Source organism: Coenobita brevimanus, chromosome 40, assembly GCF_032717465.1.
Source record: "Coenobita brevimanus isolate Jiangsu-jjx chromosome 40, ASM3271746v2, whole genome shotgun sequence".
In the NCBI taxonomy this organism is placed as follows: Eukaryota; Metazoa; Arthropoda; class Malacostraca; order Decapoda; family Coenobitidae; genus Coenobita; species Coenobita brevimanus.
This window is the reverse complement of record NC_136993.1, coordinates 63,372,120-63,444,208: the sequence shown is the minus strand read 5'-3', so window position 1 is coordinate 63,444,208 and position 72,089 is coordinate 63,372,120. Positions and strand designations below refer to the sequence as shown.

General features: G+C 41.0%; 1 protein-coding gene across 1 annotated transcript; it reads right to left on the bottom strand.

The window, feature by feature from the left end:
• Positions 1-34,565: 34,565 nt before the first annotated feature.
• Positions 34,566-71,220, bottom strand: LOC145397166 (glutamate receptor ionotropic, kainate 2-like). The gene is made up of 15 exons (XM_080270363.1): positions 71,165-71,220; positions 56,855-56,958; positions 56,599-56,721; positions 52,495-52,715; positions 49,185-49,313; positions 45,817-45,961; positions 45,017-45,127; positions 40,341-40,641; positions 39,144-39,361; positions 38,426-38,606; positions 36,687-36,786; positions 36,234-36,363; positions 35,948-36,027; positions 34,888-34,958; positions 34,566-34,753 (listed from the first exon to the last, which is right to left on the bottom strand). Exons 1-15 carry the CDS (start codon positions 71,205-71,207, stop codon positions 34,566-34,568), a joined length of 2,145 nt encoding a protein of 714 aa, XP_080126489.1. The 5' UTR covers positions 71,208-71,220.
• Positions 71,221-72,089: the final 869 nt, after the last annotated feature.

Sequence of the window (72,089 nt, the reverse complement as noted above, 5' to 3'; positions counted from 1 at the left end):
CAAAATTCCTTTAAATTAAGGCACATATTATTTCACACATAGCAAAAAAATTATGCACTTAAAAATACTTCAATCACAAAAGTCTTACTTAGAACAGTTCTACTTAGGCTTGTGTAATCAATTTAAAATTTTTCATACCATTATTATTACAGAAATAATAAATGAATGGCATAAACACATGCTGTACATTTATACTGTGTAATGATATTTGGCATTCTCATAAACAATAGGTTCCTTCAAAACTATATATTTCTGCATATTGTATTAATAAGAAGGTATCAAACCAAAATAATAATTGCACTTCATTCCTAGAAGCACAACGCTATGTAAATAAAAATAATTCCTAATTTTCTACCACTGGACTGATGGGATTAAATAAGATCCTCATCTGAAGATAAATAATTATCAACTTCCTCATTATTAAGTGGCAGTCTGATGTAAACAGACGGTCCCAAATTGTCTTATACATTCGGTTAATTATGTAGTCTTGTATTTCGGGCATTACGTCACTGACTGGTAAGATTTAGGTTCTTCAATATATTGGCATATACAAGCTTACAACTAGAGTTTTACAAAAATATTGTAACTGAAGATATTCATTTATTGCTGATCGTATGTTTGCAACAATATGAGGCCACTGCCGTACGCGTGGAGAGTCTAATCAAAGAGAGTATATGGAAATTGTACCATAAGACAAACCATTTTCTGCCATAATGTACCAATATTCTTCAAAATGTACAAAAAGACTCAGTGGTGTACCTTGTACTAGAAGTTATGAAAATGTACCATAATGGTACAAATGTACTCTAATTGGCAACACTGATGATGATATCAAAGGAAAAGTGTTACAGAAAACAGTTTTATAGCTAACTTTGGTATTAGTGGTCGCGTTTCTTTGGGATAACTGTGGTATTATGTGCCTTTACTGTGAGCCTCTCGGTTTCTTTGCCTCCTATTGTGGGATCGCATATTCAGAAATATTTTAAAGATTCCAGCATGTAACATTTAACACTCAAGTTAAAAAGTGACTACTGTTTGGAAGACCACTCTTTTTTTGTTATTAATTTACTATTGATAGGCCATCATTTTAGAAGACTTCATTTACAGTTTACCATAATATGCAAATTTGGATACTGTATTGCTTAACCCTAAGCCCTATGGAACCCCACTGCTGAAGGTCACCCACGAAGAAGATAAAACAACCTCTTTTCAGTTTCCTTTCTTCTTATCCAGTTTGTTAACCAGTTATGTAATTTACTGGTAGTTTCCAAGTTCATTCTTCAACCCGTTAATTTTTAAAAACATTACCAAATAACTTGGGGAAACTTAAATAGCCTATAAGTCGTTATGAACACGAGCTATTCAAGCAGATCAATGAGACATTATTACCCTTTCTGGGGCTGCTGGTTACCCATAATTAGTTTCAGGGATTCTAGGTGTGACATCCTTGTATCTCTCAATAATGGAGTAAACATTTCTCAACTAACTTGAAACTTCCTGATTTGTGCTTTTAAGTTTTAACTTTACTACCCTTTCTGAAAACCAATGAAACATTTACCAGTTTTCAGTCCTGTGGCACCAACACTTGGTGAAGTGTTTGCTCAACTTCTGAACGAGATGTTTCACTACATGTCCACAACATATAGTTGCAACTACAACATTGGTGTAAATTTGTTTGACCTTCAAGATTTACATATATCTATATATATATATATATATATATATATATATATATATATATATATATATATATATATATATATATATATATATATATAGATGTATATATATATTTCCCCGTCTGCCATGATTTAATTTCCACCTGTATTCATCCTGTGCTTCTATCTCAGTGATATAATAACTAGCCATGACAGTCAATAATATTAAAAATAACTCACACACACTATGAATAATATATTCACCGGTTCGTGAGTATCTTTAATTAGAGGTCATATTTCACTCCCATGGTGTTCACAGTCGTAGTTTATGTTTATTTGGGACTTAACGTTCTATATTTAAGCCTTGATAAGAAAACTTCAAAGACTATATGTGTTATACGTCAGCACTGGCAAGAATATCATTGTCCTCTGCAGCCAGTATGTAACGATGGAAAAAACTATACACACATTATGAGAGTTATTCTTAGAGTCATTATTCAGTGTCTGGATGGACAAGCCCCCCCCCCCTTAAAAAAAAAAAAAAAAAAACATAATGTAACTTGGTGGTGGTATGAGGGTGTACAAGTTGCAGTTAAGGAGAAAAGACGGCTTTTCTGAGAATTGCAAAAATGATAGTAACATAGAGGAATACTTGGCTGCCAAGCGTCAGGCTAGAAAATAGGTGAAAGATGCAAACTCTGAGTCCCAGAGACTTTTACTGGATAACCTAATTAGTGTGAGAAAGAGTATGATATTTAAGGTGGCAAATCAGATGAAGAAGGAAAACAGGGATATCATACGCAAGCAGTGTGTGAAAAATGGTGAATGATAGGTAATGGTGAATAGTGGGGAAAAATAATTATAACCAGTTGTTCAATGAGGAGTTTGACTGGAATAGGGAAGGTTTGGAGTCAGTATATCCAGTGCTTGACCCTCGGCCATTAATTGGTTGAATCTGCTACTGTGAGCTGGACAATAGGAAGGATGTGGGTGGGAAGGCGGCTGGTGTGTCTGAAATGACTACTGAAATGCTTAAGGCCTCAGGAGGTATAGGAGTGAGGTTAGTTACAGACTTAATATAGACTATACGATTATATTTTAGTGTTGTTGTCACAGATGATTGGCTGAAGTGTGAGTCTGTAAATGTGTACAAGGGGAAAGATGATGCCCCGGAAAGAAGAAATTATAGGGTCATAAAACTTTTGGACCAGATAACGAAGGTAATGGAGAGAGTTCTAGAAAGTATGATTAGAGAAAGATTGAACATTGATTGGATGCAATTTGGATTTTTGCCATATTCATTGTTCGACTGCTTAAGCAAAAATAAATAGGAAAGAAAAAGGATCTGTCCTTTGATTTTGTTGACGTCCAGAAGGCCTTTGACAGACTCCATAGGAAAGTGGTGAAATGGGTAATGAGAAAACTTGGGATCGATGAGTAGCCGGTTAGAGTGGTAATAGGTTGTATGCTGGTGCTCGCACCCAGGTAGGATTGAATGGACATTTGAATGATGAGTTTCCGTGAATGTTGGTGTGCATCCATTTTGAGCCCATTGTTATTTATCAAGGTGCTTGATGCCGTTTCACGTGACTTCAGAAATGGACTCCCATGGGAGATGTTGTATGTCAATGATTTGGTGTTGATAGCAGAGAATGAAGGGGGACAGAGGAAAGACTTAGGAAGTGGAGAGGCGCTATGGGGCACATGGGCTTGAAAGTAAATGCAGATAAAACTAGAAAGCATTAAGAGAGCGCATACCTCAGCCAATACCATTGCTATTAAAAAGAATCTGGATCCGTGAAGATGGGATCCGGATCCGGTTCCACCCCAAAACTTAACAAATTCTTTATTTGTCCATGGCCCGCTCTTCAACAAAACCTCATTGAAATTAATGGAGGAATTTTGGAGATATCGCATGGACAAACAGACAAACAGACAGGCAGAAAACATAGGAGAATATATATCCTCCTCCCACTTCGTTGACACAGGTAACAAAGGTGTTGGTATTTAGGTTTAGTGGCAGTACTGTCAAATAAGTTGGGGGGTGGCTATGTGCGGATTGCCACAAGGGCGCGGGAAGTAATTCCATCTTGTGCACTGTTTGTGATAAGTGGGTGCTTAACCCGTCACGTCCCGAGGCTTTCCGCACCTCCGACATCTCCCAGTCCCGAGCCTTTTGGGGAGAAAAATTTTTTGGCTAAAACTTCCGCTTTGGTTGAGAAACGAAGGAAAATCACCAAGAAAGGGCTTACCGTGGTCTATAAGTGGTCGGAACAGGTGAGGTCCCCCGCGCCAGGTATCGTATTCTATCATTGACGTGTCAGGCGCTCACTGTTCTATGGTAGGGAATACTGGGAGAAACGACACACAACGCCTCTACATTTATTGAATTTGAACTAATAAACAATAACAGTAGCAATGTAATGGATTTCAGACACATATATATGAAAAATAAGCATTGTACCATCGCGCGAGCATAGCGAGTTAGGTCCGAGTCGTAACATGCTATATGCTAAGTTTCTTGTATCAGTCAACATATCATTTTTTCTACTTGTATACTTCTGTTTCAATGACATTTTACCAATTTCTACTGTTTGTAAATGTTTTCAGATGTTTTCATTCATTATGATGACATGCAGCATAAGTTTAGCGCACATCGGCTTACTAAGCGCACTCGCTATGACTCGTATTTCAACATACCCAATTGTTTTATCACTTTCCTATTATTTTTCCCTTTACATAGAACCTTTCCTCCACCACTGTAAATGTTTTCAATTATTTACATTCATTACGAGGGCATTTAGCGATATGCTAGCGCATATTCACGTAGCAAGCACAATCTCAAACACTCGTGTTTCATCTTCTACTTTATTTATTCACTCCAATTATACTTTCCCACTTACATTACACACATTTACACCCCTATACTGCACTGTACATACTTACTGGCATTATTTTTTCAAGTGAGCGTCAGAATATTGCATGAAAATACCCTCACAATGAATGTTTCGACCAACATAATACTCAAACACTTATATACTAATTCTTCACATATATTACACACGTTCCCACTTGTTGACTTCTATTTTCATTATTACGGGCCTTATTCATTCAACTGAGCGTCAGGATATCCCATCTCTATACACACGCTATGAATATTTCGACTTAGAATATATTTCAGCACTTACAATAATTTGAACTTATATCCGTTAGCATTTCCAATAATAATAATTACATATTTACGGGCTGTATTTATTGCACTGAGCGACAGAATATCGCATCGTAAAACCCTCGCTATGTATGTTTCCACTTACAGCATATTTATAGACTTACGTACAATTTTTGCACTTATGTTATACCCGTATGCACTTTATACTAATATTTGGAGATCAACATGACTGATACTTTCACTGAGCGTCTGTTTGTCGCATTTGCTTCATAGTTTCAGCGTTCTATCGCATTCACACCATATCAGAATTGCATCAACGTGTGATATTCACTGAAACATGGGTGAATACAGAGACCCACGTCACACTCCACGCACTCATAGCGGGTGTCCTTCCTCTGTGTGGTGAGTCTCACCCGGAAATTGCTACACACGTGACACCTGCGTTGGGGCCTTGGTCTGTTTGGCTGTGGAGGGATAGGAGTGGGGAAATGGCAGCCGGATATTCTCAGGGGAGTATGGGAAATAGGGGCAGTGCGGGTGCGATGTTGGGGCCTTTCAACAGCATAACGTGCAAACATCTCTCTTCTGAGCTCCCTCACAAACCCTTCAAAGGCTTCCTGAACTCCTGTTGTCATGGTGTGAAGGTGGTGGCAATTCAGAGCAGTGATGTCTAGCAAGTGAAAGAACAGTTTCTTATACCATTTCATCGTGGTCCTGGCACACTCTACCGTCGATATCATGGAGTCTGACTGGTCCACCAGGCGCATGTTTATGTTATAGTCCATGACACACTCAGGTTTCCAAATGTGACGCCTGTTCTCGCTCCGGTAATCAACGGAATCAGTACAGTGCATCAAGGGGCGGTGAACCGTTGACAAGAGGCTTACTTCTCTATTATGGTTCCACACAGTTGCAAGGATGTTGTTGGCTTTGAAGAAGACAACCTCATTCCTGGCAAGTTTCCGCCCTACCTTGGCCATGTGACGCCGGTTCACCTTCACGGTTCCACAGACTCCCGTTTCATGCGTGTGAAGAAAACGAGCGAGAAGAGGGCTAGTGTACCAGTTGTCCAGGTAGAGGACGTGACCACGATGAAGGTAGTCTTCTATCATTGTCTTTACCACTGCTCCCGACAGTCCAATACTCCGATCTTCTATTATGTCTGTCTGTGCACCGGTGTACAAGACTATGTCTTGCACGTATCCAGTCCTACAGTCGCACATAACAAAGATCTTGAACCCAAAACGGTGCCTTTTGCTGGGTATATACTGCCTAAATGAAATATTACCTTTCCACAACACGAGACTCTCGTCTATGACGAGGTCTCTATAGGGATAAAATGACAAACGAAAGGTTTGCCTCAGGTGATCAAAGACCAACCTAATTCGCCTCATCTTATCTGTGTCATTCGCATTTCCAGGATCATGAGCATCATAGAAATGGAGGCGACTTAGAATTTGTTGAAACCGATTATGGCTCATCATTTGCCCAAATATTGGGGTAAACATAACAGGGTCCCTTATCCAGTAAGCCGGAATTCTGTTCTTTCGTATAATAGCCATCAAAAGGACCAGGGCAAAAAATAGGAACATTTCTGAAAGGAAGACAGGGTTATCATATATGATAGAATGCCTACTCCTTGTTTCCAATCTTTCACTCTCAAGGTGCTGGGTGCTTGCAAAAAGGTTGATTTGGTTAACAATCTGCTCCATGAATGCCTCACTAAAAAACCGATGGAAAAAATCCAACCTGGTGGAATTACTGTGAATTCCGGGAGCAATGTAGCCAGAGCGCCCCTGCTCAGTGAAGGGGTGAATAAGGGGAGAAAAATCACTCCCATCCTCCCAATTCCATCCCACAAATCCCTCGTCCCCTTCATCCCCATCACCGCCTTCATCTGGATGAGGAGGAGATCCTGGTGGGGGAGGTTGGGGAGAAGGAGTGCGGAGGCCTTCCCCACTGTCACTCCTATTTCCACTGCCTTTACCCTTTTCCTTTCCCTTACCCTTACGGCCTTGAGGAACATTAGGGGGCTGTGGGGATGAAGTAGGGGAATATTGGGTAGCATAAGACATGCTGGGGAGTGGTTCCTCCCCACCTTCCCCCTCCATGACAACACCACGTGATTTTTCACACACCCTAGCTCGACCACGTGTTACGGGATATTGGGGGGCATAAGACGTGCTTGGGAGTGGTTCCTCCCCACCTTCCCCCTCCATCACAACCCCACGTGATACAGAACGCACCCGCACTCGCCCATGTGATACACTCTGCCGCCTCACACTACCTAGGGAGAGCAATAACTCACTCATGTCACTCTCACTTTCCATACTCCTCCCTGCACATTCCCTTTCACTCCCGACTCTCTCCACAGCACTTCCTAACTCCCCAAACAAAATGCTAGGCCCATACCTGCTCCTCCAACGTGGTGTGCGTTCTGGGCCACGATGAGTTATTACCTCACGTCCATACCACGTGGCAGCACGTCCCACGACTCCGTCCTTGTCCTCGTCCTCGTCATCGAAATCTGCTTCCATATCACGTTGGAGCTGGGCATAGGATGTTGCACGTGGTTTCTTGGCCGGCTGCCCTTCTCTAGCAGCATGGTAAGTCACGTACTGCCACTTCCTGGGAGACAGGACTTCTTCATCACTGCTGGTGGTTACTTCCTCCTCTGGCTGCACATAATCTTTATCCACAACCTCGTCATCCAGTGGGGAATCACTGTTGCCTGTAAAGGCATCCAGGGCTGCTTGAATTTCGTCCTCTGAGAGACCTCTCTTAGCCACGTCTGAGCAGGACCATTGCTACCAGGTGAGTGGACGAGCGGCGGGTTAGCGGCGGGTCGCGCGGGGTCGCCGAGTGTCCCCGCCTGGTGGCAGGTAGGGGAAGGTCATGCGAGGACACGTACCGCAAATCAAGCGCGAAATTTGAAAATTGTCGAAATTATGCACTTTGCAATTGCACGACGTACCGGTACGTCGCCGGGACTGGCAAATGCAAATCGATGCAACGTACCCATACGTCGATGGGACGGGGCGGGTTAAGAGGTGTAGAGGAATTAGTGGCTGAGAATGAGATAATGCTGATTTTATGTGTGCAGTCTGTCAGGGAGAGCATGTGGAGATTGTCAGGCGTGAAGGGATTGATTATGCTGGTGAGTCTCTCATGTATATGGATGACTTTTATTATTTGGGAGACATACGTGCTGGAGGTAGGGCTGGAGCTTGCTCTGTGGCTTAAGCGAGAAGTGGTTGAAAGAAGTTCAGGGAGCTGTTGCTTCTCCTCACAGTGAGATGGTTCTTCCTCAGTGCTAAGTTATCTTTGTGGCATGTGTTAAGAGTGTAATGGCTTATGGTAGTGAGACTTGGGCAGTTAAGGAAGAGGATGATCCCAGACTGAAACATGAGGAAATGAGAGTGATTAGGTGGATGTGCAGTACGACCTTGAATGCGAGACCTCGAGGGGGGAGGGGTTAGGTTTACAATGTAAGAGTTAAGATGAAGGATGGGACTGGAGTGTATTGATATTGTGATGAGGGGAGGTAGATTGAGGTGGTTTGGGCATGTGGAGATGATGGGGGAAAGGACAATTGAGTGGAGAAAGTGAGAAGTTTTGAGGTTAGAGATACAGTTGTGAGAGTTGGACTGAAAATAAACATTGGATGAAGTCACTGAGTGTTACCTCAGGGATAAAGGACTAAGAAGGGAGGCTGCCAGAGATTGCTGCAGCATGAAATGTCGCCATTAGGTGACCTTGGCCAACACGCAAGGATGTTGGAGCCTTTATCAGCAAAACGAAACGAAACGAACTTATTGAATTTTGGTTGAACATGAAAAACTTCAGAAATAGTGCTTAACAGTTCGAAACCAACTAGGGTCTTCTACCTGATAAGAGATAAAACCAGGCAGAAACTTTTGTATCTTCATCATATGACTATGTACATATGTGGGTAACGTCTTTAAGTTTAAGTGTTCATGGCACTTTCAAAACGCGACCTTAATGCAACATTGTCACGCAATATTCAGTGTTGTGCCTGAGAATGTAGCCGGAAATGAAGTACAGTAGTTTTTGATTGTCATGTTATATGCATAACCATGCATGACAATTTAGCCGAAAGTGAAGTGGATTTTTTGAAGTTTAGTGATATTGGAATGAATTAGGAAAGAACTCGTCTCGTGTACTGAAGTGTGTACTTATGCCAACCTGGATACAGCTGATCACCATCCACAGTCTTTAACGCCACCATAACAAAAACAAACCAAAGAACAACTGCTGTTGCCACGATCCTCTGCATTTGCATTCTAGTTTCTGGAAAAAATAAAAACGAACGTGAGGCACTAAAAGGATTAATGGTTTCGATACGAGGACTCTTATTATTATTATTATTATTATTATTATTATCATTATTATTATCATCATCATTATCATTATCATCCGGACCTCTTTTCCCACCCTAGGGCAGGGTGAGGAGTAGCAATGTCCAGACAGCCCAGATTTGCCCAATCCAATGGGCCACGCTTCCATTCTCTCATCATTCAAGCCCCCGGAATCCTGGCTCTATTGGATACGCCAAAACCATTCACCACGTTCTGTAGCTTCACATAAACATATCCGATTGAGTCAATCTGGACTCTGCCACGTTAAAAAGCGGTGTCAAATCCCTGATCATGCACAACATTCATCCAGCAAGCTCGATCTCTTGTCAGTTCCCTAGCCTCACCCACTTCCAAACCTCTCTTCCTCACACATTCATCCACTATATCTCTCCACCTTCTCCTTGGCCTACCTCGCCTCCACTCTCCTTCAAATTCGCTTCAGCACTCTGTTGTTATCCATTCTCTCCACATGACCACAATCTTCGATTCTGGTGTCCATAGCCTTCCTCACTCCACATCTTTCACGAATCACATTATTTCATATCCTATCCACCCTCTGTACTCCAAATACATTCGTCAGCAGTCCCATCTCCACTGCTTTTATTCTTTTCATTTTCATGCCACACCATAGTCTCACATCCATATGTTAAAGTTGGCACTAAAACTCCTTCATGCAAGCCTCGTGCACCTGCAACACTCAAACCTCTATTTCTTATTATGGCCTTCATTGCACCAGCTACTTTTATTCTTTGTGTCGCTCTACTTTCAACCTCTTTTGCACCTTTTCCTCTCTTTTTTTAGCACTGTACCCAGGTATTTGAACTTTCTCACCAATTCCAGTCTCTCTTCATTTACTGTAACATCGCACTGGGAGTTTCCTTCTCTCTCACTAAACTTTACTCTTTTCTACATTTACTCTCAAGGCATGACATTCACAGACCTTAGTAAAACTCTGCACCGGCCTACCAAGTTCTTGTCTGGTACTTGCAAGCAGCACTGCATCATCAGCATACAACGAATTTGAGATATTCCATCCATCACCATTCATTACCAACGCCATCCCTCTCTCCATTACTCGAGTTTTTACTTCTCTTTTCGCCCCATCCATATTGAACAACCATGGGGACATTACACAACCTTGTCGCACGCCCACACCGATCGTGAACCATTCACATAGATACCTGTTAACCCTTACTCATGCTTCACTACCATCATAAAAACTTTATGGCACCTAGCAGCTTACCATCTGCACAGTACATGAGCAAAATTTTCCACAATTCTTATCTGTCCACTTTGTTGTATGCTTTTTCCAGATCCATGAATGTCATGAACACCTTATGGTTCTTCTCACAAGCCTTCTCTGTTATCTGTCTCATTGCAAATATTTGATCCACACATCCTCTGCCACTCCTAAAGCCAACCTTTTCATCACTTACTAGGACTTATGATATCTCTCTTACCTTCTCTATAATAATTCTTCCATATATCTTCCCTACCACACTCAGTATACTTATGCCACGACAATTCTTGTACTCACTTTGCTCACCTATATTTTTGTACAAGGGTACAATCACAGCCTTTTTCCACTCTGCAGGCACAGTTTCACTCATCCATGCCTTCCTACATATCTCCAACAAACACTTCATTCCACTCTCTCCACTACACTTAAGCAGCTCTGCATACACCTCATTAACCCCAGCTGCTTTCCCATTTTTCAGCCACTTCACAGCACTCTTCACCTGTGCAAGTGTCACATCTTCTGGTACTGCATTCCTTCTCTGCACTCCCCCCAAACTAATCATGTTTACAGCCGCTCAACTGTCTCTATTTCCATTCATCAGGCATTCAAAATATTCTTTCCATCTGGTCCTTACTTCCTCCCCATGGGTTAATAATCTACCACCTACATCCATCACACAATCACATTTCTTTCAGCTTTCACTTCTACATTTCCGCACCTCTTTCCAGAATAACATCCAATTTTCAGAGTAGTTCACATTCATTTCTCTTCCTAGATCATCATTTACCTCCTTCTTTTTCCTCTTCCCTTACCTCTTTATGTGCTTCTTGCTCTCAGTATATTCAGTTCTTATTTCGACTGAATCCATGTCCTGTAACAACTTTAGCCACTTCTTCCCCTTTTCCTCCACTGCTTTCTTAACCTCCTCATCCCATCATGCCGTACCTTTCTTCTTTGTTGTTACTCTTGCCACACCACACATCACTTTAGCATTCCTAACTAAGCAATCCCTATATGCATTCCACAGGTTGTCCAGATTCATTTCATTTCCATTCACTGATTCTAACTCCTCCTCTACTTTGGTCCTGTACCGTAATCATTTGCCATTTCTTTGATCCTCAGCTTCTCAACTTTCAGTCTTTCTCCGTGACTGCTCCTCTCTTTCCTGATCCACCTCCCTCCTCTCAGCTTGATCTTGCATACCACAATCATATGATCTGACAGACCTCCATATCGTCCTCTCACGGCCCTCGTATCAGCAACCATTCTCATTCCTATTCCCATTACTATTATTATTATTATTATTATTATTATTATATTATTATTATTATTATTATTATTATTATTATTATTTTTATTGTTGTTGTTGTTGTTGCTGTTGTTTTTTTTGGTTGTAGTTGTTGTTGTTAGATACATCAAGCTACCTCTGCATAGATTTGCAGAAACCGTTCAGAATGATACGGATTAGACTTTTCCTTCATTAACATTTCAACGATTAGTATCTGACATTAGCTAGTGCAAACTTCAAAGATGACCTCTGCCTGAATGAATTGCTGGAGATACTTATGAAAGGAAATATTCACTTAATAAACCATGCATTTACACAGCAAATAATAGTCATATAAACGCTGAAAAAAATATGAATGTCTACTTTGTACTCCATATATGTATTCCTTATTTAAGTAGGAAGAAAAAAAACTGAGAGCCTGCAAAACCTTTCCATTCACAGAAAATTGAGCAAAAGAAAGCCAGAATCAATATCCGTTAAGATGGAGGGTCCTTGAAATACTGAGCTGAAAAGTCATGAGTTCATAGGGAGTGGCAATGGGTGAATGAAGACAACTGTAGATTTGACAATTTCTTTATATGAGAGACACAGTCAGAATCATTCCTTTTGTTTGCCTGGTCATCCTATGTGCACCTTTCCCATATCCAAAAGACAGACAGACAGACATCCACCCACACACACACACACACACACACACACACACACACACACACACACACACACACACACACACTCTATTCTAAACCTTGTCTCAAACATTCACACATTACTTGCTTTCATTAACCTTCAATCAAAGGTTTATTTATTTATTTATTTATTTATTTTTTCAAAGCTGACTCCGTCTAAAAACACATAATTTTTGTTTACACTTTCATCGAACCAATTTCAATATACATTTGCGGAGACCTATTGAAGCGAAGGAATTCGGTTGTCTCCACTACCTCTGTCAACAGGTGCTGAAGAAATGAACCTTAACGTGGTGACACTTATATTACTGGGTGATGGAGCTCCTCGGTTATACAAACGTCCCACAGCAACTTCCCTATCCTCCAAACGGAAGATGGTAAGCTGCAGAAAGAAGGTAATTTCCGCTTGCAGTCTATCTAGTCTATGGAATGGATGTATTTTGCCTCACCCTGAACATTTACAAGCAAGGATTACTTGGGTACAGCGTCATGAAGAAACGAGAATGCCTGTAATCTTTCATACATAGTTACAGTGAGTTAGTATTTTTTGTTTGGTATTATTTTTTTTTAAATATTTCCTATACCTTTATATGTATATCTGTATATGTTTATGTATTTGTGTGGATATATATATATATATATATATATATATATATATATATATATATATATATATATATATGTGTATGTGTGTGTGTGTGTGTGTGTGTGTGTGTGCGCGTGTGTGTGTGTGTGTGTGCGCGTGTGTGTGTGTGTGTGTGTGTGTGTATGGATGTATGGGTGTATGTGTATTTATGTGTATGTGTATGTATGTGTATATGTATGCATATGTGTATATGTGTACGTATGTGTATGTATGTATATGTATGCATATGTGTATATATGTATGTATGTATATATATGTGTATACATGTGTGTTTATATATATATTTTTAATGTACCTAAATTTTATATTCAAATGTTTCATATTTTATATTGTCCTTTTAGTCTTTTCGTCTTATAATGTCTTTTTTTTTTTTTTTTTGTTATTTTTAGATTTTTTAGTCTCCCGCTAGTCTTTTATATTTTAAAAGAGCTTTTCAATTATTATATCTATTTCTATAAACAAAATTTGTATTAGAGCTTCCTTTTAATTGGCTGTGTTCAAACACCTACTGCCACTGCTGATGCTAATTAGCTACGGAGACCCAGGCCAGAGCTAAAGTATTGTTGCAACTACTGAAGCTTATGCGATAAATGATTGTGTGTACAGAATAGCATATCACCATGTATTATATGTATATTATGTACTAATATAACCTATGTAGTGTACTGTACTGCGAAATAAAGGAATTGAATTGAATTGAACTACTACTACTACTACTACTGCTGCTGCTGCTGCTACTACTACTACTACTACTACTAGTAATAATAATAATAATTGTAGTTTTTTTTCTGTTCTTTTCATATGATTATATCCAGCTTAGGAGAGACCCCTCAAACTTGATTTAGATTTAGTTCCATATTCCAGTCGGTTAAGGAGGCTCCGTAGCACCTCTTCCTTCGTGATTTATTTTTGAGTCAGGCTGGTTAATATCCTTTTGTACCATACTTATGCACAGTTTTGCGGTATAAAAATGATTTAAGCAACAAGAAATATGATAATAAAGTATATTAAACACAATAAATCGTCTGGGAAAAGGTGATATGGAGCTTCCATATCCTGCCAGAATGCACACCTCATCACATAGTTAGTAACGTAAAAGAAGCAAAATAAATCACACAGGGAGAGGTGTTACAGAGCTTCCTTAACTCCTTAACCTCAGGGCATCGTTTTCGTGATGCTCTGGAGCAAGGGATCATTCTGCGGGGCATCACTTTTGTGATTCTGTGTTACTTTGAATTCGCTCGGGCTTTCAAGTGGTGGCTTGTATCATCTGTCAGTACTACCAGTGTCCAGCTATACCCAGTTCTGCTAATGTCACCTGTACTCCCATCCACTGTTAACAATTTAGCCATTTTTCTCCTGTCCTTGACTCCCCCCCTCCTTACCTCCCTCCATTACCCTCTCCTCCTACCTGACCAGCTGCGCTGTGCTACACAAATGCTGGACGGATTTTTCCACTCATTTTATCCATTGAAATGTGCCCTTTGCCTTATTCTTATACAAAATAATATATAAAAGAAAGAGAAAAGGTAATTGATACTGCCGTACATCTGGAATGGGCCAATTATCACCTGGTAACACCTCATGTGCACTCGTTGACTAATTTTCCCTGTTTATTTCCCCTTGAAATATGCCGTATGACCTGTTCTCATAATAAAAATATATATAAGCAAGGAAGGGAGAAGCCTAAGTGATATTTACATTCACCTGGAACTACCTAATTTATTACATATTGTCTTGATTTCCTGCCAATCATTTCACAGCGTATATATTAGCAGCTTTCACCACGCTGACATTGGCAGCCCTTCACTGCCCCTAGGCAACAGCATTCAGTTTACTGTCGTCTTTCAAAGTGAAACCACGTCAGATTTGCGCCTGTCCAATTCCGCTGCTTTTTAGCCCCATGCAAAGGGCCCTGTGACCTCTACCCCTACTAAACCTCGTGTGGAAAGGGGTAAAGGGCTAAGTGACTGCTGTGGAACGTGAACTGGCTAATTTATCAATGATAATGATGGACAGTGACTACGATCTTTCTGGTGACTCTAAAACAGAGCAAGTGGAAATGTACATAATGTGTAAATAATGTGTAAACAGCAAGTGAAAGCAATGAATGTAAATATAACTGAACAGTGGAAAATAGTGTTATAAGATACTGCAAGTGACAGTCCATAACATAGTGTAAATAAAATAGAAATACTGTAAATACTGTAAATAAAATGGAGAATGTAAGTAGAAATGTAAATAAGTAGTAATATAAGAATACGAGTATATATACTAAGAGTAATAAAAGTGAAAGTTTCACTCTAGCATGTATGAATACTAGGAGTTATGAAAGTGAAAGTGATAGATTCGTTCACCCTAGTATACAGGATGAGAAAGTGAATGCTACGTATTTTACTGAAAGATAAATTGAATGCCTACAGTGACAATAAACTACTCTTACTGAAAGAAACTTATGGATAAAGACTGCAGATATAAGTGTTATATAGCAATATGAATATACAGTAAAGTGTGAGTGTTTTTGTGAATAATGACAGAATACCAGCGGGAAACGAGCGCAAGTGGGAAGCTCCTACGCGCTCGTAATTTTCATTGCTTTCACAGTTTTTTTTTTTTTTGGAGTATGGATTCCAAACTATTTGAAAATCATAGAACAGTGTTTTTAGTGATAATATCACTCTGTAGTAATCGTATTACGGGGTGTCGGGAGTATAAAGTGGAGTCTTCGTTACCCAACTTCAGAAGTCTCCACAAGACCTACGGTACTCAACGAAGGCTCAACAAACATCCCAGGAGAAAGCTGTAGGTATGTGCCATATGCATATTTATTTATAATATCCTAGGACTAATAATTGATTTTTGGCAAATATTTTTACAAAGTCTGTCGGAGCGTGAATATCCTAGTGTTACATGCAAGGAGTGCCAAAACAACCCCGCAGTTTAGGGGTTAACCTACAGGGATACGGGCCCTCCTCCAACCCTATGTCATCTTGACATCTGAATATATTTCGCTTCCACTGCCGTAATAGCCACCACAGTCTCTTATTCTAGTTGAAATTAACAATGCACTACTGACAAACTTTACATCAGATCCAAGACAATTTACATCCCACACATAATTCTCCAAGTGTCATGCTGCTTCTTTTAACATAACACACTAATATAATGTACATATGGCAACATATGAACCTGGGACAGCATCAGTCTGTAATAGAGGTCTGGCATTTGGTACACTTGACAACAATGACATGTTTGTTGGTGGTACTGACATGTCAAATATTAGTAAAATTACTAAATAACTATGATGCATGAACGGGAAGTGTTGCTAGGCCTCCACTTCACACAGACACTGTCCAAGGTTCTTTTATGGCTAGCTGAACCTCTTTCCCGTTACAATAATTTCTATTAAATGATGGGCAGAGAAGATAAACAATCCTTTATTGAGGTCCATAGGGTTCATGGCTGAGAGGTCAGGGGCCACTACAGGAGACGTATTACATAAATGTGGGATTAAAAAGGGACTCGCTAAATCTAAGCACTATATGGGCTAAATTTAAGCACCTGATGGACTTAGAGTAAAGCATCTTTCATGTGAGAATCCTTAGAGAGATACTGAATGACTTTACTGGGTTGTGTTAGAGTACACCACGTTGCACATATAAATCCAGCATTAGATTTTTTTTTTTTTTTTTTACAAGGAAGAAGGAACCATAAGCTGGGAGCCCACAAAAAAGTTCCTTCCAAGAAAAAACAAGAGCAGTACAAAAGAGAGCCAAATTCAAGCTCTGTTCATTTCGAGATGCCTGGACACACTGCGTTTGAAAGAATGGAGATCATAGGAAGTAGGAAATGCAGACAGAGGGGGACAGTTCCAGAGTTGACCTGTTGCATAAATGAAGGACTGGGAATAACAGTTAGCTCTTGCATTAGAGAGTTAGACGGGAAAGGGATGAGAGTTTATTGTTAGATGGGTCCTACGCACCCTTCATAGAGGTGGAAGGATGCAAGCAGACAGTTCAGAGGAGCAATGACCATGGAATTAGCGATAGAAAAGAGATAAAGAGGCATCAGTTCAGTGAAAATACAGAGGTTATAGGGAGCCAGTAATAGGTGCAGAGTTAATGAGACGAGAAGCCTTTGACTCCCCCCTATTGAGAAGAGCTGTATGTGGGGAGCCTCCCCACACATGAGAGTTGTACTCCACGCAGGGGCGAATAAGTGCCGTGTATAAAGTCAACAACTGTGCACGGGTAAAGAAGGTACGAAGTCGGGTTAACACACCTAATCTCTTGGAAGCACAGTATACCAGAGATGTAATATGATCTTTCCAAGATAAATCCTGAGTGAATCAAACTCCAAGCATGTTCAAGGATGATGCTGGATTGAGCTGGATATTATTAAACTTTAGTGGGTACTCCTGTGGAAGATTTTGTTGGGTTCATAGGTGTAAAAACTGAGTCTTTGATGCATTATAAATAACAAGATTATTTTTACGCCAGTCAGAGATACGAGCCAGGTCAGACATTAGGAGTGCCATAGCCTCATCCCTTGTTTGTTGAAGTAACTGCTGGGATGAACGTAGCGGGAACCGAATGGAAAGATGAAGGGTGGAATCATCAGCATATGAGTGATAGGGTTCGATGTACAGCTTAGAAGATCATTGATGAATAAAGGGAAGAGAGTTGGTGATAGGACAGAGCCCTGAGGACCACCACTATTCATGGATCTAGGAGAAGAACGATGGCCGTTTACAACAGGGGTATAGAATAACCAGAAAGGAAGCTGTAGATGAAGACACAGATAGAAAGATAGAAACTGAAAGAGGACAGTTTGGAAATTAAAGATTTATGCCAGACTCGATCGAAAGCCTTTGACATGTCAAGTACAATGGCAAAGCTTTCCCCAAAGTCCCGAAAGGAAGATGACCAATAGTCTGAAAGGTAGCTGAGAAGATCGCCAGTGGAGCATTCCTGACGGAACCCATACTGACGATCAGAAAGAAGGTTATGATAAGAAAGATGCTTTAAAATTTTTCTGTTAAGAATAGACTCAAAAATTTTTGAGACACAGGATGTTAAAGCAATTGGACGCTAGTTAGAGGGCTGGGAATAGTCACTCTTCTTTGGGATTGGCTGAATGAAAGGAAACTTCCAGCAAGAAGGAAAGGTACAAGTTGAAAGACAAAGGCGAAAGAGTTTACCTAGGAAGGGTGGAAGTACAGAAGCACAGTTCTTGAGGACAACAGGAGGGACTCCATCAGGCCCATATGCCTTGTTAGTATTGAGGCCAATGATGGTAGAAAATACATCAGCTGAAGAAATTTTAATGTCAGCCATGAGGAAGTCAGAAGGGGGAAGAGCTGGAGGAACAGCACAGGAATCGTCTATGGTGGAATTGGAGGAGAACTTGCATTTTAAAATTCAGCATTAGGGTGCACCACCTTGTGTGTAAAAATTCTGCATTAGAATACATCACCTTGTGTGTAAAAATCCTGTGTTAGAGTGCATCACATTCTCTACCTTGTGTGTGAAATGCATAGGTCGGGCTGAATGATCGGGTTGTACAAGGAATATTTTTACAATAAAAGTAGTGGAAAAAAATTATAACTTTGCATTAGCCCAATTATCGATCTAAGTGTGCAAAGAGTCAGTCATTCTAAAACGTCAGCCAGAAATTATTGCCTTTTATTTGGTCACTTAGCTGATCAGTTATTACCACCCACTTTGCGAGGTGAGGGGGAATGATAATGAAACTTTCAGGGTATGAAGATATGGCCAAAATCTTTGACGAGTTCGAAAAATGGGCACTCGGGTTCAAGGCCAAGGTAACCAAATGGCTGCCAAAGGTCAACTAGTTGACCTTTGGTGACCTTGACCTTGACCTCGAGTGCCCATTTCCGAACTTATACAAGTTTTTGGCCATACTTTGATACCCCTGAAAGTAATCATGTTGATAGCTGAAGTAGTTCATGACATATCTTGTTTACCCACACACAAAGCCAGCCAACTACTCACAACTGAAATGAAAACATTACCACTCCCCTCGCTTAGCACCAGCGTTGCAAAGCGACCAGAGAGGGGATGTTTTCACTTGTGAGGTTGTCTGGCTGGCTTTGTTTGCATGTGTTTTACATCCCAAAATTGTGTTAACCCGCCCCGTCCCGACCACTTTTTCACCACTGGTACCCCCCAATCCCGACCATTTTTGGACCCAAATTTTTTTTTGCTAAAACTTTCGCTTTTGGTCAGAAACAATGGTCAGTCGCCAAGAAAGTGTTCACCGGGGTCCATAAGTTGCCTAAACAGGTATACCTTCGTCACACCTGGTACCGTGTTCTCTGTAGTTGGTCTGAGGCTCTCACGTTTTCTATGGTATTATAAGTCTGGGAAACCAATGAAAGTAAGTAGATATGTATTTATTACAAACATAAAAACATGTGATACAAGAGTAAATTGGATTTTATACAAAAATAGAGGTGAAATAAACGTTGTACCATCGTGCGAACCGAGTGAAATCGGCCAAACTGTTCACAATAAATCGCTAACATTGTTGAATCATGATACATATCATTTTTTCTACTTACATAATACATCTCCAATAACATTATACCATTTTACATTTTATTGAACTGTTTTTACGTATTCACAGGCCTTTCGATATCATTTAGCGTAATGTTAGCGCTTATTTACGTAGTGAGTGAACTCGCTGTGACTGTTGTTTCAACTCGTATTGTGTTTTTTCAACTTACATAATACATTCCTAATAACATTATACACTTTTCCACTTTAGAGAACTGTTTTGAGATTGTTTCAGGCCTTACGTAAATATTTAGCGTAATAATAGCGCATAATAACACAGAGGGTGAAGTCGCTATGACTATTATTTCAACTTACAACCTATTTTTGTACTTATATAATACTCCACTAACATTGCACATGTTTCCATTGATATAATTGCTATCACATAATTGGAGACCTTACTATTCTACTGAGCGTCATATTATCGCATATTTACACAGTGAGTGTTATCACGATATCATTTGTTTCATCTTACACTAGTATTCAACTTATAAATTACTTTCCTACTAACATTACACCCGTTTCCACTTTATATTCTTGCTATCACATATTTACTGACCAGAGTGTTATACTGAGCGTCATATTTTCGCAGATTTACACAGTGGGTGTAGTTTTGATATCACTTCTTTCAACTTACACTATTTCTCAACTTATACATTACTTTCCTGCAAACATTACACCCGTTTCAACTTTATATAAGACTTAGCACATATTGACTGGCATTACCATTATACTGAGTGTCATATCGCCATCCCACACAGTTTCAGTAGTGTCGGAAGTTATAGTACTCTCTGAAACATGGCTGAAGGCACAACGCAACATTGCACTCTGCACACTCATACCTTGTGTCTTTTCTCTGAGTGGCTGGTCTGACTGTCGAGTGCTTGCATACATGGCAGCGGCGATGGGGTTTACGACGGTTTGGTTGGGAAGGGATTGTGCTAGGATAGTGGCGTCCTGCGAGGTGTAGGGGAGTCTGGGCAGCCATGGGGGTGTGGGTGCGGTGTGTGGGTCTGTCCTGGGCATGCCTGGCGATTATTTCACGTGCCAGCTCCCTCACAAACCCCTCAAAGGCCTCTGATACTCCCGTTGTCATGGCGTGCAGGTAGTGTGCATTCAGGACCGTGATGTCGAGCAAGTGGAAAAAGAGCTTTTTGTACCACTTCATCGTGGTCGTGGCACAGTCAACACTGGAAATCATCGAGTCTGACTGATCCACTTGCCTCATGTTCAGATTATAGTCCAGTACAGACTCGGGTTTCCAGACATTGCGCCTCCTCTCGCTACGGTGATCAACGGAGTCTGTGCAGTGCATCAGGGGGCTGTGTACAGTTGATAGGAGGCAAACTTCCCTGTTGTGGTTCCACAGGGTGGCAAGGATGTTATTTGCCTGGAAGAAAACCACCTCGTTCTTGTCAAGTTTCCTCCCTATTTTGACCATATGGCGACGGTTTCTTTTGACTGTACCACAGACTCAGGTGTCGTGTTGGTGGAGGAACCTAGCGAGAAGAGGGCTAGTGTACCAGTTGTCCAGGTACAACACATGACCACGATGAAGGTACTCCTCTATCATTGTCTTCACCACAGCCCCTGAGAGTCCTTTACTACGATCTTCTGTTATATCTGTCTGTGCGCCCGTGTACAAGACTATGTCTTGCACATAACCAGTCTTACAGTCACACATAACAAAGATCGTGAACCCGAAACGGTGTCTCTTGCTGGGTATGTACTGGTGAAAGGAAATATTGCCTCTCCACAACACAAGACTCTCGTATATGACGAGGTCTCTGTAAGGATAAAATGAGGAGCAGAACATTTCCCGTAAATGATCAAATACAAGCCTAATTTTCCTCATTTTATCAGTGTTATTAGCATTAGCTGGATCTTCTGCATCAAAAAAGTGAAGGCGGCCGAGAATCTGCTGAAATCTATTACGACTCATCACCTTTCCAAAGAAAGGTGTGATGGTCATTGGGTCAGTGGTCCAGTATGCAGGTATTTGATTTTTTCTTACAACACCCATCAAGAGAACCAAGGCAAAAAATAAGAACATCTCAGAAATTGTCACAGGATAGTCATATTGCTGGGAATGCCTGCTCGTTGTTCCCAAACGTTCACTTTCACGGTGCTGTGTTCGTGAAAATAGGTTTGTCTGTTCCACGATGCGACCCACAAATGCCTCCCCAAAGAACAGGTGGAAAAAATCCACCCTAGTGGAACCTGCATGCACACCTGGAGCCGTGCAACCAGACCGCCACTCCTCAGTGAAAGGGTGAATGATGGGAGTAAAATTACTCCCATCTTCCAAGTTCCACGAGACACCACCGTCTCCAGCCTCGTCCCCATCGTCGCCTTTGTCAGGGTGGGGAGGTGAGGGTGGTGGGGGAGGTTGGGGAGGTGGAGAGTGGCGCCTTTCATCACTCGCACTTCTCTTCCCTCTCCGTTTTCCTTTACCCTTTCCCTTCCCTTTCCTTCCTTTCCCCACATCCTGGGGCTGTGGGGAGGAAGTTTGGGAATATTGTGGGGCAAAAGACGTGCTGGGGAGTGGCTCCACCTCCTCTCCCCTAGGCCTACGTGCACCACGTGCTCGTGCTGCCTCGCTCACACCACTTTCCCTTTCACCCCGCACTCCCGCCACACCACTTTCCCTTTCACCCCGCGCTCCCGCCACACCACTTTCCCTTTCACCCCGCACTCCCACCACACCACTTTCGCCTTCCCCAGACAAAACACTAGGACCATAGCTTATTTGCCTTCTCGTCCCACCTTCTGATCCTCGGGGTGAGATTTTTTCCTTCCCCAACCACGAGGCAACATCATGTCCTAAGCCGCCGTCATCGTCATCGTCCTCATCCTCATCAGAATCTCTCTTTAGGGGATGGAGAAAGGTCCGTGCAGGTGGTTTGGGTGCAGGCTGGCCTTCCCTTGCCTTACAATATGTGACATACCGCTTTTTCCGGGGTGAAGGGACCTCCTCATCACTGCTTGTTATTTCCTCCTCAGGCTGCATGTAATCTCGATCCACCACATCATCATCAAGTGGAGAATCACTATCTCCAGTGAAGGCATCCAGGGCGGAATGTATTTCATCGTCTGAGAGACCTTTACTCGCCATGTCTGACCTGGGTCACTGCTAACAGGCGAGTGACCGAGACATGGGCGAGCGCGGGTCACGCGGGGTCTGGGACGCTGCCTGCCTGGCGGCAGGTAGGGGAGGCTTGGGTAGGTGGGCGAATCGAAAATCTCGCACGAATTTTGAAAATTGTGGAAATTATGAACCTTGCAATTGCAGCATGTTAAAGTACGTCGACGGGATTGGCAGTGATAAAACGTGAGGACGTGGAAGAACGTCGACGGGATTGGGAGTGATAAAACGTGAGGACGTGGAAGAACGTCGACGGGATGCCGCGGGTTAAATCAGAAATGGAGGTGCAGACTTATGTGCTGTGGAATAACTTTCCAGCTACGAGGGTGCTGAGATCCCATCGTGAGATGGCTTCAATTTTGAAAATCAGATCGTATCACTGAATATAAAACTATTTGTAAGTTTTAGATTCCTCCTTTGTATTTCTTTTTTTCTTGCAAAGTAAGCCATATTTGCTAGGTCAGATAAAAAATATTGCTCGGAAACGTGTTTATTTTCACTTCAATACTAAACTTCCAAGATTAGTAATTAATGCAGGGTGATTATGTTGTGTAATATACAGTCATTTGTCATTAACTGTACCCGAATATTAGTTTAGTTACTGGTGTAACATTACAAACTAATGAATGTGTGTGTGTGTGTGTGTGTGTGTGTGTGTGTGTGTGTGTATGTGTTTGTTTGCGTGTGTGTGTGTGTGTGTGTGTGTATGTGTTTGTTTGCGTGTGTGTGTGTGTGTGTGTGTGTGTGTGTGTGTGTGTGTGTGTGTGTGTGTGTGTGTGTGTGTGTGTGTGTTTGTTTGTGTGTGTGTGTGTTGAAACTTGAAACCTAACTTAACCTCTTATCAGTTTCATGATGTTTGTAACTGTATGCACAAATATTAGAAGCATTTGCCATTAAACAAGAACATAAACCAAAAACATATCCTTCGATATTCATATTACAGATATAATACGGAGATGCTGGAGACTGATAATGATACTGGGTAGGAAAGGTGTTGTTTGACTTCGTTGCCAATGATGATCGCAAGTCCCCGTCTGACTGCCAGTGCTTCACCCACCTCTGCACAGTGGTTACGCTTGTTCCCATCCTCTTCGCTATCATTCGGAACGACAGCCCGCTCAGCCACAGCAGAATAAACATCTCTCGTTCAGCAATCACGGTTTTTCTATGGGTGTTGCGGCGTAGCATCCCCGTCTGTGTAAACCAAAACACGTGCACTCGAAATCATTATCGAATAGATGACTTGGACGTAAAACTTATTTGCAGATGCATTATATCCGGGTATCCCGTGGAACGTGTTGGCTGTTATCAAGGATAAGGCGATTTTCATCGGTTCATTCTGAGTGAAATATAATGGCACTGTAACAGGTCATTTGAGATTTGCTTCAGGATTAAACCTCCTAAAAGGGAGAGTGGTTGCCAAAAGTCTCTTATTCCCTAGTTGGCTAAGTGAGAAAGGGGACTTAGTGACCGTAGTAAGAATCATACATACATGTGAAAATTGATGTACATGAATGCCTGTGAGTGTGTGTGTGTGTGTAATTAGAATGAGACAACAGAGTGCGAACGTATACAAAGATATGAAAGTTCAAACTATCATTACACATCTAACATATCATTAATATGCCGGGAACCTAACTCGGGACTCTGATGTGTGAGGCAGGCAGCACACCACTACGCCGCTTCCAGGTAAAAGTTGTCTCACATTGTCACATCTTGTAACCAATGTTCCTCCGACTCTGAACTGTGAGTCCGAGAGGATGAGACAACCCTCTGGCACTCGGGCAAGTAGATACTTAATCTATCCCAAACACTTACGACAAGCCAGAATGGAGGGAGAAACCTGTACTGCACACAGAAAAAATCATCTAACACATTACAGGCTTCTCCCTTCATTCTGGCTTGTCGTAAGCGCTTGGGACAGATTAAGCATCTACTTGCCTAAGTGCCAGGGGGTTGTCTCATCCTCTCAGGCTTACAGTTGGGAGTTGGAGAAACATTGCTTACAAGGTTGTGACTATGTGGGATAACTTTCCTCTGGTCGTGGTGTAGTGGTATGCTGCCTGGCTCACACCTGAGAGTCCCGGGTTCGATTCCTGGCATAATGGCAATATGTTAGATGATTTTTCCCGTGTACAGTACAGGTCTCTCCCTTTATCACTACACCCTTTTAATGACAGCCGCGGCTAACGTGAGAGAAGCACCCACCCACCTCTGTTGTAGCTCCTACTTTTGAGTAATAAACGTTACATCAACATGAATCCGACATTAGCCATTAGGGAACTACGATTATTTATTACTTTATGGGCAAAGCTGTCTCCCTCATAATTCCTCCGTTCATCCATTACATCAAGAACTTTATTTCGTGAAATATTAAATTTCCTACATAAATGACAAGGAAATCGCCACATAAACATCTCAGTTCAACTAGATTCCATTTTAAATTCCGAATGTTTTGATGCTGTTTGTGAGGCACTAAATATTTTTCGATAATGATTAGTAATACATTTATTGACTATACTCTTTTCATTCAGTTTTGGCTTAAAATTCCCCTCTCTTCATGTTAAATGTTGAGTAGTAAGAGATGAATACAAGAATACGGAGCGAGCCACAAAGAAGCAATTTGGAAAGAATGTAGAGCCATAATATTGTCCTTTTGTGCTTCTGGGTTACGTGAATTACACTGCAAAGGTACGACAATCTGGGTTACAGTAAAAAGAGTATATTGACAATCCTCTAAGTTATTGTCAATGAGCTTTGAATTAAAAAGACTTGTTTGTTCTGAGGAATAAATTTCTCTGTTCTAATACTGGTATTAATACGCAGCTGGTATAATATGAAAAATTAATAACAAAAATAAATAACATTAAACTGCGATTTTTAGATGTGTTTATGGGAAATAATGTATCTTGACCAGAAACATAATTCATAACTTTAATATTCCACAGATACTCCAAGTCATATCTGTATTACATAAAAGTTTTTTCATACTAAAGCAGCACTAACACCACGCTAACACCATCAGCCACACCACCGCCACACTAGCACCGTCACCCTCACCACCACCACGCTAACACCATCAGCCACACCACCACCACACTAACACCGTCAGCCACAGCACCACCACATTAACACCGTCACCCGCACCACCACCACACTAACACCGTCAGCCACACCAGCACGGCACCACACTCTCAAGACTTACCAGCGGAGAGGCGATGGTCAGGCAACGGTGGGCGAGGCAGTCGGCCGCGCAGGGTCAGGCGGCAAGTGAGGGAGACAGGTTAAATCAACCTTATTTATCGCTCCACCCTTATACTCCGACACTTTTGCACCTGCGTTAACCGTGAAGCCTTGTTGGATTAATATTTTCCTGTTCCATTGTTAGCCATGTGCGAAATATACCGCACAGTCTAAAAAACGGAAGATCATTTGTTTTATATAACAGGTGTGTGTCTATACGTCAGTAGGCTGCATCGTATCATACTGTACTTGCTGTTCATTCTGGACATGGGTGGAATAATAATATGGGTTGATATTAACGAGAATATCTGGTACACAAGCTGATCGTAAGAAAGTACAGTAGTAGTGACTGAGATTTATCTATACGAGTACATGATGCAGTTCAGATGAGTGACGGACCATTAATATTTAGACATACTTACCGAAGGTAATAATGCAAAAATATAAAACAAGAAATAATAAACGAGAGTTGTGCAGGTGTGAGAAAAGTAAACAAGTCAGGGCACAATGCATTGTAATATACAAGTAATTTCCCCCAGTTAGATAAACTTAACCTGTCATGACTAGGTCTTGCAAGTTAAATATACTGTATTTTTTATTCACACATATTTGTATTATGTTAAATTGACATACAGAAAATAAGGTTAAATGAGACATAGCAAGACATGAATAGAAAGCACTGTTATTATATCATACTTTGTCAACATTCCCAAAGAAACACACGATGGTCTTCACAAATACAGAATATGAGATCTTGCCCACCCCTCGTCGCAGACGTTAGCAAATTCTGCAGAATCGTGTCTCACACTTCACTAAACGCATGTATTTGTGTGGTTTGACCTTTGCCCTATAAAACACCTTAGAAGGCCTGAAACAAACGTGTATGGGGATATTTGCCTAAGGAATTGTTATACCAAGTTTGATGTGAATTACTGAAAAATGGAGGAAATATATGAAATAAAAAAGCAATGGAAGGAAAGAAGAAAGAAGGTTAACAAAAAATACAATAAAAGTGTAAAGAAAACAATAAGGGCTGCATTTTTTGTAATCTGATTTTATAAGTTGTATATTGTTGATGTAATAATCGACCAATATTTCCGTATGAACATAGTATCACATAACAACGGCTTCGCTTAGAAACGTTTTACTTTTACCGTCAAGCAGCTGCACAGTTACTTATGTATTTTTCAATTAACCTCGTCGAAGTTCAAATACATATTCAGCGTAATGAAAGTACAGAGACAGATTACAATTATTTATAACATATTTCGCTTCATAATTTCGAGAAATGATTCAAAATGAATATTATTATCAAAATTCGTATTACTCTCGTAAGTGGTGTTCATTACAGGCAAGTACTAATAAATACGTGGATAATAACTAATAGTTTTCAAAGACGAACTGATGAAGACAATGCTAGGTTGGGCAGTGGATGCTGAATTGTCTATCATGAGAGAGGGTAGGGTGTGATTTCTTCCTGTACTGTTCTTGCTGATGATACCGCATTGTTAAGTGAATCTGAATGTGAGCTGCAAGGCTTAGTGAATGAGTCTGGGACTGTATGTAAGAAACAGAATCTAAAAATGAATGTAAATAAAAGTTATGGCCTTTGAGAGAAGTGAAATAACAGCATGCAGAATGAGGCTGGATGGTCAGGAAATGGAGAATGTGATGCATACGAGTACCTATGTAGCGTGATGAGTAAGGATGGAAGTTTTGAGGATGAAGTGCTTGAAATGGTATAGCAGGATTGAAAGTTTGCTGATTCACTGAAAACAGTAAGAGGGAATAATGAAGTGAACATAGACGTAAAAAAGTCCATGTCTGACAGTACTGTGAATTCTACTGTAATATATTATAGAAGTGAAACATGGACATGACACAAGTCAAGACAAAGAGGAGTGGTAATATATTATTTGAGCTAGGCATGTGAAATTTCATGGAGGGACAATGAGGAAGTAAACGGGTGTTGTTGTGTTAATGCAGGTGTGATTGAAAGTGTTAAGAGAAATACCTTCATTTCTTTAGTCATGTGAAGAGGTTGGAGAATATGAGACTGACAAGAAGTAAGTATTGTATATGTGAGTGTGGTGGAGTCTTGGGATGATATGGAGGGATGAAGAAATACTTGGGAGAGGGAGGTGGGTGAGTTGGAGGGATGGCAGCCAAATGGCAAAGGATAGAGCGACGTGGAGGCGATTTGTTTGTAATTACCCGTTATGGGATTAAGGCATGGCAAAACGTAGATAGACAGATTGACACTTATTTTTTGTTCCTAGATGATGGGACAACAGAATACTACTGAGGGAAATGCCAACTGACCTATCAGTAATTTACCGTAAAATCTATTTATCGTGTTGAAGATATGGTATTTTCATAGTTATCTGAATTTAAGGAAGCTCAAGCAGTTCACCAGGTACAACATTTAGGTACAATCTTAGATATCTTCATGTTTTGGACCTCATGCGCTCCTGTGACGATTCAAGTCACAAAAGTGTATGTTTACATTCTAAACTACTCACCTTTAGTAATATAAAACTAATGAACCTTATACACATTACATTCGTTTGCATTGGAGACATAGTATTCTCAGTATTTTATTATTTCTTAAAGCACACTTGGTATCGTTTTGACACGCAGCTGAATGAGCTCATGTCTAATTCTCGAGCTGGTCAGACTTTTGAATAACCGTGTATCTCCCTTGTCGCTGTTCACCCAGCAGATGACTAGCACCAATGATGTGACAAGGACTGTTGTGAGTCGTTGTCCAAGAGGACTGAAGCGAAGAAAAAATTGTCCACATTAATGGTTACTGAGTGATAGGTGGTGGCACACAGCATCCACTCTCTTGATGTAGTGATACGTTAAGGTAACTCTACACTGAGTGACAGGCCAAATGGTTCCCGTAACACAGGACACCTAGTAATACTTTGGATGGTAACCCAGATGACGCCTGGTGGTGTAGTGGGTCAAGACACTCCAGCCGGACTGTACCTGCTGGTTTTCATCCAATTGGTGGTTGAGGTTTATTACTCACGCAGTACCATTTGGGCAAGCGAGGCTGTTCACCCTCGCTATTCGATTATATGTCCGGACTGAGAACTGAGAAGCCTAGCTCCTGGTGCCTGTACTCCTGTGGGGACGTAAAAGTTCTGGGTGATCGTAACAGAGTGGTGGAGAGTGCGTTGTGAAGAGGTTAGGTTGTCGACATGATTTATACTTGGTCTACGATGAGGAACAGTAGGGGAAAGGAATTCCCCCAATATTTTTCATCTCTCCTGCCTCTCAGTTTCCTCTAGTTAACAAAATATGCAGATGATTTATTCTACGGCAATAGGTTTAAGATGATTTTTTTTTTTTTTTTGTCGTTTGTTCTTGATACCGCTGAGCCATTTTTTGCAGTTTAGTGGGTCCTTAGTTCATTGTGTGCGTGTTCTGAGGTACATGACACCCATCACCACTCATTGATATGTTAGTGTAAGGGCAAATTAATGATGCGCGCGCGCGCACACACACACACACACACACACACACACACACACACACACACACACACACACACACACACACACACACACACACACACACACCGCTTGCTGGCTCAGTGGTAACATTCTCGGCCTGCCATCTGGTTGACGGGAGTTCGCGCCTAGGTCAGGTTGCGAAAAGTTTCACTGACGAAGTGGGAGGTTACTGTCCCCCTAGAGCAAGGGGACGGGTGTGTGCGTGTGTGAAGGTCACAGCCTTGACCTTAGAATGGACTACATGAGCTCTCAGCTCCTTTCCAGGAGGATAAAAAGCTGACGATCACGACCGTCAAATGATCCTGACCGACGCGGTGAATAAAATTACACACACACAATCTCTGTCTCTGTCTCTCTCTCTCTCTCTCTCTCTCTCTCTCTCTCTCTCTCTCTCTCTCCCTAACCCACTTGTCACTGAAAAGTCCCGTGCTATCATTATTTTAGTCACCTTCTCCACGCCTATTAGGGTGTGGTCCCCCCTCCTCACTTTAACATCCAGGTTCTTCATGTACTCAGAGGTGTCGAAAGTTTGAAATCTACCTTCCTTCTTCAGATTATTTATGTCGCGGAAAACACCACTCTCAGCCGTCTGAAAGTTGCACGATGACCGTCTTAAAGCCTGTATTATAAAGGGCCCACCTATTTTAGGTTAGAACTGGACATATTTTTATGTAAAGTCCTCGCTCGTATATTTATGTCCCAGAAAGCACCAATCTTAACCGTCTGGAAGTAACAGAATAAATGACTTATATAGCCCTTCTACAATTACCCCAGAAGCAGACATACTGTACTGTGACATAAATTCCCAGACAGTGTTAGTTTACATTAAAACTGGAAGAATAACCCGTATAATCTGTTTGCGTTGTTGGCATTTGGCTTCTCTTTGTCCCCTGCAGTAAGTCTGGTATTGAAAAATGGCTTGCCCAGAATAGGTCCTATTGTTACGGAGAATTTTTAATTTCCTATGTTTATCTTGGCCCGCATGACCAGACAATTTACCTCAGATTATGTCCGAGACTGGCCTTAGTCACAGTAGGTCTGTTGACTGAGAGAGCCAAGAAATACTGTACATCAATGCCCAATGATACATCACAACTAGTATCATCAATATCATCTATACATGCTGTTCCTGCATCTTCTTCATCATGCATGGCTTCATGAACTGACTTTTAATGAAGCTTTCTTCTCGTTTGTCTGTTTGTGGTGAGTACATTTTTTGCTGTCTTTTGCTTGTCTACTTTGCCAATGTACCTTTTACTACAACTATTTTGGTCCACCCAAAAGGGCTACTCTTCAGGAGGTATCTTGAAAGCCCAGGCACAACGACACTCAGACCTCTCTCGAGCATCAACATATTTGTAGCATTTACAGCAGCAGATGTCAAATAGTACAGCAAAACTGGCCAACTTCTCCAAGTAGGTGCTTGAAATCCTCTTGTTTGCAGAGTATTTTCTTATCTCCTGAGCTTTTGTTATCAAGCGTTTCACACTGATGACAATGCTCTTGTAGGCAATTATAGGAATCGATGCCTTCTCACATATTTCTACTACTTGGTCATCAGTTGTTTCAGCGTGGGCTTGCATGCTTGATAATGGATCTGTCATTATGTGTTCCAAGTATTCTCAAATGATATATTTGCATTTAGGTAGGTGAAGCACTAGAAGACTACGAGGTAAACCAAATACGGAGTCTTTGACCTCTGCCCTCGTGCTGCAGGTAGCCATCATTCCAACACAGGGTATAAATGAATGCAAGAAGTTAAAACTAACAACTGACAGGCACAGGTCGTTTGTGTAACCAGTAACATAGCCGTCAAAATCAGTATCGTCACTGTCAGTCCTGCCAGAGTTCGTATTATCGCTAAATTATTACTGCAAACATTTAGTGCAAGCATATGATAAGGTTCCTGGAGGAGTGTTGGCCAATTTTCAATAACCCGGTTACGTTATGTGAATATGGTGTTTCGGGCATCAAAATATCCATGTTTTCTTTAATTTAAAATTGTCGGCCGATCTTATCTATCTATCTATCTATCTATTGCCAGACGACTTAATCCCTTATACGAGGTGGCCACAAACAAATCGCCTCTGCGTTACCCTGTCCCTCGCCATTTCACTGCCGTGCTTCCAATTCACACACCCCTCTCTCATACACCTCTCCACTCCATCCCTCCATCTCATCCTTGGCCTTCCCCTCCGTCGCTCCCCCTCCACCTCACTCGCATACGCTCTCCTCGTCAGTCTCTCACTCTCCATTCTCTCCACATGGCCAAACCACCTCAGTGTGTTTCTCATAACGCTTCCTATCACATCCACAGTCACACCACAAGGCTCCTTCACATCCTCATTTGTCAGTCTGTCTCTCCATGTGACTTCACAGGCTCCTTTCAAAAAACTCATTTCCACTGCTCTCACTCTTGACTTCTTTCCCTCCAACAACGTCCAAGCTTCACTTCCATACGCTAGAGTTGGTATCACAATACTGTCATGTAATAACTTCTTCACTTTCATGCTCACTTCCCTTTTTCTTATCATTGCCTTCAAGGAACCAGCAACCTTTCTTCCTTGTTATACCCTCTCAAGCACTTCACCCTCCGATCTTCAATCCTTACTCATCACACTACCCAAGTACTTAAACGTACTCACATTTTCCATTTCCTTACCATCAAACCTCACTGTACATTCCCTAACTTCACCTCTCTCGAAGACCATAACTTTACTCTTCCCTACGTTCACCTTTAGATTGCGTTTCTTACACACTCTCCCAAACTCATCCACCAAGTCTTGCAGCTCCCCTTCGTCTTCACTCACCAACACAGTATCATCTGTAAACAACAGTACAGGGAGTTTCCAAACACTGCCCTCTCTCATTAGGGTCATTCCAACATCCGGTGCGCTACCTTGTATCTCTCTTATAACCTCATCCATGTACAGATTGAACAATATGGAGACATGACACATCCCTGTTTCAACCCAACCTTCAGACAGAAAAACTCACTCGGTTCACTCTCCACACGCACTGCGGCCTTAGCACCCTCATACATACTCTTCACAGCATTCAGCAACTTCCCATCTAATCCTTATATTCTTACTACTTTCCACAATCCTTGTCTATCCACCCTGTCATATGCTTTCTCCAAATCCATGAAGGCCGCATACAACTTCTTTCCCTTCTCTAGAAACTTTTCCACTAAAGATCTAATAATGAATATCTGATCTACACAACGTCTTCCCTTCCTAAAGCCTCCCTGTTCTTCTCCAACTAATTCCTCTGTTATTTCCTTAACTCTGTCAATAAGTATCCTACCAAATACTTTTCCTATTACACATAGAAGACAAATGCCCCTATGATTACCACACACTTCTTTTCCTCTTTGCCTTTGTACAAGGGAATAATTATAACTGATTTCCAATCCTCCAGGACTCTACCTTCCTCCCAGGCCAATCTTCACATCTTCCACATCCATTCTTTTACTATCTCTCCCCCATGCTTCAGCATTTCACCACACACTCCATCAAATTCCTGGGGCTTTCCCCATTTTGATCTTCTTCATTGCTTCCACAACTTCCATCCTACTGATTTCTTCCTGTCTTCGCACCTTCCTCCTTCTCCCAGCCATTCCTCAGCCACTTATACTCGCATTACTTTAATTCTCTATATTCAACTCTTCATCAAAATGTTCTCTCAATCTGCTCACTTTTTCTCCCTTCTCCACTAGTAATCTACCATTAAATTTTCACTCCCCAACTAACTTCTTTGCCACCCTGTCTGACTCTCTTTACCCCTTCCCAGAACATTTTCTTACATTCCCCCAACTTGACACTCAAATTCCTTCCAAATTCCTCATCCACTCTCTTCTTACTCTCTCTTACTAAGCTTTTCACCTCTCTCTTCATTTCTACATATAACCCTCTCTTCCGTCTCTCAACTTCTTCCACGCCCCTATTTCTCATCCATTCATTATATGCTTTCTTCTTTTATGCCACAGCCTGTCTCACCTCTTCATTCCACCATGCTGTTCCATGCACCCCATTCTGTCTTCTCTTCACCCCACACACCATTCATCTTTAAATTCCGTTTCTTACACACTCTTCCAAACTCATCCACCAAGCCTTGCAGCTCCCCTTCATCTTCACTTAACAACACAGTATCATCTCCAAACAACAGGGCAGGGAGTTTCCAAACACTGCTAAAAGATGCATGGCTAAAATATGGTGAATCTGAAGGCGGTGTATAACAGCATCTGAACAGCACACCGCGACACACGTAAGCTTAACCAGATTTGATCCACAATACTTGTATCCATGTCAGTGACGTACTGATTCAGATGCTGCTTAATGAGAACACACGTGCCATCATGGTGGGAATTATTACTATCACAACTAACATAAGAAACATAACCTGTAAAGGATACTAGTATAGACATTTTGATTTCATTTAGACTCACAATATCAAACTTACAAAGCATTTCCATCACATTATCTTTTTCCATCTTAGTCCTCACTGCAGTAATATTCCAAGACACAATCCTTATGCATGTTTGTGGTCGTGTTAAAAAGAAGCCAGTTTCCACTCATCTATAACCAGTCCATCCCGGTACAGCTTCCTCTCCTTGACATTGAGCCGGATCACACAACCCTGGTTTTCCGGCTTGTTCCTTTCAGTAGCCTCTGCCATGTGCAACCGTTTCCACTCTTCCCAGACTGCCGGGTGAAGATCCCTTTTCAACATAAGTCCAGTCATAATGTGAGCCATGGTCCTTCAGCTTACATGTTTCTCTTAGTATCTTGTCTCGCTCACCTGTGCTTTCTACGACTACCAGGACGGGGCGCTTCCTTCCATCGTTACCATCGTTTTGGCCCAGACGTCGGCAGGAACATATCCGCGTGTTGACTCCCAGCCCGGACATTACCTTGCCGATCTTGGAATCGTCGTCTGTAGCGCCGTCCAGAGCTTCTCCTTCATCCGGCACACCAAGCATCACAATGCTGTTTTCTCTCTCCTTCCGATCAATGCCCTCCAGGAATTTCTGCTGTTGTAAGAATATGCTTGCCAATGTATCTGTTCTCTCGTGCATCTTCTTTAGCTTCTTGTTTATATCTCCCTCCGATGACGTAATGCCCCTCTTCAGACCCACCAAGTCCTTTGATATCTGTTAAACGTGTCTCTAACCTGGCACTGGACCCAACATCTTCATCTGAAGGAGATAAGATGGCATTGATGAGCTCATCTTTATACTCTTCAGTTGAGTACGCTGTAACTTAGGCAAATCAACTAAAGATTGCACTGGCATAGTTGAGCAGGGTACTGGGCTCTAGACAGTCACCTAACCTGTAGCACCGCCATCACTATAGAAACGGCGTCGTGGTTGTCGTGGCAACGGTTCTAATGTCACACCCTTACTGCGCATGCGCAGAAAATTGCAGCATATTTGAGGGAGGTTTATACCTAGGACATTCAATTTTCCCCCACATAAAAAGACTAAGTGCATCTGTAACTTCTACTTCAATATAACCACTGCATGCAGGGCACCTTCACGCACCACATTTATGAACAGAGGGAGTTAGGAGTCACTGGTGGGCGTAGAAATAGTTCGAAACACGGGAGCAACAGCTGGCCAGATCTCAACAAAGCAGCGCCCCCCCACACACATACAGATACATAGACCCTTGCTCTGACGAGTCTGCTTTGTAATGTTTAAGACAGTTCTTGTATGGAAGGAATTACAAAGAATTTCAAGTAATTTTTTTTTTATTAAGGAATTTTATATTAAATATTTATTATTTTTAGACGATTTTCTTTAGTTTAGAATATACAGCATTTCGTGTACTAAAGATGTCACACAAAACATCCATTAGATTTTTAACCCTTTCAGGAGGGTGACATTTTAGTCAATTTCATTCCTGTTATCACTAGACCATTTAATTCACCTTCGCGGAGAAGTGCCGAAGATAAAGTGATAAATGAAGGTCGTATGTAACACACTTTAATTCCTAAAACTTGTAAGGTGAATAAATCGTCTGCTGCAAGGATGAAATATAAATTGGTTAAATTCGTTGATATCCTTCCTATTTTGTCTTCGTCATTTCTAGATGGTTACCTTCTGCGTAGAAGAATTTTAGAATGTATCCAATCCAATTCTGGATCATACTCCTCTCTCAGTAAAACTTCTCTAATAGGAAAAATGGAATAAAAGTGACGCTTGAGCTGAAGAAATTGAATTTTTTTTTTTTTCTTATAAACCGATCTCGGAAAACCAGTAACTTAGTCTGCAAAATGTATAGTACACGACCTGGTCAGTAACTTGCAATATAAACCCCAAACGCCGGTGGTTAATTGATTCGACTCTGCCACTCCAACAGCCTCACATCCTTCATCACGGACACATTACCGGAGGTGTGAGTAGATGAGCTCGAAGCAGAACACGTGAAAACTAATTGCCAGGCCAGCCACGTAAACCACCAGTGTTCCCTGCAATGTGAGAGAATATACTTTTATGAAACTGCATCATATTTAGTGCAAGTATTACCGGTTCACTTAATATATAAGAATAAATAAAGAGAGAGAGAGAGAGAGAGAGAGAGAGAGAGACGTGGATGGATTGAAGGATGGAACAATAGATAAGAGAGATGGATGAGTAGAAAGTATGGCTCACGAAAGCACAGTGAGGAAGTTACCCATATATTGGAGAGGCTGAGTGAGGATCTGACGGCCATTTTTGTGGGTGGGTTGAGGCAGGTGGTCATGTTGGGGATGTAGCTGTTGATCCAGTGGCCGTAGATACCTGCTTCTCTCACTGTTATGATCCTGGAAACACGTGATTATGAATATGTTACTATAAACCTTTCAAATTAACTTGGCCCAGATTTTCGTCTTTTTGTAGCTTTGTTCACGTAACTACTCCTTCATGACCAGCACAATTCTAGTGATAAGCACCAATTACAATTCCGAATTCAAAATGCAGAGATGGCAATTTTAGTCCAAGTTAAGGTAAAAACAGAATAGCAAACTGATAACCTGTTCATCCAGATAAACTTTTATAATATTAGTCCTGATAAAGCCAAATGATCTTAATCACCTCAGGAGTACTTACCAGATCAAGCAGATAAAACTGATGTATAATAGCTGACCTGCGGCTGACAGCGTTGATGAGCGGACTGTCTTTGGGCCCAGTCATGGCAAGCATAGACTTTAGGATCTTCTCACGTGCTAGATAGAAGTCACACTTTCCTGTTGACACCAAGAATATAGTTAAATACAGACAAAATTAGTGGTATGAATACACTGTATGACCTTTCCTGTATATCTGTCAGCGGTCTTACTCTATATGAAGTAATATTATCGTAAAACACCGGATGATAGAAAATATAATCATAGTCAGCAACATTCAAGCCTGACAGACGCTGACACTACCAAATATTGTCTCGGAATAATACTGATTACAGTTCCTTTATTATGGGGTCCATTTTCATAATCATAAATAACAAAGGATCACAAGCATATTTTCAGGTCAAGGTCAACCAAAATAGAATTAAAAACAAAATATGCAGATGATTTATTCTACGGCAATAGGTTTAAGATGATTTTTTTTTTTTTTTTTTGTCGTTTGTTCTTGATACCACTGAGCCATTTTTTGCAGTTTAGTGAGTCCTTAGTTCATTGTGTGCGTGTTCTGAGGTACAGTCACTCATAAAAGAAAAGACCCCCCCTGCCTTAGAGGCAATATAACTCGGGGTATTCAGTGTTGGTAACAGTAATTGTAGCCAATTTGTACATGCCATCCAGATCAAACACATGGGAAAGACATGAATATGAGGACCTGGCAGAGAGTACAATTCAGAGTTTAAGATCATTACTACATAAAATAGAAGAGAAATCAGAAAGAATTATACTAACTGGGGATTTCAATACAAATATAAATTGGAATACTCTAATTTGCCAAGAAACCTGTTGGGACCAAAAGCTCCTGGATCTCGTACAAGAGTTCTTCCTAATGCAACATGTGAGGGAAACCACCAGAAAAAGAGGACTTGCTGTACCTTCAGTGCTAGATCCACATTTCGAGTCAAGCATACTTTATATCTGACTTGTTATGTTGTCCTTCACACAAAATTAACTTTATGCTACAAGAACAAAGAACTTTCAGGTGATAACACAAGCCCATACCCGAACATTTATGCATTAATGCCGCACATGATGCAAATGAAACCCCCGGCCTCAAGGGTTAAATGAATGGGCTCGACACACTTAGAACGAACTTTGAATGAACTTCCCCCAAACACAGCTTCACAACCACACACCTGACGTCATTTACAGTGTTACCAGGACCGATATCATATTGGTTGAAAGGTGTCTTGGCCGGGGGGGTCGTTTCTTTTATAAGTGACTGTACATGACACACCCATCACCACTCATTGATATGTTAGTGTAAGGGCAAATTAATGATGCGCGCACGCGCACGCGCACACACACACACACACACACACACACACACACACACACACACACACACACACACACACACACACACACACACTCACACACACACACACACCGCTCGCTGGCTCAGTGGTAACATTCTCGCTTGCCATCTGGTAGACGGGAGTTCACGCCTTGCTCAGGTTGTGAAAAGTTTCACTGACGAAGTGGGTGGTTACTGTCCCCCTTGAGCAAGGGGACTGGTGTGTGCGTGTGTGAAGGTCACAGCCTTGCCCTTAGATCGGACTATATGAGCTCTCAGCTCCTTTCCAGGAGGGTAAAAAGCTGACGATCACGACCGTCAAATGATCGTGACCGACGTGGTGAATAAAATAACACACACACAATCTCTCTCTCTCTCTCTCTCTCTCTCTCTCTCTCCCTAACCCACCTGTCACTGAAAAGTCCCGTGCCATCATTATTTTGGTCACCTTCTCCAGGCCTATTAGGGTGTGGTCCCCCCTCCTCACTTTGACATCCAGGTTCTTCATGTACTCAGAGGTGTCGAAGGTTTGAAATCTACCTTCCTTCTTCAGATTGTTTATGTCGCGGAAAACACCACTCTCAGCCGTCTGAAAGTTGCACGATGACCGTCTTAAAGCCTGTATTATAAAGGGCCCACCTATTTTAGGTTAGAACTGGACATATTTTAACGTAAAGTCCTCGCTCGTATATTTATGTCGCGGAAAGCACCAATCTTAACCGTCTGGAAGTAACAGAATAAATGTCTTATATAGCCCTTCTACAATTACCCCAGAAGCAGACATACTGTACTGTGACATAAATTCCCAGACAGTGTTAGTTTACATTAAAACTGGAAGAATAACCCGAATAATCTGTTCGCGTTGATGGCATTTGGCTTCTCTTTGTCCCCTGCAGTAAGTCTGGTATTGAAAAATGGCTTGTCCAGAATATGTCCTATTATTACGGAGAATTTTTAATTTCCTATGTTTATCTTGGCCTGCATGAGCAGACAATTTACGTCAGAATATGTCCGAGTCTGGCATTAGTTACAGTAGGTCTGTTGACTAAGAAAGCCAAGAAAGACTGTACATCAGTGTCCAATGACGTTATGCTAATATACTAACCTTCATGGGGTAAATACTAACCTGAATAGTGTAAGCCTGCCTAGCTCCCTGCTGCGCTAAAAATGTAATAGGATTATCGACCACATCCCTGAGAGACTGTATGGGCATTGGGATGTATCTGACGGCCAGGAGGGACACCAGGTTGCCTGCATAGCTACGTGTCAGCACCACAGTTGTCAGCATCCACACACCCAACACCACACGCTCCCATACCCACCATATCCTGACAGAGCTGACATCTGAAATAAGCACATGAATTTATTCCAGATTAAGGTATTACTGACTTATTACTTCACTCTGGTAGTTCTCTCATGTGGCATCGTGTTTCCTTACTGTGTTTTTAATCATACTTAATAGGATTATTTTTGCCCCCAAATGAATCAAGATATTTCTTTGCTCTCATGTACCCTTCCTACGTGGCCTTCAGCGACAACTTTCATTAGAGTGCTGGGATTTGTCATGAATGGTAAATAAAAAACATAACAAAAAATGGTAATAATTGTATGTATACTCATTGTGATTTAGTTCAACCGTTAACAATCGGCATCAGAAACACCAACGTGATATGCCATTATTATGTAAGCAAATAACATCTCAGCTTCGGAAGTGCTATTGGAAATTTTTTGTTTTGGCTGTTTTTCTACAAATTTTGTCACCAGTCTTCTCCCACTACAATGCTGAGTAGTTACAGTAAATCAAGGCTGGCCTGCAACTCATTCAGGTACTTTGTAGCAAAACGAGCAATTTCTTTGTAATTTTGATCTCAGGACTCCATACAGTCTGAATAACAGCTCGCAATATAACCTATGAAGCTATCCCGAGAGTGTTTTCAAGAGGGATTTCTCTCGTTCTCAGTAATATCATTTGCTAGTAGAAATAGTTTTTTTTTTTTTATAATAATTTACTACTGCATACATGTGTGTAAATTATTATGGGTATTCATGATAACTATTCTAATCCCTGCCACCACGTGATATCAAAACAAAATACTGGGAATTAGATGTAATTAAGACGCGGAAGTGGAGCACCCTGATGCAATAGAGCAAGTAATGAGATATTGTTGTTAAGACTTTGTTGTAAAGGACCGAGCCAATGCATCTAGATGCCTTGATCAATAGTCCAATATAACTGTACGACCACACAAGGTGGTAGGATGACAATACTACCCTAAAAGTGACGAATTCCACCATAACATACAGGACAAGCTGGAGGTCTTACCTTGTTGTAACAGCACTCGAACGCAGCTGGATGCCTTCGCCATTAGCCCTGTACAATGACAAGCCTGGGTTTGTAAACAGGAGGAAAATATTGTCATTACTGCAAGGACCCCCAACAATGCCGTAAGAAGCGCTGCCCAAACACTAGGATCCAGGGGGAGTAGGAAGCTCCAGGGGCTCACCTCGGGCTTCCCACGACCCACGATCATCCTGCTGTACATGATGTCAACGGGAAAGGTGAGGTCGACTACTTTGGCTCTCGCAGAAGTGATGCCAAAGAGGCCCATGGAGATGTCAGCTTCCTAAAATGAAGAGTAAATTTGTATCTGAAGCGCAATACTGTTAGGAACCTCAAAATCACTCATATGATCCTATCTACATTTTTTAATCAGTCTCTGATGACATTTTGTCCGTTTTGTGCCTGGTTGATTTTTCTATCTATCTATCCTTCTTTCAGCCTGTGTATGCATCTGCAATACCATCTCAGTCCAACTGATCTTCAATGAACAGATTAAATGAAATAATATAAAGTAAGTAAAATTATTTAATCAACATCCAATACATAATGATACAAGGCCGTAAATGGACCTACTTCTCGCATTGACATTCCGATCATGCCGGTCCAGGACCCGTCAGGCTGTTCCACTCCCCACGCTCTGTCAGCGGGAATCACATAGTCGTATCTGCAAAGTTAGTGACAGGAACTGAATCTGACACCACTCCCAAGGAAAGGGAGGTAGCCGAGACAGAACAACACACTCCCAATTTACTCATCCACTCAGACACATTCATTCGGATCTTAGCCACAAAGGGGAGTAGGGACAGATCCTCACCGCACCACACTGCACGAGGGTCAACTGCACGGTGAAATCAGTGACATCCACAGGAAGGCCTGACAGCAGAGCTGGTTTACCTCAGCCACATCATAATGGACCCATCCCCTTACCCACACCTGTCCTGATCAGCTGATCAGACCAAATGCTCGAGAATATCCCCTCAGGGCTGCGTCACCATATATTCATTCACAATTTCTCTCCATTCATTTCTATCATGCACAGCCACTCTTCCTTGCTCAATAGATATCCATCTCGCATCCAACACTCTCTTCACATTGTCCATCCATCCTATTTGTGTCTTCCTCTCAGCCTTAACCTCTCACATCAGATCTACTGTATAGTAGTTATCTTTTTCAAAAATCGATCATTATCCATTCTCTTCATATGCCCAAACCATCGCAACACCCTCTTCTCAACTCGATCAGCCATCTCCCGAACAACTCCAGTTCTCCTTCACACTTCATCATTTTTCACTCGATCCATACGTGTCACTCCACACATACTCCTCAGACACCTCATCTCCATTATATTCAAACTTTTCCTCTCTGCTACACTCATATTCCATGTTTCAGCCCCATATAACTTAGTCGGTACCACGACACCCTCATACAGCCTTCTTATTACATTCATTCTAGCAAACGACATCTAAACACTTTTTTCATTCCTCCCAGCACCTTCCCTACTTGATTCATTCTACAATAAACTTCACTTCTGTATCTGTTCTTCTATCCACAGCAACATGTGACCCTAAATTCTTAAAACACTCTGCCTCTTCAAGCAACTCACCATTGAAATCTATATTCATCCTCCTACCATCTACCGACCTCATACACTTCATTACTTTGCTCTTATTCTTATTTACTTTCAATTTCCTCCTTTCACACAGCCTTCCAAACTCCTCTACCAACTGTCTCAATATCTCCTCTGAATTAGCCACCAGTGCAGTATCATCTGCAAACAGCTGCTGCTTCAGATTCCACTCTCTGCACTCAACATTCACCAGACTCAGACCTCCCTTACAACACCATCTATATAAATATTAAACAACGAATGCCACATCAAACATCCCTGCCGCAGCCTTATTCTCACGGGAAACCAATCACTCACAGCATTTCCCACTCCTACACACGCTCTACTATTTATATAAAAACTTTTCACTCATTTTAGTAACCTATCATCAAGTTCATACAATCTTAAAAAAGTCCACAAAGCCTCCCTATCAGTTCTATCATATGCTTTCTCTAAATCCATGAACGCCCAAAACACATCCTTACCTTTTGCTAACTTCTTTTCATACACCTGTCTCACAGAAACCATCTGATCCATACGTCCCCTCCCTCTCCTAAAGCAACACTGCTCATCACCAATTATTCCCTCTGTACTCACTCCACCTCTTATTTAACACTCTACCATACCCCTTACCTACAACACTCAACAGACTTATACCCCTAAAGCTAGTACATTCATACTTATCATCCTTACATTTATACAGCGGGACCACACAAGCATTTGGCAAGTCAATTGGCACCATATCTTGCACAAAGCACACATTCAACAATCTCATTATCCAGTCAGCAGTAGTCGCTCCACCACCTTTCAGGCAATCCACAGCACACCCATCCATACCTACACCTTTCCCCTTTTTCATATATATATATATATATATATATATATATATATATATATATATATAGATAGATAGATAGATAGATAGATAGATAGATAGATATAGATAGATAGATAGATAAACATGAGCCTCTGTGGTACAGTGGTAAAGTATGCGTTTTCGCCCACTGAAGAACGAGGGTTCGCGCCCCGCCAGGGTAAAAAACTTTGGAAGTGTTCTTCTGACCACTTACTGCATTGGCAGACACAAGGGTTGCTGTGGTTGAACCAGTGTCACCTACTATAAAGTATGCTTGCACCCAGTTGGCTTGCACGGGCCGATTACACTTGGTTCACAGACTACACACACACACCCAAAGCTATTCCAACACAACAGTTACACTTACAAGCACTTCTCACCTTACGTACAATCTCTACTAGACGGCCTAAGCCACTTGGTTGAGATACATTGGCTGTATCGTCCCCACTTCGGTAGCGATAGGCCAGTCCTGCAGTGTATCTCTCTCTCTCTCTCTCTCTCTCTGTACATATATATATATATATATATATATATATATATATATATATATATATATATATATATATATATATATTACACGAGTATAATAGGGATACAAATTGATAACACTAATGACAGTGTAGAAGCGCGTGCATGCATGTGTGTGTGTGTGTGTGTGTGTGTGTGTGTGTGTGTGTGTGTGTGTGTGTGTGTGTGTGTGTGTGTGTGTGTGTGCCCACACATTAATGTTAGACAGTAAGGACACTGACTGGCAATTCATGGCTTTAAGTGCAACACTAATTTTCTTGCACAATAGCCTCTTAGGCGATAAGTAGAGGAGCTCACCATTCACACATATAATAAGGTCATAGGAGGAGTGAACACCAAGAAGGTCAAGGAATGTGGTAAATGTGTGTCCAGATACCTGTGTGACACAAATATTGACATACTGAAACCTTTGAATTAAAAATACACTTTATATATATATATATATATATATATATATATATATATATATATATATATATATATATAAATATATATATATATATATATATATTTGTAAACGAGTTTCAGATACACCTGTGAAATAAGCATTCCCATGACAACCAAACTGAAAATGTCATGCCACACCTTTGGCAAGTGTTTCATCTCACATACTTCCTCCATCCAGTTTGATCCTTTGTCAGATTCTTCGTTTTTTTCAGCTTCCTTACATCGTTTTCTTGCTTTGACACCCGCGCTGTCTAAATTTTTCGAAACACTGAAACAAATATTAGAACCTTGATGCCGAACATGCTATAAACATGTCCGTTGCAATGTTCCATGACAGATTTCGTGGCAACAGCTTCAGCATGTTCGAAGCTGACATGCAGTCCACACAGAGATGTCTGTTGCAGTGCTTCCATTATATTGGCGGGATAAATTCAACTGCTTCCTGTGGCTGCCTCAATGGTTATTTGTGGACAGGAAGCAAAACATTGTCTTAAGTTCACATGCATGTCTGAAGCACCATTGTCATGGACGCGTTCATAACGTCATTTAGAAGCATGTTGGTAGCCTTGGCGTGGACGTTTCCTGCACTGGGCATGAATGTAGCTGGCTAGGAAATTAAGGGAATACCACAGATGGTGAATGGGGATTGCCTCTACATCGTGAAGTGGGCCAGGGACCAGGTGTTATGGTCAATAGAACAATATTAGGCACATCGTGTGTACTGAGATCTGACATACTCAGAATACAAACACGAGATTAAGAAACTAGACACAAGCAACGACATCAGTGACACTGCGAGTGGATCGTGCCGCTGTCATGAAGATTGATATTTTGATCGGACAGTTCCGGTGAAAGAGTAAATGAACAGAAAATCATGGCAGGATGCAGACGATGTATATGGGGCTCATGGTTTGCTTCAAAAGGCAGAGCTTCCTGCTGCACAAAAATAAACCACACACTACATTACAGTAGATGCTAAACTCCCGTTAAATAAAAGAATCCAGAATAACCCACCCTCACTTACCTGTGCAGCACAAGTCCAGTATCATTATGTATTCTCTCACTGATTACACTGTGTCTGTGCCCACTCCTACCACTTCATGATGGGCATACTTAACATTCCCCCAGACGTTTTTCTTCCTGTCCACAAATCACCATTAAGGCAGCCGCAGCAAGCAATAGAATTTTTCCCGCCAATATAATGGAAGCGCTGCTACAGACATGTGTCTGTGTGGACTGCATGTCAGCATCGAACATGCTGAAGCTGTTGCCACGAAATTTGTCATGGAACATTACCAAGAACATGTTTACAGCATATTCGGCATCAAGATTCTGGCATGTAGATAAATATTTGTTTCAGTGTTTCGAACAAAATAGACGGCGCGGGTGTCCAAGCAAGAAAACGATGTAAGGAAGCTGAAAAAACAAAGGAACTGACAAAGGATCAAATTGGATGGAGGAAGTATGTAAGAATAAACACTTGCCAAAGGTGTGGCATCACATTTTCAGTTTGGTTGTCATGGGAATGCTTATTTCACAGGTGTATCTGAAACTCGTTTAAAAATATAAATTCAAAAATATTAGTGTATTTTTAATTATAAGGTTTCAGTATGTCAATATTTGTGTTTTTCATTACAATACCTATGTTTTTTGATAGTTCTACTTTTCTTGGTTTCTGTTAAATAGTTTCTGAACGCTATTTCACATCAACTCTTTGGTAAAAATTACGTTTGGAATGACAATGACGATGATTATTTTTACCTGATTCCATGTCAACATTTAAATAATAGAACACGCATGCGAATGCAAAATGTAAGACACATTATATTTATTTGTTGAAGTTGAAGGTTTCTGAAACGGTTCGATTTACTGACATGAAGGTGTTTTCATGTACAATCATCTATAATATTTACGTATTTCTATAGGCAAGAGACAATGGATTCATGCCGTTACTTTAACACACACACACACACACACACACACACACACACACACACACACACACACACACACACTCTTACTCTCACATCCACATTCACGCTCAGGCTTACGCCCACACTCACGTTCATACTAACACTCAAACTCACAGCACAGTCGCAGTCACAGTCACACTCGCTCTCACACTCTTGATTGCATGTCAGATCCCCTACGTGAAGTTCATAGCCTCTGAAACAGTTTCGAGCAGTGTGACTTCGGGGATCAAGCTGATGACCCGCTTCCCCCCAGGTGCGTCAGGGTCGTCGACCACCTTTGTTTTGAACAACGACCCTGGAACATAAGCCACCAGCAGATGCGGACCCGTTGCCAATCTGAGGGGGGATAACTTAGATTTATGGCTCGACTGCGCAATGGACATTAAGGAAAAGGATAAGTATTTGTCATGTCCAAACAAATGTTGCCAAGTCCTAATCTACCTTTAAAATCCTTTCGCCAGTTTAATAAATATGTCTCAGTTTTATGCCTGTCGGTTACAAGAGTTATTAAAGAAGTCACTTTTTAGTATCCTATTACTCCCCTTAGAACCACTCACCAGTTTCTCACATATACAATATAGTATGAACTACTAACCTATGACTGCATAAAAAAAAATTCTTTATAATTGGATTGATATTATTATTATACACAAGAGTGTATGGGGTGAAAAGAAGACGAAAGGGGGTGCAGGGAACAGCATGGTAGAATGAAGTGATGAGAGAGGCTGTGGCACAAAAAAAGAAAGCATATAGTGAGTGGATGAGAAACAGCGGCGTGGAAAAAGTTGAGAGACGGAAGAGAGAGTTATATGTAGAGAAGAAGACAGAGGTGAAAAGATTAGCAAGAGAGAGAAAGAAGAGAGTGGATGAGGAATATGGAAGGAACTTCAGTGAAAAATAAAGGGAATGAGGTAAAGAGAGTTAAACAGGGTACCAAAGAAGTTAGTTTGGGAGTGAAAGATAAAAATGGTACATTACTATAGGAGAAGGGAGAAAAAGTGAGCAGATGGAGAGAACACTTTAAGAAATTGTTGAACACAGAGACGAAAGTAATGCAAATATAAGTGGCTGGGGAATGGCTGGGAGAAGGAGGGATGTGAGAAGACAGGAAGAAATTAGTAGGAAAGAAGTTGTGGAAGCAATGAAGAAAGTTAAAATGGGGAAAGTCCCAGGAATTGATGAAGTGTGTGATGAAATGCTGAAGCAAAGGGGAGAGATAGTAGTAGAATGGATGTGGAAGATATGCTGATTAGCCTGGGAGGAAGGTAGAGTCCCGGAGGATTGGAAGTCAGGTATAATTATTCCCCTGCACAATGGAAAATGGGAAAACGAAGTGTGTGGTAATCACAGAGGTATTTGCTTAGTATAATAGGAAAAGTATATGGTAGGATACTTATTGACCGAGTTAGGGAAACAGAGAAATTAGTTGGAGAACAGGAAGGTTTTAGGAAGGGAAGGGGTTGTGTAAATCAGATATTCATTCTTAGACCTTTTGTGGAAAAGTTTCTAGAGAGTTGGAAAGAAGTTGTATGCGGCCTTCATGGATTTGGAGAAAGCATATGGCAGGGTGGATAGACAAAGATTGTGGAAAGTATTAAGAATATATGGAGTAGATGGGAAGTTGTTGAAGGCCGTGAAGAGTATGTATGAGGGAGCTAAGGCTGTAATGCATGTGGGTAGTGAACTGAGTGAATTTTTCTATCTGAAGGTTGGAATGAAACAAGGATGTGTCACGTCTCCATGGTTGTTCAGCCTGTATGTGGATGGGGTTATAAAAGAGATTCAAGATAGGGCAGTGGATATTGGAGCGGACCTAATGAGAGAGGGGAGTGTTTGGAAACTCCCTGTACTGTTTTTTGCAGATGGTACTGTGTTGTTAAGTGAAGACAAAGGGGAGCTGCAAGGCTTGGTGGTTGAGTTTGAGAGAGTGTGTTAATCCAGTGGTGAATGTAGGAAAGAGTAAGGTATTGGTCGTCGAGAGTAGTGAAGTCAGTGAATGTACAGTGAGGTTGGATGAGGAGGAAATGGCAAATGTGATTGCGTTTAAGTTTTTGGATAGTGTGATGAATAAGGATGGAGGTTTAGAGGGTAAAGTGCTTGAAAGGGTACAACAGTGAAGAAAGGCTGCTGGTTCCTTGAAAGCAGTGATAAGAAACAGGGAAGGGAGCATGGAAGTGAAAAAGCTACTACATGACAGTATTTTTATACCAATTCTAACGTATGGAAGTGACGTTTGAACCTTATTGAAGGGAAAGAAGTCAAGAGTGACAGCATTGGAAATTAGTTACATGAGAGGAGCATGTGGAGTCACATGGAGAGACAGACTGACAAATGAGAAAGTGAAGGAGTTTTGTGGTATGGATGTGGATATGGAAGGTGGTTTTGCCATGTGGAGAGGATGGAGTGTGACAGACTGACGAGGAAAGTGTATGTGAGTGAGGTGGAGGGGGGGAGAGGGAAGGGAAGGCCAAGGATGAGATGGAGGGATGGAGTGGAGAGGTATATGCGAGAGGGGGATGTGAGCTGGAAGCAGGGGAATGAAAAGTCGGGGGACAGGGTGACATGGAGGCGATTTGTTTGTGGCCACCCTTTACTGGATTAAGGCGTCTGGCAATAGATAGATAGATAGAAGAGATCTTTCCTATCCCGTCTTTTCCATCACTTTGTCTTTCAGGTTGTTGAGCATAATACCAATATATCTCAAAGACATTAAAGAAGAAAGAGTCTGTTAAACTGAATGATTACGTCTTTAGTGACAAGAGTATGTATAATGGTCATTCCTTAATGATTTTAAGTTTATCTGACTAAACTTCCTGGCCACTTCGTTATAGCACATTCACAATGATGAAGTATATTTGTGTTTAATTCTTGTCATCTCCAGACTGCTCACAGCTCAGAACAGGTGGGGGATTGTACCGTCTTTCGTAGGTGCTTGAAGATGATGCCTGTGCTATGGGAGAAGGAATGTTCTTCTTTGTGGAGGCATCCAAACTCTTTGGTAAGATTTAATGTTCAGTGATTTTAGTGTCTTACTTTTACCCCTTTATCTTATGGTATTATCGACTTTTGTTCTTTATATTATCGCCTTTATCACAATTACCCGCTACACAAGACCCTGGTAGTTTTGCCTCCGATTTTCATTTTACGTTATTCACTTACTAATCCTCATCCGTTTTTATCGTATTTTGAAGAAATTTGTTGGGTTTCTCGTAGAAGGGTCAGTTATAGCATTTTCTCTGGACTCTTTACACCAAAGTGGATCATCTAAGGTGCATAAGTTTACCTGAAGGCATAAAAAAATAAAGACTTCAATGTACTGAAAAGGTTAAGTTTGTTACTGAAATCAGCTGATGTTAGTTTCTTCTCTAATTTTGGTAAAATCCTAGTAAAGAAGAGAACACACTCAGTACGCTTACCTGTAAAACTTGTCAGGAAAAAGTGGGAGGAGGAAGGTGAGAACCAGACCACGTGAGGGAGTCCACCAGGCAACCTTCTGTGGCCGTGAGTCTCCTGAGCTGTAGGGCAACTCCACCAACACGCTGCACCTTTAGAAGTAAATACAAATAATTAATTCATTGGCTGTGGTGAGGTTCCGTAAGCTGAACAGAACTTTGTCTTCTTAGCTCGAGGAGGGGGGGGGAGGGGAAGGAACGGATAGTTATATGAGACGGGTGTATGAATTAGAGGGATGGCAGCCAAACGGCAAACGAAAAGTCGAAGTGGAGGTGATTTGTTTCTGTTCATCCCTTGCGTGATTATGTTGTCGGCAAAAGAGAAGCAAAAGCTGCAAACATTAATATATTCTTTATGCTTTAACATAAGAATCTTGATACTTTTTAACGTTTTTGGTTTGTATATCTTTTCTTGAGTGTTGTTAAATCCTCTGACACTTTGCAGTTAAAGGGTGAACTGAAGAGTTTATCCTTTACACATATCGAATCAATCTAATTATTTTCCTCCATCCCATTCATGATGTCGATTTAGTATACCGAGTACACAGATATCAGAAAAGAAACATAGGCAATAATGACCAGCTAATCCATACGATGCTGTGGAGTCTTATACTGTGTTCTTCCTATAATCAGACGATTTGCTTCATGTTAGGAAACCCTCCAGAATGATGTGTATCTCCTAAGCTACCATCTGGTGGTAATGTGAGTATTCTGTTATAATACGTCACCGGATTTAAAAGGTTAAAAAAGAATGCCCAGTTACAATTTTCTTCATGTTAGGAAGCCCTCCAATCTGATGTGTATCTCTTAAACTACCGCCTGTAGGTGGTGTGAATATGTATACTGCAATAATATTACGGGATTCAAGAGGTTAACATCGGAATGTCCAGTGATGTAGTCCATAACATCTCAGAACAGCCTAAGAATTTCTTAGTATCACGCAAAGAATAATTCATTTTGCAAAGCTCCTTCTTGCACCTTTTCCAAATCGTCTTAACACCGGAGACTCTGTTTAACTCTCCTCGTGTTAACCCCCATATTCCACATGTTTCACAAGCATCACAGTTATTAATCACGTGTATTCTAATCATAGAAAAGTAAAGTACTGAATCTTCCCTTGTCCTACATTTGCCTACTCTTGTCCCACAGAGAGATCGATTGGCTTATGTGGCTATACGGTTATGGGAGAGAACAGTTAAACACTCAAAAACTTGTCCTTTCCCCTAGTAAGAAGTCGCTACTTCCCCTAGGTTCACAGTTAAGTGCATTTAAGAAATATAAGAAATAACTCACTGGATCCTTGATGTTGTTCTTTAATCACGTTCAGTCGTTTCGTTTCTTGACACAGATTGTGATGCTTGGTGCATTTGTTTACCACGATTTGTCACCTGTGTCTTAAGACATGAGGTACATGGAAGCTACGTGTGTTTATTTTTGGTTGTTAGTGTGCTCCACCCTGTTTCCCCAAGACCGTCATCCCAGCTCGTCATGCATATTTTCATACTTGCCACTTTTTACCAAAGCGTTGCGAAGCGAGAGGAGTGGTAATGTTTTCAGTTGTGAGGTTCAGTGACTGGCTTTGTCTGTGTGTGGATGAACAAGACTTCTCATGAACGGCTTGAGCAATGAACATGAAACATTCAGGGAATCAAGATATGGCACTCGGGGTCAAGGTCAAGATCACCAGAAAGGATGCCAAAGGTCAACTAGTTCACCTTTGTGACCGAAAAGGATGCCCCGAGTGCCCATTTTCCATCTCGTCCAAGATGTTGGCCATATCTTGATACCCTGAAAGATTAATGTTGACAGCTGAAGCCGTTCATGAGATATCTAATTTACCCACACACAAAGCCAGCCAGCCAACCTCACAACTGAAATGAAAACAATACCACTCCGCTCGCTTATTACTCATGTTGCGAAGGGAGCAGAGTGGTAATGTTTTCAGTTGTGAGGTTGGCTGGCTGGCTTTGTTGTGTGTGTTTTACATCCTGAAGTTGCGTCAAATCAGAAATGGAGGTGCAAACTTATGTACTGAGGAAAAACTTTCCAGCTGCTCGGGTGCTGAGATCCCATCGTGAGATGGCTTCAAGGTTCCTACTCAAACACCACTCCTAACATCGACGGTGTAAAGGAAAACTTAACTTTAACATTCCCAACATTAGACTATATCTTCATATCATGCATGTCTTTAACCTGCCCTGTACTGACTAATTTATAACAAAACCCACCCCCAAAACCCGACAAGTTTTCGACTTTTTCTTGGGGGGAGGAGGGGGCTCAAACCACCGCTTTTGATGAGAAACAATGGGAAATCACTAAGAAAGTGCTCACCTCAGCTTATAAGTGGTCAGGACAGGTTAGCCTCCGCGCATCTGGTCTCGTACTTTGTTGAGGTGCGGTGCAGGTGCAGCGTTTTCTATTGTAGGGCTAACTATTTGAAACCATCCAAATACACAAATATACATTTATTTGGTAGAAATTTACATGTAGTTCAAGAATATATTGGTTTTCAAAAAAAATGTAGGTGACACGAGAATTGGTTCGTTATCGGAACACCTGAAAATCACTGATTTCTTGCAGAATTGACTTACTGAGACTGTTGTTTCAACTTAAATTCTATTTCTCAAGTTACATTATACTTTTGTACAATCATTATACCATTTCAACTTTCTATAACAGTTATCACATATTGACAGGCCTTACTATTACAGTGAGCGTAATATCGCATACTGACATGCCTTACTATTATAGTGTGCATGATATTCTCGCAAGCACACAGTGTCACGCACCAAAAATCACGCATGAAATATGAAAAATGTGCAAAAGACGGATCTTGCAATTGCAAACCATATACAGTATTTATGTTGTGGGGACCGACCGTGAAAAAAATTTGCAACGTGCATCGTACGTCGTGGGTATGGGCTGGGTTAAAGGACATACTCGTGCCACTCTAACCAACACCATCACCCTCATGCTATCTCATCCACACCTTTCCATCCAACTCACGCACTTTTCAACCCTGATCGCTGATCCACTTTACTAGCTAACCTACAGCAGACATCTGCACATGATAGCCAATAAAAAACTTGTATTGATGTGCTTGTGACCAAAGGTGGTAACATGGGTAGAGCTCTTATCGAGTCATATAATTATAATGTTTTCCTTTATAATATTCACTCATTTCTGAGCCTGGTGCAATTAATGATCAGCAGTTTGTGAACCAAGCATAAGTATTTCACACAAAATACAGTAGTATGAACAATCAAAGACTTACTTTGGAGAGGGTTTATTGTTTATGACGATTAACATGGAGTTGGTCTTTGCCAGGGTGCTGCGCAAGTGTGAGAGGTGGTTGAGGGGGAGGCGAGTGAGAACAAGGAACTTCGTTGACCACACCTGGAGGCGTCCCTTGAAAGACCATTCAGCAAAGGCGGCGAGAAAGGCTGGGTCGTCACTCACCACCGCCACTGTTATGGATCTTGAATTTTTCCTTATCTGCAAAAAGACGACATATTCATATGAAACTGTGTTTACAAATATATGTTGACTCACTCGCAGAGAGAGAGAGAGAGAAACATTTGTTTTACAAGAATGAGTCTATTAACGTAAGATTACTAATGTCAAAGTCCAGTTATGCAGAAAAAAATTCAGAAATCTATGATCTGGACACACTGCCGAACCACGATCCTCCCTAAACAGCTGTGTAAAATGGGAAACATTTGAAAGAATAACAAAAGTAAATGTACAACCAAAATTTCAAGGACATTTGGAATATATGATGATGGTGTTGCAGTAATATAATATGACAGGTGGTGAAGGGATGACTGGCCAGCTTTGCATTAAGAAAACCAGATATGAATATGCATGGTCAGAGTAAACTCTCTGAAGGAGGTAGTTGTGCATGAATCAGAAACTGAGAAGAAATATCAGCTATTTGGGAGAGTTTTAAGACTCAAATGATAAATAAGGTCCTTATAATTATATCTGCATTTGTTGATGACACTTTTAACATGAAGTGACTGACTGAGAACAGGGCCTCTTACAGTATGTGATCGAGGACGTAAATAGAATTGTATTGGCCTGGCATAGATGTAAAAGGTGACTTGTGTGCCTAAGGAAATGCCATTGGACTCTTGTTGAAAAACTAAAAAAATGTAATAAAAAGTTGTATTTTAAGCACAAACTTGCACAGTGGTGACCTAGCTGGAAGAACAGTTTGACATTATAATCTAGCCTTATTCGTATTTATACAATATATATATATATCAAAGATAAACTACCATTAGTTCCCAAACAGATAAAGTATAAAATGCCATCACAACGGATATGGCAAGTCAATTTTATGTATGTTCTTAAGCTATTTCCAGTTCTTTCACTCGTTCATTTATTAAGGCTCCAACACGCTTGCATGCGTCGGCTGTGGTCACCTAATGGCGGCTTTCCATGCTGCTCGATCTGCCTAGCGCATTACGGAGGTTATTCTCTCGGGCATGGATGCATACATTCCTTTCTCTTATCCTTTGAATAATGCACGAAAGCCTTGGTTTAATCACGGTTGCTCTATATCTGTCTGCAAAAAGGACAGGGCCTATAAGAGATACCAGAGCCAACCCACCCCTGAATCAAATCTTTTATACGTTTCTGCCCGGAATCGTGCTAAGTCTGTTCTTCGCTCTGCTAAAAATAATTTCATCCTTACAAAATGCTCTCAACTCTCTAACTCGAATTCTTCCCACTCCTTCTGGCGCCTTGCCAAAAACCTTTCTAACAACTTTACCTCATCATCCTTCCCTCCTCTATTCTACTCTGATGGCTCTGTAGCTATTTCTTCTACTGATAAAGCAGATCTCTTCGTTCAGACTTTCTCCTGCAATTCCACATTAGACGATTCCGGTGCTGTTCCTCCATCACTTCCCCCCTCTGACTTCCTCATGGTTAACATTAAAATTTCTTAAGCTGATGTATTTTTTGCCATCGCAGGCCTCAATACTAATAGGGCATTATGGGCCTGATGGAGTCCCTCCTGTCGTTCTCAAGAACTGTGCTTCTGTGCTTACACCCTGCCTAGATAAACTCTTTCGCCTTTGTCTATCAACTTGTACCTTTCCTTCTTGCTGGAAGTTTGCTCTCATTCATCCAGTCCCAAAGAAGGGTGACCATTCCCAACCCTCTGACTATTGTCCAATTGCTTTAACATCCTGTATCTCAAAAGTTTTTGAGTCTATTCTTAATAGAATCATTTTAAAGCATCTTTCCTATCACAACCTTCTTTCTGATTGTCAGTATGGGTTCCATCAGGGACGCTCCACAGGCGATCGTCTCACCTACCTTTCAGACTCCTGGTCATCCTCCTTTCGAGACTTTGGCGAAAGCTTTGCCATTGCACCAGGCATCTCTAAGGCTTTCGATCGAGTCTGGCATATATCTTTAATTTCCAAAACGCCCTCTTACGGTTTCTATCCTTCTATCTGTGCCTTCATCTCTAGCTTTCCTTCTGGTCGTTCTATAGCCGCTGTTGTAGGTGGCCATCGTTCTTCTTCAAGATCTATTAACAGTGGTGTTCCTCAGGGCTCTGTCCTATCATATGATGATGACTCTACCCTTCACCTTTCCATTCGATTCCCAAACGCCCATCTCAGCAGATACTTCAGCAAAAAAGGGATGAGGCTATGGCACACCTAATGTCTGACTTGGCTCATATCTCTGACTGGGGTAAAAATAAGCTGGTTGTTTTTAATGCATCAAAGACTCAGTTTTTGCACCTATCAACCTGTCAAAATCTTCCACAGGTATACCCACTAATGTTTAATAATATTCAACTTAATCCTGCATCATCGTTGAACATGCTTGGGGTTTCATTTACTCGGGACTTATCTTGGAAAGATCATATTGCATCTCTTGTAAAATCTGCTTCCAAGAGATTCAATGTGCTAAGCCGACTCCGTTCCTTCTTTACCACTGCACAATTGTTGACTCAATACAGGGATTTTATCCTCCCCTGCGTGGAGTACAATTCTCATGTGTGGGGAGGCTCCCCACATACAGCTCTTCTCAATAGGGTGGAGTCAAAGGCTTTTTGTCTCATTAATTCTCCCCCTCTTACTGACTCCCTTCAACCTCTGTCACTTCGCCACACTGTTGCATCTTTATCTCTTTTCTATCACTACTTCAATGGTCACTGTTCCCCTGAATTGTCTGCATTCATTCCTCCACCTCTACGACAGGCGCGTAGCACCCGTCTAGAAGCAAACTCTCACCCCTTTTCTGTCCAACTCCCTAATGCAAGAGTTAAACGTTACTCCCAGTCCTTCATTTATGCGAAAGGTCAACTCTGAAACTGTCTCCGTCTGTCTGTATTTCCTGGTTCCTATGATCTCCGGTCTTTCAAATGCAGTGAGTCCAGGCATCTCGAAATGAATGAATCTTGAATATGGCTCTCTCTTGTATTTTGTTTTTCTCTTGGAGGAAAAAACAGTTCTGCGGGCTCGTTGCCTTTGGTTCCTTCTTCCTCACATACAAAAAAAAATAGGTCACTCCCAATTAAAGTTGATTGCAGCAATTTAACCCACGGCCTGGCAATTTGCCCATCAGTACACATCTGAGTTGACTCGGGGATTGTTCTTCATTATCCATTGCTATCCCCGGAAGGCACTGTAGCTGTGACAAAGGCAACTGTTATGTGGATGCTGGAGTCTTGATGAGGTTTCCCAGACAGTGCTATAACGCACTAGTGATTTCGGGGGTGGGGAATCTGGCTGGTCATCCTAAGCAGTGGGGAGTGCAGTGGGGTCTTTGGCGGTGAAAAGGGGGTCGGCTGCTTTATCCCCCTCCTGAGGCACCATGCTGTCAGTGCCAGTGAATTTAGTAGGTCTGAAGGGGCTTTGTTTGATGCTACCAGTAACTTCTTCTAACACCTCTTTCAGGAAGTGTGTTAGTCTACTGAATGATGTCGTGTGGTGGTCATTCTCAGAGAGCTTAGTTAAACTTATCCATGCTGTTAACTTAGAAATTGGTCTAATCTTGGCGAACATGCTATTGAAAGAATAGAAGCAGGGAAGCCTCTGAGAATAGCCGGTGGGTCTGTTTATTATGCCTCCTGTTTCTTCTTGGGTTAATTTTGTTCCCCACCCCCCTCCTTCCCCCGCCGTGGACTTTCGTCTCACAGACGTCGGTATTGCTTTGTGCAAGTGAACCGAGGTGACAAAGCAACATTAACAGAAAGTTCTGTTTTTCAGTGTTTCGATTTTTTTTAAAATCCTTTACTGTCATTTGTAAAATCCCACATCTGATTCCAAATCTGCAGCGAGATTTGATTACCTTACTGATGACAGAAGAGTGGCCCACCCTCCTCAGCAGTAAAATGTGAACGTTAACTTACAAAGCCCGCCTGGCCGACCACTTGGGAGAGCTGTGCGTGCGTCACGTTAGCGTCCTGACCACTCGCCGCCACTTTGAACACACCTATACCCCATGGCGCTGCCACCTCACTTACACCACTGAACTGTAAATTATTTGAACACAGCAATTTCTCATCCTCCAGCTCATTTCATAATGGACTGCAAAATCGTATTGAAGCATTAAAATATGGTAGACCATCGTCAAATGCACCTACAGTATAATAAGAAAACTCGTACCGAGTAATTCTCTGTAATAAAGAGAGTGCAATGATCCCGTTCCTTTGCAGCTCCAAGTATCGCATTCAGAACTTCGATTACTAGTCCTTCCTCCTCGGTCGCATCTGGATATGGTTAACAGGAATTACATAAGTGGTACTGGAAGGCACAAGAATCTAGTGATTGAAAATCAAAGCAATGAGAAAAAATATATATTTACATTAGGCTACTGCAAATGGCACACATTCTGTAAACAGTGTTACATAAACAAGGAGGAACATCAAGTCACCGTCCCGTGCCAACTCAAACCACAATAATTTTTTAGGACAGTTTTGTGCTCTGTGTGGATATTTAGTAATTAATTTAAGATAACCAGGAACATAGGCCACACACTCCTTATAATTCAATGTGGTGATCCAACATTCATAATATAAACAGAATTAAAAGACAGAGTAATTATAACAGCATGGAGACTCTCCGTTCACATTAAATTGCCAAGCCATTAAACAGCGAAAACATTAGCGATACAGGGAGAAAATATCCGAGAAAACTTGCATGACAAAGGTAAAACAAAAATTAAAAGTATTTTCCTGCTGTCCTAACATTCATATAATTATTTACAATGAATATGCCTTAAATGTGTATTTTTTCTGGTACATCTTTTTCTTTCTTTTCTTTAATAAATTAAAGCAGATCTAATGTGGTTCATACAGCATTCCTTCAGTACATTATTCTGGTCAATTTTGTTAAAGAAGACCAACATTAAGATAGTGATGAAAAAGATATACATTGGCATCAGCGTACAAAAGGTTAATTATCCTGCCTTTAAACAGATTTACCTGCCTTTAAAATAATATCGGTAGTATAGATGTGCGTATTATTATTTAACTTAACTTTCGACCATTACCTATAGTGGGATGCTCAGGAGATATTGGTGATAATATTTTTATTTCAGCATTGTTAAATCCTTTTACAGTTTTCAAACACATCAGTTTATCTTTTAGCTCACTTTCTTAAAGTAAGATAATTTCAGTTCAATTAGCCATTCCTCATAGTTTTAAGTTTTTAATGAAGGAATTAATTGAATACTCTGTCCTTGAACAAATTCCGAATAGATCAATGCAGTTATTAATTTGCTAATTCTAAAACTTGTCTAATTAGCCTTCTGTACAGAGAAAAACGGTTTCTTTACCGAAATATCAGCATTTTATGTTTTCAGAAATATGAACCTCATAGTATTTGACATGAATTGTGTGTGTGTGTGTGTGTGTGTGTGTGTGTGTGTGTGTGTGTGTGTGTGTGTGTGTGTTTCCCAGTCTACAACTCACTTATTGTAGCAGATAAGTGCTCATATTGGAAGAATTGTGCATTTAATGATGAAAGCATGGCTTTGCTACCAGTGGTTGTACATACTATAAGATTTAATTTGAGATGTGGAGGTAAACTGGATTCGACCTGTGAGGACCGTGAGAGGTCAATGATCTCAGGTCATCCAAAAAAAAAAAAAAAAGACATTTCGAGCCATCTCCTCACAGGGAATGATATAATCAGTGTAAAATATTGTACTTTCAATAACAATAAAGGGTTTGCACATCACGATGTATTGGCAATAAATTTCGTTTGTCTAAATATAGATTTCAGGTCATTTTTGATGTATTTTTATTTTCAGAATGGATCACCCTAAATGAAGTATGCAGAACATGTTTTTGATGTAAAACGTGGTTGGGTACTAACAATATCCTGTTTTCTGTATTGCAGGATCCCCTTTCAATGCACGGCTCAAGCCCTCTGCATCCTAGACCTGCTACTCTAGTTGGTGGTAACTCCTCTTCTGTCAAGCTGCTTTCGTTGTAATCATGGCAATGCATCACATTCAGATAGACCCTACCCAGCCTCCCGCATCCAAACAGCCCATGCCACCCCCAAGAAATAACTGGGAGATATGTGTCCTGTGCCAGGAAGAAACAAACGAACCATTGCAGTGTCCACTGAGGTCATTACCCCTTGGTAGCGGCTATGCACCCCTGGCAGAGGACCTTCGTATGTTTCAAAGCCTTGAGCACATGCCACTAGGATTCAGCCTGGAGAGACTAGATGACGGTGATGGTGTCGAAGCAACTCTCAGAGCACACAGTGCTCAATGGCAAAAGAAATGACAACTCAAATTTAAAAAAAAATGTTTGATCAGCAAAGCCAAGCAGAAGCTGCCACAGTATGGCAGAGCAGCACATCCGTCCATGCACGGTCAGCCTACAATTGTCCGGAGTCCATGGAACCAATATGTTTCTTCTGTGATAAGCCTGCCGGCTCTGTAGGCTTACATGAAGCAGCAACCTACCAGTTAGACAAGAAGGTATGAAAGTGTGCTTATGAACTGGAAGACACTGCTCTGTTGGCCAAGCTTCCAGCAGGGGACTTGATTGCCATTGAGGCCAATATCACAAGAAATGCCTGACCACATTGTATTAAACAGGCAGACAAGCTACTTCCCACGACGATGCTGGAGATGAAGAACGCAGCTTACATGGTATATCCTTAGATGAACTGGTGGCATTCATGGAGGTGTCCAGTGATGAAGACAGTGCTCCAGTCTTCAAGCTGGCAGACCTGGCTCAGCAGTACAAGGTCAGACTGCAGCAGCAAGGTGTTGTGGTGGAAAACCACCTGTACACAACCAGACTCAAGAACAGACTGCTTTCTGAACTTTTGGATCTCCAAGCACACTCAAAAGGAAGGGATACTCTTCTAACTTTTGAGAAAGACATTGGTCCAGCACTCAGGAAGGCCTGTGATCACGACAGTGATGTCATGCATTTAGTGCAAGCAGCACAAGTGGTGCTCCAGGAGATTTTTGACACAACATTCTCATTTGATGGGTCTCTCCAGGCAAACTGCCAGCAAGATGCTGTGCAATCATCTCTGTTGGCTCTTGTGAACATGATCCTGGATGGGGGAAATATCAAACACTAGACTACCACACAAGCTACCCTTACAATCTCTCAGCCCTTGGTGTTCAACAGTGTGAAACATTCACGAAAAATGGAGTCATCTTGCTCAGTGTGTCACAACTGCAGCCAAGAGATCCCAATGTCACTCTACTTGGCTTTGAAGATCCACGCTGTTACCTGAAGTAGAGTGTTGGTGGACACCCTCTACAGTCTGGGAATGTTTGCACTGACAGGATTTTACACCTTTCATCAGACATTGTCAGTTGTGTCTGTCAACGTTTCAGGATTGAAGATGTGTGTCCACCAAAGTTGCACCAGGGACTCTTAACAACAGAAGCAGTGGACAATACTGATCATAGTCCAAGCTCTGCAACAGCCAATAACCCTTTCCACGGCACTGGCATTCCTTTTTTCCAGCACTAATCACACAAGCATGGTGGCATCGACCACAGTGTACCAGTAATCGGTCAGAGCAGCTCTTCCACCAAGTCAGTAGAACCTCTGTCTTCATCCAACACGAGTGTCCCACCAGCTGCTCTGAAGACAAAGAATTTCATTGCACCTGCCGAACAAAGTCTAATGAGACCTACCAACCTCGCAAATGCTGCCACTGTTGAAGAATATTATGGGTGACTGAACACAGTGAAAGCAAGCATGGAGAACACACAAGTCAACTGTGTTTCTTGGTATTCCTATCAGGCTGATATCCATGAGGCAACTGTGATTACACCTGCAGCGATAAATGCATTGTTGCCCTTGTTTCATGACAGTGTGCACTCAGTAACAATGATACGTCACACCATTAATGTCATCAAGGCAGCAGTTCAGCAACTGAACCCAGGTCAGGTGCCTGTCATTACTGCTAACCAACCACATTTTGCCCTCGACAAGGAAATCAAATGGACTTGGCCAACCTCTCATGGAGAGGATCGTTTTGTATTCATATTTGGTGGACGTCACATCGAGAGTGGTATAGTGTTGGTAAGATGTATTGTATGCTTAACTGATTTTATATTGAAAAATGTTTTTTTTTTTTGGGTGGGGGGAGTATGAATTAATTATCTACGTACTGCATACTACATGTCAAACGAGCTTGTGTTCATACGCGCAAATATATATTGGATTATACGTTTATGCAAATATTTTAATTAAGTGCAAAGATCTTGTATGGATTTGTAAGTATTATATTCTGTAATCTTTATTAATTGATATTTGTGTCGTTTGGCCTCAAACTTTACAGTACAAAGATTTTTTTTCTCTCTCTTGGAGACCCATATGTACATTATGTATCGGTATATTATACTGTACATTAAAATAAGAAAATAAAATAAAACATCTGAAAAAGGCATCAATTTAAAGTATTTGAGTAATGTTTTAATGTCTTGTATTTCAGTTGCTTAGACACTAGCTTAAGGACAGACGTTGGAGGAATGCCCTGGTGTAATCTGACATTGCAAGCTCTGGAATGGCAGATTCCTTATTACGAGACGCCCATATAACCAAGAGCCATCACACTCACCAAGTCACAGCTGCAAGCGTCTATAGTCTTTTCTGCCATGCATACACTCAAGATGTTTCCATACAATCATATAGTCCACCATTTCAGGAATAATGCACACAGCAAGCCAGAGAGAGAGTTCAATTTGACTACTGGTTCAAAACCCTGTCACTTGAGATCCTCTTGCTGATGTACATCACTTCACTTTGCGAAGGGAACTTTGAGCTCTATGTGGAATCCCTGACACAGATCATGCCCTGGATGTTTTCTCTAGATCACACACACTACTCCTGATGGCTTTCCATACACATCCAAGACATGATGGCACTTGATGACAAACACCCACATGTCCTGGCAAAATTCAAGTCTGGCAACTTTATGATGCATAAAACCAGCAACAGGTTCTCGGTCATGGCAATTGATAAGTGCCATGAGCAAAACAGTAAGATGGTCAAAGGGTCAGGCAGGGCTATCAGACTGACAAGTGATCCTAGGGCACTTTGATGCTGGATGGTGCCAGGACCTGAAATTGCCAGGATTACTACAGAGTTTCAGGAGCAGGCAAGCCTACATGGCCAGACACAGAACACTGGAGTCTGTCATCATGACCAGAAACTTGAATTGCAGACAGCCTTCCTGAAGGATGTCAGGTCACTTGTGGCAGTAATGGTGGAGATAGGAAACCCATTCCTAGAAGACAGTGAAGATCTTCTAGTCCTTGATACAAGGGATATCATGGAAACTGCAGTGGCTGAGACTGAGGAAGATAGAATCCCTTGGTGATGAACAGTACGCCCAGTTCATGGAAGAAAGGCTAGAACAACTCTCAAAGGCAGTCACAAATCCAATCCCCAAGAACAAACTGTGACTGTTCAGCCATCAACCACTCAAGACAGTCACAAAAGAAGACACAACTCGCTGCTCTGAAGAGTGTGATCTGTTTTCTACGCTGTATATATCTTGGCAAACATGAGATGGGGATTTCGACCAGTTCTTCTGCCATGAGAATCAAGCAGCACCTCCAGCTTTGTCAACAGGAGACAGACTCCAGCTTGGAGTCATAGCAGATCTACTACACTGCCTGGAAAAAGATCTTCCTGAAAATACTCGTGTCCCTGTGGTTGTTGCAGGAATCCTCAATGGGGCAGCATTCAGATGTTGAACCCTGGAACATCGAAGACCTTTCAAGAGCATGCAGACCCAGTGTTTGTACCATATATCTCTGCTCAACTGGAGAAATCATTCCTGTCAATATAGTCTGGGATGTCTACCTATACCTCATATCAATTAACCCGTCATGTCCTGACCGATTTTCCACCACTGACTCCTTCCAGTCCCGACTAATTTGGGTAAAATTTTTTTTTGGCTCAAACCTCCGCTTTTGGTGAGAAACATCGAAAATTCATAGAGAAATCGCTCACTTGAGATTTAAAATACTCGATACAGGTAGCAGTATCTCCTTACCTTACTGGGTTTTCTATCAGCCTGGCTCCAAAGAAAACGAGTTCTATGGGAAGGTAACTATTCCAATCACTCATAAACGGTATTTATTTATTTATTTGGTACGAATTTATATGTAGTACGAGAGTATATTGGTTTTCAAACAGTAATATAGGCAATATAAGTATTGTTTCACTTACTAACACATCAACATACCTGACCTTTTTTGATGACATTACCTGATTAGCATTTCTGACTGTTTCTTTCTCTACTGCTATGTAAACTTTGTCCTCCACATTGTCATCGATTGGGGAATCACTCTGGCCCTGAATGTCTTTATTGGCCAGGTCACTGGTAACAGGTGAATTCCCGAGAGAATGGCGTGCAGGGTGGGGGGAGGTCATCGGGATTGTCCCTGCCTGGCATCTTGTAGAGGAATAAAGGAAGGTGTCCCTTGTATACGTAAAAAAAAATCATGCACAAAAATTAAAAATTGTGCAAATTATGAACCTTGCAATTGCACGATGTACCAGTACATCGACGGGTCTAGCTATGACAAAATGTTGCGACGTACCCATACATCGATGGGATGCCTCGAGTTAAAATGGCCAGGCATATATGGCAACACTGTTCATGCTGAGATTCTGATTGGCTGGAGATGTTTGTTCGATTTCTTTGTTGCTTAAACCGATACTGTCTTTAGTATCAGATATGATACTGAGTTTGTCGACAATACAATTGTCAAAAGCAATAAGAAATCCGTTATATACTTTAAAAAAATGAACTTTTCATAGACTTATAGAGATATGAGTCAGCAATGTATTATAATAGTCCAAGTCAAGGTCAGCATTCGAACAATTCCTTTATGTCTCCCACAGTCCATAATATAACAGAAAATTGAGGAAACCTGCTTAATCTAAGCATTTGAATAACACACATTTAAATTATAAGTTTAATCCGCACCCTTAAATCGTGCCACAACTCTAAATAATTAATAATTCTAAAGTAAACACGAGTTCTGCTGGGAGGGAGGTTTGAAATAATCGCGAAAATCGAAGTAGGCTAAAGGAAAACTATTTCATTATATCTCCTCTATTATCACAGTATGAACTAATCTTAAAATTTAAATGTGTTATACCAATACTTAGATTAAGCAGGTTTCCTCAGTTTTCTGTTATGGAGTGTGCGAGATATAATGGAATTGTTCAAATGCTGACCTTCACGTGGACTGTTATAATACATTGTTGACTCATATCTCTATCTTCCTACGAAAATTTCATTGTTGTGAAGTATATAACGGATTTCTTATTGCTTTTGACGATTGTATTGTCGACAAACTCAGTATCACATCTGATAATAAAGAGAGTACCCATTAAGCAACAACAAAATCGAATAAACATCTCCAGTCAATCATAATCTCCGCAGGAACAGTGTTGCCATACATGCCTGGTCAGATGAATTGGTATGAGGTATAGTTGAGTGTCTGAAAGGCACAACCAGAGAGAAGAGAGGGAAGGACATCAGGAAAATGTGGCTTCATCTACTTTGGTGCCAAAGGACCGGAAGGACTTCCTTCATGTGGATGACAACAAAATTGAATTCTTCAGTAGCCCATCGTCTTCCCTTATCAGATGGCAAGGAAGTTTATGTAACATATGGAAGAGAAGTACTCTGCTCTCCTGAGGAGTCTGACTTGACTTACCTTGCACCGTGTTCATAGGATGAGGCTGATACTTGTCTTCTTCTTCATGGGGCAGATGCTGTACAGAAGGGAGCAAGAAGGTAACCATACACATTGTTGATATTGATGTGGTGGTTGTGGCTGTGTTTCTTCATTCAGGGAGATAAATCCTGATGAACTCTGGGAGTGTGGGTAGCACTTGGTACTGGCTCCAGATTCAGTTACATAGCTATTCATGAACTGGCTGCCACAATGAACTGAAGACAGTGTTCTACTCTACCCGTCTTTCACGCTTTCATGGGATGTTACACTGTGTCCGTGTTTGTTGGCAGAGGAAAGAAGACTGCCTGGAAAACTTGGAAAGCATTCCCGGAGGCAAGAGAACCCTTTGAGGAACTTCTTCACATACCAGCTTATATCAGTGAGAAGACTATAGCACTGGTGGAGCGTTTTGTGGTACTCATGTATGACGAAACCAGTGACAGCACGGGGTGAACGATGCCAGGAAGCAGCTCTTCACACTGAAGTCGCGAACTAAAGAGAACATTCCACCAACACAGGCAGTACTGAAGCAGCACATAAAGCGTGCTTGCTACCAGGCCAACATCTGGTGACGGGCACTGGTCATGCTTCCAGATATGTTGAACACATCAGACTCGCGAGGAGAGGGGAGGGGGGCGAAGCAAACAACTGAATGGCAACCTCTTTGGAGCACTTTCCCTGAAGCATCGAAATCGTGCCATGAACTAATCCAGTGTAGCTGCAAGAAGGGCTGCAGTGGACATTGCAAATCCAGGAAGGTTGCCCTCGAGTGCACTGAACTATGTATCTGTTCAAGAGATTGCTAGACATGCACACCGACTACTACAGTTCACCAAATTGCGTGCTCCATTCTCATGATTCAGAAATATTTATAAGCACTAAAAACACAGTTGCTTGATAATTTCTGTATTGGTACAAACCTTAATATTTAGCAAAATATAATGTGACATTATGTGATGTGTAGACCCATTAATCTTACTGAAAACACATCATTTCTTGTAATTCGTTGAAGTGAAATGTCGTTCTTGATGACCTAAGGTCATTGACTCCTCACGGTCCTCACAGGTCGAATACAGCATCTCAAATTAAACTTTATGGTGCGTACTAACACTGGTAGCAAAGCCATGCTTTCATCATTAAATGCACAATTCTTCTGGTTATCCATATCACTATATCGGTGGTCAAGGCGCAGCTTGGCCCCAGAGAGATGATGATGACGATCAATGTTGCCACTGCCAAATTTCTAAAAGTACCAAAATTGTACCAGTTTTCATAAAAAATGTACAAATCAGCAAGTTCTTTGGTAATATTGGATTTTTGGTAATCATATCAGTCAGTGCATTCAGCAGCCGTTTAACAGTATTTGAAGAAAAATAACTGTTCATTTTTCACCAAATTAAGATTAAACATGCTCTTATCAATAAAATGTTATATATATGACCTTCAAAATTCCTTGAAATTAAGGCACATAATATTTCACACATAGCAAAAAATTTATGTACTTAAAAATACTTAACAATCACAAAAGTTATACTTAGAACAGTTCTACATAGGCAATGTAATCAGTTTACAATTTTTAATACCATTATTATTACAGAAATAATAAATGAATGGCATAAACACATACTGTACATTGATACTGTGTAATGATATTTGGCATTCTCTTAGAGAATAGGTTCCTTCAAAACTTTATATTTCTGCATATTGTAGTAATAAGAAGTTATCAAACCAAACTAGTAATTGCACTTCTTTCCTAGAAGCACAACTCTATATATCTTATATATATAAATAAAAATAATTCCTAATTTCCTATCACTGGACTGATGGGATGAGGACATTATTAAATAATATGCTCATCTGAAGATGAATAATTATCAACTTCCTCATTATTAACTGGCAGTCTGATGTAAACAGACGGTCCCAAATTGTCTTATACATTCGGTTTAACATATTTAGTCTTGTATTTCGGGAATTACGTCACTGACTGGTACGATTTAGGTTCTTCAATATATTGGCATATACAAGCGTACAACTACTGTAGCGTTTGACAAAAATATCGTAACTGAAGATATTCATTTATTGCTGATCGTATGTTTGCAGCAATATGAGGCCACTGCCGTACGCGTGAAGAGTCTAATCGAAGAGAGTATATGGAAATTGTAACATAAGGGAGACCATTTTGTACCAAAATGTACCAGTACTCTTCAAAATGTACAAAAAGTCTCAATGGTGTACCTTGTACTAGAAGTTATGAAAATGTACCAAAATGGTACAAATGTACTCTGATTGGCAACACTGATGACGATGATGTCAAAGGAAATGTGTTACAAATAACAGTTTTAGAGCTAACTACTGTATGGTATTAATACAGTCGCGTTTCTTAGGGATAACTGAGGTATTATGTGCCTTTACTGTAAGCCTCTCGGTTTCCTTGCCTCCTGTTGTGGGATCGCATATTCAGAAATATTATAAAGATTCCAGCATGTAACATTTAACACTCAAGTTAAAAAGTGACTACTATTTGGAAGACCACTCTTTTTTTTTTTTTTTTATTAATTTACTATTGATAGGCCATCATTTTAGAAGACTTCATTTACAGTTTACCATAATATGCAAATTTGGATACTGTGTTGCTTAACCCTAAGCCCTATGGAACCCCACTGCTGAAGGTCATCCAGGAAGAAGATAAAACAACCTCTTTTCAGTTTCCTTTCTGTTATCCAGTTTGTTAACCAGTTATGTAATTTACTGGTAGTTTCCAAGTTCATTCTTCAGCCCGTTAATTTTTAATACATTACCAAATAACTTGGGGAAACTTAAGTAGCCTATAAGTCGTTATGAACACGAGATATTCAAGCAGATCAATGAGACATTATTACCCCTTTGGGGGCTGTTGGTTACCCATAATTAGTCTCAGGGATTCTACTGTAGGTGTGACATCCTTGTATCTCGCAATAATGGACTAAGCATTTCTCATACAACTAACCTGAAACTTCCTGATTTGTGCTTTTAAGTTTAAACTTTTCTACCTTTTCTGAAAACCGATGAAACATTTACCAGTTTTCAGTCCTGTGGCACCAACACTTGGTGAAGTGATTTCTCAACTTTTGAACGAGATGTTTCACAACATGTCCGCAACATATAGTTGCAACTACAACATTGGTGTAAATTTGTTTGGCCTTGAAGATTTATATATATACATATATATATATATATATATATATATATATATATATATATATATATATATATATATATATATATATATATATATATATATATATATATATATATATATATATATATATATATATATATATATATATATATATATATATATATATATATATATATATATATATTATTTATGTATATATATATATATATATATATATATATATATATTATTTATGTATATATATATATATATATATCTTATATTTCCCCGTCTGCCATGATTTAATTTCCACCTGTATTCATCCTGTGCTTCTATCTCAGTGATATAATGAGTAGCCATGACAGTTAATAATATTAAAAATAACTCACACACACTATGAATAATATATTCACCGGTTCGTGAGTATCTTTAATTAGAGGTCATATTTCACTCTCATGGTGTTCACAGTCGTAGTTTATGTTTATTTGTGACTTAGGTAAGCAGTGTGTGAAAAATGATGAAGGATAGGTAAAGGTGAACAGTGGGGAAAAATAATTATAACCAGTTGATCAATGAGGAGTTCGACTGGAATAGGGAAGGTTTGGAGTCAGTATTTCCAGTGTTTGGCCCTTGGCCATTGATGGATTGATGCTGCTACTGTGAGCTGGGCAATAGGAAGGATGTGGGTGGGAAGGCGGCTGGTGTGTCTGAACTGACTACTGAAATGTTTAACCTTAGATAGGTAATGTGGGGTCTCAGAGATCCCAGTCCCCGAAATTTAATTTTAAAAAATATGAGCATAAGGTCTACAGATTTGTCCATCTCATTACCTTCCTGCCTAGTGATGCTCTTCATGGGGATGATGGGGTCATAGCTGTACCTGGCTCTGATTTTGCTCTATAGAGCCATTGGATTAGTATGTCAGACCCCAGATTACCTATAATGTAACCTCAGTTGAGCCCTCTTGTGATTTTTTTATTTCAATTTGTTGTCTCTCTCCTTTTGTATACAGAAGGTCCCAACATCGGTCTACTGCAGACCACCCAAGGAATCATGATGTTACTTTTCAATTTTGCAAGATTTTATTTTAATATTTTTATACCAAAAATTTAACAATTTTTGTATAAACTTTAAAAAAATATATATATTTTTTCGATTAAACTTTATTTTTTCTGGCCCTATTTACAGATAAGGGGTTGAATTATTTGTGTATTGAAGCATTTTGAAATATCTCAAACGGAAGTATTTTTTTTCCCATGGGGTCTGTCAGACCCCACGTTACCCAATAAAGTAACAAAATCAAGATTACCATAAAAGGGTTAAGGCCTCAGGAGGTATAGGGGTGAGGTTAGTTACAGACTTAATATAGGCTATACGATTATATATTAGTGTTGTTGTCCCAGATGATTGGCTGAAGAGTGAGTCTGTAGATGTGTACAAGGGGAAGGATGATGCCCCGGAAAGAAGAAATTATAGGGTCATAAAACTTTTGAACAGAAAACGAAAGTAATGAAGAGAGTTCTAGAAAGTATGATTAGAGAAAGATTGAACACTGACTGGATGCAGTTTGGATTTTTGCCATGAAAAGGGGCCACTAGTCATATTCATTGTTCGACTGCTTAAGCAAAAAAAAAATAGGAAAGAAAAGGGATCTGTCCTTTGATTTTGTTGACGTCCAGAAGGCCTTTGACAGACTCCATAGGAAAGTGGTGAAATGGGTAATGAGAAAACTTGGGATCGACGAGTAGCCGGTTAGAGTAGTAATAGCTTGTATGTGGGTGCTCGCACTCAGGTAGGATTGAATGGACATTTGAATGATGAGTTTTCAGTGAATGTTGGTGTGCATCGATCTTGAGCCCATTGTTGTTTATCAAGGTGCCTGAAGCCCTTGCACATGACTTCAGAAATGGACTCCCATGGGAGATGTTGTATGTCAATGATTTGGCGTTGATAGCAGAGAATGAAAAGGGGACAGAGGAAAGACTTAGGAAGTGGAGAGGTGCTATGGGGCACATGGGCTTGAAAGTAAATGCAGATAAAACTAGAAAGCATTAAGAGAGTGCATACCTCAGCCAATACCATTGCTATTAAAAAGAATATGGATCCGTGAAGATGGGATCCGGATCCGGTTCCATCCCAAAATTTAACAAAATCTTTATTTGTCCATGGCCAACCCTTAGACAAAACTTCATTGAAATTCATGGAGGACTTTTGGAGATATTGCTTGGACAAACAGACAGGCAGAAAACATAGAATACATATCCTCCTCCCACTTCGATGACACAGGTAACAAAGGTGATGGTATCTAGGTTTAGTGGCAGTACTGTCAAATAAGCTGTGCGGATTGCCACAGGGGCGTGGGAAGTAATTCCATCTTGTGCACTGTTTGTGATAAGTGGCTGCATAAGAGGTGTAGAGGAATCAGTGGCTGACAGTGAGATAATGCTGATTTTATGTGTGCAGTCTGTCAGGGAGAGCATGTGGAAATTGTCAGGCATGAAGAGATTAATCATGCTGGCGAGTCTCTCATGTACATGGATGACTTTTATTATTTGGGAGACATACGTGCTGGAGGTAGAGTTGGAGCTAGCTCTGTGGCTGAAGTGAGGAGTGGTTGGAAAAAGTTCAGGGAGCTGTTGCTTCTCCTCACAGTGAGAGGGTTCTTCCTCAGTGCTAAGTGATCTTTGTGGCATGTGTTAAGAGTGTAATGGCTTATGGTAGTGAGACCTGGGCAGTTAAGGAGGAGGATGTTCCCAGGCTGAAACGTGCGGAAATGAGAGTGATTAGGTGGATGTGTAGTACGTCCTTGAATGCGAGACCTCGGGGGGCGGGGGGCTAGGTTTACGATGTAAGAGTTAAGATAAAGGATGGGACTGGAGTATATTGATATTGTGATGAGGAGAGGTAGATTGAGATGGTTTGGGCATGTGGAGATGACGGGAGGAAAGACAACTGAGTGGAGAAAGTGAGAAGTTTTGATGTTAGGGATACGGTTGTGAGAGTTGGACTGAAAATAGACATGGGATGAAGTCACTGAGTGTTACCTCAGGGATAAAGGACCAAGTAGGGAGGCTGCCAGAGATTGTGCAGCATGAAATGTCGCCATTAGGTGACCTTGGCCAACACGCAAGGATGTTGGAGCCTTTATCAGCGAAACGAAACGAAACGACCTTATTGAATTTTGGTTGAACATGAAAAACTTCTGAAATAGTGCTTAACAGTTCGAAACCAACTAGGGTCTTCTACCTGATAAGAGATAAAACCAGGCAGAAACTTTTGTATCTTCATCATATGACTATGTACATATGTGGGTAACGTCTTTCAGTTTAAGTGTTCATGGCACTTTCAAAACGCGACCTTAATGCAACATTGTCACGCAATATTCAGTGTTGTGCCTGAGAATGTAGCCGGAAATGAAATACAGTAGTTTTTGATTGTCATGTTATATGCATAACCATGCATGACAATTTAGCCGAAAGTGAAGTAGATTTTTAGAAGTTTAGTGATATTGGAATGAATTAGGAAAGAACTCGTCTCGTGTACTGGAGTGTGTACTTATGCCAACCTGGATACAGCTGATCACCATCCAGAGTCTTTAATGCCGCCATAACAAAAACAAACCAAAGAACAACTGCTGCTGCCACTGTCCTCTGCATTTGCATTCTAGTTTCTGGAAAAAATAAAAACGAACGTGAGGCACTAAAAGGATTAATGGTTTCACTACGAGGACTCTTATTATTATTATTATTATTATTATTATTATCATCATCATCATTATCATTATCATCCGGACCTCTTTTCCCACCCTAGGCCAGGGTGAGGAGTAGCAATGTCCAGACAGCCCAGATTTGCCCAATCCAATGGGCCACGCTTCCATTCACTCATCATTCAAGCCCCCGGAATCATGGCTCTATTGGATACTCCAAAACCATTCACCACGTTCTGTAGCTTCACATAAACGTATCCGATTGAGTTAATCCGGACGCTGCCACGTTAAAAAGGGGTGTCAAATCCCTGATCATGCACAACATTCATCCAGCCAGCTCGTTCTCTTGTCAGTTCCCTAGCCTCGCCGACTTCCAAACCTCTCTTCCTCACACATTCATACACTATATCTCTCCACCTCCTTGGCCTACCTCGCCTCCACTCTCCTTCAAATTCGCTTCAGCACTCTGTTGTTATCCATCTTCTCCACATGACCACTCTCTTCGATTCTGGTGTCCATAGCCTTCCTCACTCCACATCTTTCACGAATCACATTATTTCATATCCTATCCACCCTCTGTACTCCAAATACATTAGTCAGCAGTCCCATCTCCACTGCTTTTATTCTTGACTTTACATTTTCATGCCACACCATAGTCTCACATCCATATGTTAAAGTTGGCATTAACACTCCTTCATGCAAGCCTCGTGCACCTGCAACACTCAAGCCTCTGTTTCTTATTAAGGTCTTCATTGCACCAGCTACTTTTCTTACTTGTGTCGCT

Excerpts from the sequence above, each read along its gene's own strand:
- LOC145397166 (XM_080270363.1), bottom strand. The coding sequence starts at position 71,207 with ATGGCGGCATTAAAGACTCTGGATGGTGATCAGCTGTATCCAG. Across the intron at positions 45,962-49,184 it reads TTTCCTGACAAGTTTTACAG|AGGCTATGAACTTCACGTAG; the intron begins GTAAGCGTACTG and ends AAACTGTTTCAG. Across the intron at positions 45,128-45,816 it reads GCGTGAATGTGGATGTGAGA|AATCTTGATGCCGAATATGC; the intron begins GTAAGAGTGTGT and ends TCTACATGCCAG.